Raw genomic sequence first — 61,781 nt, forward strand, 5'->3', positions numbered from 1 at the left:
GAGGGATGGGAGGAGGAACAGTGTGGGTTGAGAGTGGGGAACGGCAGAGCGGGCTGCTGAGATGGTCGGGGGCGGGGGGGAAGTTGGTGGGGCAGACTGGCGTGGGAAGCCGGTGGTGCAAGCAGCTGAGCGGGAGGTGCTCCAGATCCCTTGGGGAATCTGAGCCAGTACCCACCAGGGTGGTGGTGCAGTCTTGGCCCCAGCCCTTGCCCAGCCTCACCTGAATGCGGGTGATCACCTCCTGGAAGGGGGCAGACTTGTCAGTCCAGCTGGCCAGCAGCTCAGCCGCTCGCTCAAAGTTTTTGACATACTCACTGTACATCTTCAGGAATGGGGCCAGTTTCTGGATGACGTCACCGATGCGGGGGGTAGCTGTCCTGGAAGAGGGCCACCCATACTGCCTTCAGCCCGAGGACCTCCTCTCTCGACTTCAGGCAGGGTCAGGTTAGGCCAGGCTCTCTGAAGCACATAACTCCCAAAAACAGTCCTTCCACTGCACTTCTGGGTACAGGCATGGGAGCTCATCACCCTCACCCACATGTGTGGGATCCAGCCCTCAGACTCTGAGCCCTGAGGGCAGATGCTGTTCTCTTCCACCCGCAGGCCCAGCATAGCATCGGGCCCCCACCGCACATCCCGAAACCACTTGAGGCAGCCGACGTAATGGCAGCAAGGGCCAGAAGCCAAGCACCATCCAAGACACGCCATGGGTCTCACCCCATTTAATTCTCACACCTCTGTGGGGAGTGGTCATTGGCCCATCTTAGAGATGACGGAACAGCCCCAGAGGGGTAAGAACGTATCCAGGGTCATATCGTGGTAGGGCCTGAAGGTCAGCCCAGGGGCTGTGACAGCAGAGCGACGAAGTGCCTGACGGTCCCTAAAGCTGGCCTTCCTGAGTTTGATTCCCAACTGTTCCACTTACTCTAGCTGTGTATTTTTGGACAAGTCACCTAACCTCTCTGTATCTCCATTCTCCCATTGGAAAAAAACAGGAATGGTGGTAGGCATAGGGTCATCTTTAAAACAATAACAACAACAAAACACCCAGGGGTGTCTAGGTGGTGAATTTGGTCAAGTGTCTGACTCCTGGTTTCAGCTCAGGTCATGATCTCAGGGTCATGGGATCGAGCCCTTTGTCTGGCTCTGAGCTCAGAGTGGAGTCTGCTTCAGATTCTCCCTCCCTCTCCCTCCTACTCACTCTCTCTGTCTCTCAAATAAATAAAATCTTTTTTAAAAATCTTCAAAATTAAATAAAAATAACAAAAACCAACCCACATTTTATTGCAAAAAACTTTAAGCCATCATGAAGGAAAAAGAATATAATAATGAGACCCTATATATCTGACCCTGAATTTAACAACTATGGACATTTCTCTTTGCTGAAGAATTTTAAAGGACACCCCAGTCCTCATGGCATTTCTTTAGCAAAATATATAAAGCAAGTAATTCCCCCACCAAATGCTTCAGTGGTCGTCTCTGAAAATGAAGACAGTTCCTTGTATCACCACACAGGAGATGGGTTTGAAGAATCAGTGAGTTCATAAGTGTGAAACCCAAGGCAGAGCATGCCAGAAGCCCTCAGTTAGCACTGCCTCTTTCCACTGGCTCTGAAGTCCCTCAGCCTGCTGGGGACCGACACACCTCCTTCCCCAGGACAGACACACACACACACACACACACACACACACACACACACACAGCCCCTTAGCACCCACGTGTCCAAGCCCCTTACTGTGAGCACAGACTGAGCCCAGGGGAGGAGACCATCATGGACACACAGCAGGGGTCCGAAGAGGCCAAAGCCAGTGCCGCAGGGGTCTGCACCCTGTCCCGGCCTTGGCTGTGGCCATGGGGGCTCGGGTGTTCACAGAGGACCTCTCACCAGTCATCCAGCCGCCGCTGCAGCTCCGGGAGGAAGAACTGTGCATGGAACTGGTAGATGGAGGAGATGTTGGAGAAGATGAGCCTGACCACGTCCTCGGGGAAGGCCTTGCTGGCACGGGCCTCCCTCAGCAGCTCCTGGAAGAACACCTGCAGCCGCGCCTGCCGGTCACTCGGTCCATGGCCGAGAAGAGCCCCCCGCACACCAGCCCAGGCAGAGACAGGCACAGCCTGGGGGCTTTCCGGGCCCTTCTGTGGTCTGGGGGATGCTTTCACCTCTTCAGCCTCCCATCATCCTCGAAACAGCCTCAGGAAGAGACAGGCAAACGAAGGCCTAGAGGCTCAGGGACTTAGTCGGGGGCTGACAGCTGATGAATGTCAGAAATGGGCCCACCTCGTGTCGGTCAAGGTCTTGGACTTCACCAAGCTAAGGATCATGCTCCAAATGCACAAATATTTAACCCTCAGGCTTGGGGCTTCTTAAGAATGTGTGAAGTCTAGGAACAGTGAGGATGTTGGGTGTGGGGGTGATAGATGAGGACTCTCTGCATGGCGGGGAAGGCCACGTGCACTCTGCTATATGCGAGGTGCCGGCCTGGGCACCAGGGCTGGAACGGCAGGTGGCATCAGTTCCCTAAATCCTCATTTCTGCCCCAACTCCAGCCAGTGGGGGTGAAAGACTGAGACTTCCTCGAATCACATGCCAGGTCCTAACAGCGCCAGTGAGGTACACATAAGGGAGAGTGAAGGTGGGGAGAGGAGAACTGGGTGCTGGGGCTCAGAGCAGGACAGGGCGGTATTCTGGCCCCTGACCTGGTCTAGCAGATGGAGGCGGGCCACGTAGGCCTTCTCTGTCTCCAGGAGCTCCTGGACGATCCTCTTTTCCTCCGGCTCCTGCAGGCGGGTCAAGGGGGAGAAGGAGAAGGAGAGAGACAGCTTTGGTCTCCTCTGATGGGGACCCTGGGTGTAGTCTCCAAAGACGTCCCAGTGAACGCCTACTTCCCAGCACTCATGCCCTCCCACAGTGCATCTAGGCTGGCGCTGGGATCGCTTTAACAAAGAGTAGGGTAGGAAGTGGGGCTGTGCCAGAACTGGTCCAAAGGCCTAAAAGGTCTGGAAGCTTGTTGGAAGCTTATGCTCTCTTGGGAGCCAGGAACCACCGCATCTGGAAATTTGGCTGCCCTGATGGAGAGGCCATGTCAGAAGGAGAGGTCCAAAGACCTCATTCAGAGAGAGAGAGCCAAGGGCCCAGCTGTGCCGGCACCCCAGCTGAACCCAGCTTCTACTGTCCCTGCCCAGGCACCGGCCTTGAGAACTGAGCTGTCTCGGGCATTCCAGCACTGGTCACCATCTGACTGCAGTCATGGGAGAAACTCTATCATGGGCTGACTTGTGTCCTCCTCCCCAAATCCATACGTTGAAGGTCTAAAGCCCCAATACGACTATATTTGGACATAGGGCCTTGGAGGTGATAATTACGGTTAAATGAAGTCATAAGGGTGAGGTCCTCATCCAACAGGACTGGTGTCCTTAGAAGAGTAGGGACAGACCCCAGGAGAGTATGTGCATGAGGACACAGTGAGACAAAAGCCATTGATAAGCCAGGACAAGAGGCTTCACCAAACACCCACCCTGCCAGCACCTTGATCTTGGACTTCCAGTCTCCAGAATCGTAAGGAAATCTATTTCCAGTAAATCGCCCAGTTTGTAGCATTTTGTCATGGCAGCCCCAAGCTAGCTAACACAAGCCCCAAGTGAGATCAATAGAAGAACCATCAGGGAGCATTCTAGTCAACCCAGAGATTTGTGAGAAATAATAAATTGTACTCAGCCACCACATGATCACCCTCCCCATTTTATAAATGAGGGAATGGCACAAAGAGGCACTTTACAAGTGCTTTGCCCAAGGTCACACAGTTAGAAAGCAGAAGAGCTGGGGCATGACCCCTGGTGGTCTGGCTCCAGGGTGTACAGGGTCATGCACCCTAGCCCTTGAACTCCACAGACAATCAAACCGACACCCAGACTGGGCAGGTGACCCGTCCAGGATCAGTCTAACGGCAGCATTAGCACTAGCCTCTATTTCTAGTTGGAATTATTGCCTTCTTCGGTGGCTAAACTGAGGCCACACCCGGGAAGGGTACCGGTTCACAAAATAGAGACCCTTCTAAGCTGCGTGGCCTCAGACAAGTTCTTTAAGCTGTCTGAGTTTTCATGTCCTTGCCTAAAAGACTCCCTCAGCGAGGGGCACAGGAAATGATGCCAACAGTGGGGTGCGCTGTAGGCATTAACCAAAGGCCATTAAGAGGAGAGAATCTAGCTGTCAGTTGATCTCTGGTGACACAAGACCCCTGCCTAGGGAAGTGCTGGCTTTGGCTGGGAGAGAATTTTCTGGGAGGTCGGTGAAGGGGTCCCCCCAGCTCCCCACTTTTGCTCTAGCCTTCAGGCACCTGTGTCCCTAGCCCAGCGTGGGTCCCAGGCTGGCAAGATTTCCTCCAGGCCCCACTGGACAGCTTGTTCTTCAGGGAGCTCAGGTACCGCCTGCTAACCATCCTGGGCTCGGACCTCTGCAGGGTCTCCCCATGGTTGGGCTCCTTCCATGGCTCTGCAGGTGGGGGAGCCCTGCCCCCAGGGCAGTGATGTTCGATCTCCAGCTTGCACACTCTGGATGCTGCACCTGGAGTCCTGAGGTGAACAAAACAGATTTGAGGGTTTCCTGGCTATAAAATAGGAAGAAGGATAGCACTTCCCTGGTGAGGATTATGGGTGATTAATGCAAATCACAGGTATGAAGTGGCCCCTGCACTAAGAAGGAATTTGCTAAGTAAAACATCCACTTCCTTCCCCAGCATCTTCTTGGAGGGAACTCCAGTCTTCAGAATGAGTCAGCTTAGACTTGTTTTGTTTTCTGGAGAACGACATACTTCCCTCTTTAAAATGCAGTGAGGAACCCCTCATCTGTATGCAGTGCTTTCTAAGTGGCCCCAGATCACCCTCACCTGTACATCTCACCTCTGTTTTTAGTCTCTGTGGCAGGAAAGGCCCTGAAATCTGAGTAACTTATATATGGAGAGAAAGTGGGAGCCATGGAACATTCTACAGGGAGGGCAGAGCTGCTGAAGCTGGGGCTTTTCCACGGGAACCGTGCCCTCTACATCTCCGGTGGCAGGGGAAAGGCAGTCTGGAAGCAGTTTCCTTGTTCCTCCAGGAATGCCCTCTTGAAGGGTAGCTTTGTGTGTGTTTATCCTACTACAAGGTCCAGGGGCTAGTTAAATTCTTTAGATAAAAGAGGCCACCCTCACTGAATATATCCCACGATTTGGGCTATACCCATTCTCTCTGGTATGGAAAGGCTTGCAATGAGACAAACAGGCTGGTAGATGGAGAGACCAGACATGTACAAAGTCTCCAAAACTCTGAGAAAGGTTTTCATGACCCTGGTTTTGCAGTTAAAAAAACTGAGGTACAGAGAGCATTAGTGACAAAGCTAGGGGTGACAAAGATGGGATCCAGATCAGGCATGCTGGCTCCTGAGACCTCACCCTAAACTGCCCCTCCTCATTTGAGTTAAGGAGAAGCAGGTCCAGAGGGTAAACATGTCCGCCCCGAGTCCCTCAGCTGTTGGGTGGTAGAGAGACGATTGGAAACCAGTCCTCACGGCTCCCCATGGGCTCTTCCACCCCTGTCTGGCACCCTGGTGCCTGGTTCCTCAGCCCGTGGAAATAGCTGGGTTTCAGGCTTTCTGTTCTACATTTGGTTTCAGCTTCTGCATTTCCTTCCAAGTGCCCCAGGCCAGCTTCTGTTTCCTTTTCACCCCTCAGTTTCAGATCAGCTAAGGTGCTGGGGAGACCTCACCAGAAAGCCAAAGCCAAGGCTGCTGGCATGGGGCTCCTCACCCGATAATGGGTGGCTCTCACCCTGCAGACAAGGCCTCCTCTGACTCCATTCTGGTCTGCGGGCTGCCTCCTCCTGCCCAGTGTTGCCTGGGCCTGGCACACATGCCAAGGGTCTCCACTGGGCATGCCTGGCCTGTTGAGTTGGGTGGTACTCTCTCCCCACACTCCAAAGGGTGGGTGGTGGGCCAGGAAGGTCGTGCCTAGAGCTGTCCTCGGTGCTGAACTAGAATGTGCTTGGCAAAGAACTCTGGGAGAGGCGGGGTAAGGTCAGGAGCTCAAGAAGATGAACCACCCTTCTAGGCCCACATCTTTGCCACATCCACTGCGAAGCCCACAGAAGTCTTTCTCTGCTCTGAGTGCCCTCAGCACAGAATCTAGGCTCCTCTTGGGAAATCTATTGTCTGTGACCTGGCATCACAGTAATTCCATAAGCTTGATGTCCAAAGACAGAAATCCTCTCAGCAGGGATCATTCTTTTGGCTCCTGTGTCCACTACAGTTCCTGGGTGATGCTTTGTCATCCCAGGTCAAGTCCATATCCAATGACTAGTCCATGTGGGGGTACAAAGACCCCTGGCTTTGCCTCAGTAGAACAACCTGACGGAAATCTCAGCTCCAGAGCTCCTTGGGAGGGCTGAGGCCTCTGTTGCAAGTATACACAGTTCAGCTTCTCCCAGTGCTATACCCTGCCCCAACAAGTGTCATCCCCAAAACTATCCCCAGTAAATCTACTGAAGCAAATTTCTACCTTAGAGTCTATTTCCAGAGAATGCTACCGACAACAGTTCCTAACACAGTGATGGGTTTAAGAAACACCTGCAGAGGGATGCCCAGGGTGGCTCAGTCAGTTAAGCGTCTGCCTCCGGCTCAGGTCATAATCCCGGGGTTCTGGGATCGAGTTCCAGCATCGGGCTCCCTGCTCAGTGGGGAGCCTGCTTCTCCCTCTGACTACAGCAACCCCTGCTTGTGCTCTCCCTTTCTCCCTCTCTCTGACAAGTAATCAAATCTTCAAAAAAGTAAAAAATAAAAAAGAAGAAGAAAAGAAAAGCCTGCAGAGTAGATTAATGTCACACAGACACAGACACACACACACAGACACACACACACACACACCCCGCCCCTGCCAGGGCCACCAGTAACCTCCACACATGAGGCTCAGTTTTTTTCCCTTCAGATGGGAGCCCCTATCCATGAACCTGAAGCATTTTGAACCTCCCTGCCTCTCTGTACACCCACAGTCTCATCAGAAGGTAGGACTACAAATAGACCTACCCTCCGGAGGCTGTTAGATAATTAAATGAAAAAAGTCACACAAGTCACTTAGAACAGTGTCCCAAACGTAGGTTGCTGATCCGTCCAGGTTCTCCCAGTACAGTCTCAGCTTTTTCTTTCGCCCCCTTCCCTCCGCCAAAAAAATTTAATGGCATCCACTTCCAGTTTTAATTGTGCCCTGATCGGAATGATAAATTATATGGTTGTCCTACTTATAAAGAGTGTCTGATAAGCATCACTATCATTTCTGAGGGAGAGGCAATGGGTGGAGTCCTGCAGCCCCAGCACTGTGGGGCCCACCCACACTCACTCAACTACACACCTCTGGACTCTCCCCAACACATCCTTGCACACACCCTCCCCATTGCCCAGCTCCTGGGGCCTAACCACACTCCTCCATGCTACCAGGAATCCAGGCACAGCCCAGACAGGAGGAGGTGTCTAGCATGGGCCCAGAGAGAGAACTGCTCACTGTGGGGGGCCAAGGTGGCCCAAGTACTGATCCTTAACCATGGAGAGAGGGAGGGCCTGTGCTCCAGGCCTGGTGGTGGGTGGGCAGAGGGGGGCCCGGGCTGGACAGTGGAACTACAGGGAGCCCACCGGTTGGCCCTGGCGACCCTTGCCACCCCCACCACCCCATACCTGCTGTTTTCAAACACGGTCACCAGACTGGACACAGATGCCAGCTTCTCCTTACTCTCTCCCTCCATTCTTCAGGCCTCCATGGTGGTACTCAGCTACTCCCTGAAACAGGGCGGGAGGCCTCCAATCAGCACCCTCAGCCACCCTCACCTGGGGTCACAGAGGTGCTAAGGCATCCTGGAATGAGCTCTGGTCTTTCCAGAGGGCTCAGTAGGCCTGCTCCTGGCTTCAGAGTAGGAAGAAGGAAGTGGTCCCAGAGCCACAGCCCCGAAGGGGAAAGGCCCGTGCTTCCTCCAAGAGGGAGGAGCCTTCTCAGGCCCCACCCTCCCTCACAGGGTCTGACCTTATGCTCCCAAGGGGGCAACAGGACCCAGAGGCAGTTTCTGGAGCCCTCCCATGGCTGATCTTGACCAGCCACGATTTCTCATAAGGCCCAGTGGATTTTACTTGAAATTTTCTCAGCAACTTCTTTTCTGCATCTGACCAGTGGCTCACTGCTATGAGGAAACCACTTTTTTTAAATTAAAAATAGATCACAAACCTGTTAAGGGCTAGCAGGGAGGAGTACAGAGCTGTTCTCACCTCCCCATCCGGGCCCTCATTTTAATGGCTACTGTCTCCACCTCCTTGCCCCAGGGGAAAGCAGCTTCCTCCCCGAAACTCTGATAATAACAGCTAAGGCACACTCTTTTTAGTGCTTTACAAGCATTTTCTCATTTAATCCCACAATAACCTTATGAGGCAGCCCCATTACTACCTCCATTTCACAGAAGAAAAAACTGAGGATCAGAGAGGTCAAGTAACCTGACCAAAGTCACCCAGTAAGGACACAAAAGAAGTCAGATGTCCAAAGCAAAGGTGAGCTGCCTACAACTCCAGCAGAGATTTGGTTGAGAACCCGGATGACCACATTCTTGTTGCGTCATCCCCAGACTGCCCTGCTCTTAGCGTGCTGGGTTGTCTCTGCTGGAAGCTTCCCCTACCACCTGGTCTCCCAGCCCTTCCACAACAAATGCCCATCTCCTAATCCCCCTTACAGCTTTACTGGCCCTTCAGGGCTCTCCCACTGGGTTCCAGTCTCACTGGTCCTGAAGCAGGGCGCTCCACTGAGACTCATCTTTGTCCTCAAAGCCTAGGGACGGGGCCTTAGTCATCTGGATCCCCGATGTGCGTGGCACAGCTTCATGCCCCAGCACCTGTAAACCCCCGGGGGCTCACACACCCACCTGCCCCACCAGCTCAGAGCTTCGCCTGAACAATTTCTTCTAGCAGATGCCTGACTCCTTCCCCCAACCCTAAACTTCACCAATCCTCTCCACTTCTTTTCTTTTTTAAGATTGTATTTATTTATTCATTTTTCTAAAGATTTATTGATTTGAGAGAGAGAAAGGGAGAGAGAGCATGTGAGGGCAGGGGCAGAGGGAGAGAATCTTCACGAAGACTTCCTGCTGAGCACAGAACCCAAGGGCGGGGGTGGGAGGTGGGGAGAATGGGACTGGACTCAATCCCACCGCCTATGAGATCATGACCTGAGCCAAAATCAGGTCGCAGATGCTCAAGAAGGACAGAGCCACCCAGGTGCCCCAGTCCTCTTCACTTTCTGTTTTCACATTTTATTATGGAGAAGTTAGAACACATGCAAAAGTAGACAGCATAACATAATGCGCTCACATGAACCCATAACCCAGACCCAACAACCATCAACTCATGGCCAGTCCTGCCTCATTTGCAGCCACATTCATTCCCCCTTATCTGGAAGCAAATACTCAATGTCAGATGATCGCTCCTATAATGTTTTGGTGTGTATCTAAAAGATAAGGAAACATATATATATATATATATATATACTACACGCACACATCCATATATGGTAATATTATTCCCTATATGCATACACACATATGCTACATACATGTATATGCCTATACATAAGACAGTACTACCATTTCCATACCCCAAGAGGTATTTACCAGTAATTCCTTGATGTAATCGAAAACTGAGTCAGCAAAGATCCAGTTGCCTCCTAAATGTCATCTCCAGTGGACTGAGTCCTCCCCAAAAATTCATCTGGTAACCCTAGCCTCCATCGTGTCTATATTGGGAAATAGGGTGTTTAGGAAGTAATTAAGCTTAAATGAGGTCATATGAAGAAGGTCCTTTTAAGGATTGGTGGCCTTCTAAGAAAAACAAGAGCAATCTCTTCACGCCCACCTCTCCCCACAGCCTGCACACCCTCTGAGGGGAGGCCATGGGAGGCTAACCAGGAAGAGAGACCTCACTGGAAACAGAACACCGCGAGTGAACGTCAAGCCTCCAGATCGTGAGAAATAAATTCATGCTCTTTTTCAGCCTCTCAGGCTGTGGTATTTTGTTATGACAGCCTGAGCAGACTCATCCATCATCATTTTTCTTTTCCTTTTTTTTTTTTTTTTTAATTTGGAGCTATGGGCCCCTGGCTGATTCAGTCGGTGGAACGTGTGACTCTTGATCTCGGGGGTCGTGAGTTCGAGACCCATGTTGGGGGTAGAGATAACTTAATAAAAAAAAAATCAGGATTCAAATAAAGTCTAGACAAATAAAGTCTACAGTCAAATAAAGTCTACAATGTCCTACCTATGAACTCCCTTCCCACTCACAGTTTTACTTTATTCTTTTTGTTTTCCCACACAATACAGCTCAGAGGACACTGGGTTACTAGCCCTACAGGTCCCATGGCCAGGACTTTGCTGATTGTAGGGCAGACCCCTGGATTTCCTGTCCATGGTGGTTTAATCTAGGGGCTTTGCTCAGAACCATCTTTAACTGCCGCTTTTCCTGGACGTTTCCAGGTCTGGGGAGGACTCTCCTTGGTGCTCCTCTTCCCTAGACTGCAGGACCCAGTTGCTTCCTCGGCCTCCCACCGGACTGTACACGGGCTCCCTGTGGGCAGGGCAGGTCCTCAGGCCTGGATCCCCAGCCCAGCCCAGGCTCTGGAACATAGTAGGGCCTTAGGAGGCCTGTGGAATGGACAGATACAACACAATGCACACAGAGGCTTGTCTCAGCCCTCAGCTGCCAGTACCTTGGGCTTCTAGAGTGGAATCTAGGCTCAAACAGCATGACCTGCACCTCCCGTGGGGCGGGGAGAGGGCACAGGGACATCTGACAGCCCAACTCCGAACGTGACACTGGAGACGTCAGAGTTGCATCGGCCCAGGAAGGAGAGCCATGGTGCCCACACCCAGAACAATCCTCCAGGGCTCTGTGTCCCTGGTTCCCCCACTTCCTCAGCTCCTCGCTGTTCCTCCTCCCTGACTTGTTCCTCACCTGCCAGTACCTCCCGAGGCTCCGTGCAGGCCCTGTGGCCTCAGCGACACACAGCCCGCACTACCCATTCAGAACCTGCCCCTGGGCTCCACAGGCACGTCTTCCTGCCCTTCCCCCTCAGCCTCAGGATGCCCAGCACCTTCAGGACACCACCAGAGGCACGGCCCACCTTCACTGCCAACTCCAAGCCAGGAAAATTCCCAAATTCCTTGGTATGCCTTCCAGACCCTCCCAGTCTGGCTCTGATTAACCTTCCCGGCCATTTCATCCAGGTCTGGGATGGGACCTTGAGTGGTGGCTCTGTGCCATGTCACCCAAACTGAGCCAAACCACAGTTCTAGAATGCTGACCATGGATCCAGGAGGGGCTGCGGCCACTGTGCTCGCTCCCGAGGCCATGCCAGTGTAGCTCACACTTGTCGAAGGGGGTCTGGGTTCTCCACCCAGGTCCCTCAGCCTGTCCAGCTCCCGGGACAGCTGGCTGGTTAGCTCCAGGACCAATGGTGCTGGCTGCTCCTGCAGGTCACCTGGGTCGTCGAGGTTGGTGGCTTGGAGGTGGCAGCCTGCCCTTCCTGCAGATCCCCAGCGCTTTTTCACTGGTTCAGTTCATTATTGCTCCCCCCATTTCACACCCACCCCCCGCCCCCAGTGCCTGCCTGAGGAGCTTAGACTCACTCAGAGGCATGGATTCTTTAAGGAGCTGCCCTGGGGTGCCTGGGTGGCTCAGTTGGTTAAGTGTCCAACTCCTGATTTCGGCTCAGGTCCTGATCTCAGGGTCATGGGATCGAGCCCCAGGTTGGGCTCCCGCTGGGCATGGAGCCCACCTGGGATTTTCTTTCTCCCTCTGCCCTTCTCCCACTCCACCCTCTCTGTCAAAAAATAAAAAGAAAGGCTTAAAGAGCTTAAAAAGCTCTTTAAGTAGCTTCCCTGTCGTAGAAGGTCAAATCCCACACTCTCTATCACTCCTCGTTGCTCTGCTTCTTTTGTCATATCTGACCTATTTGCTTTGCAAAGGCCAGTAACTGAGCTCCACTTTTCCTCATGCGTGGAATGGAGATCATGACAGAGTCACCCTCCCATGGTGGGTGTGCACATTAAACGGGAGAGTAACGTGTAAGGGCTACAAACATTCTTGCTCTTTTTTTTTTTCTAACAGATTTTATTTATTTATTGGACAGGGAGAGATACAGCGAGAAAGGAAACACAAGCAGGGGGGTTGGTGAGGGAGAGGCAGGCTTCCTGCTGAGCAGGGAGCCCAATACAGGGCTCGATCCCAGGACCGTGGGATCATGAACTGAGCCAAAGGCAGCTGCTTGATGACTGAGCCACCCAGGTGCCCCAACATTCTTGCTCTTGACCGAAGACCTTTGCTATGGTTACTTGCTGCCTTGACCAATCAGTTCCTTTTCCCTGGAAACAGCCTGTTCACTTCATCCAGGAAGCCTTCCTTGCTACCTACCATTCGCATTCCTTTTCCTCCTGAGAGACCTGGTATGCCTCTCTGTTTACTTTGATGTCTTCTTCCCCACGTCATTAAGGCACCCACGCAGTTACCAGGTATTTCTTGAGCACCTATTGTGTGTCAGCATTAGGCTTGAAGTTATAGATGAAACTCAGTCCCTTGCCCCTTAGCTCATAGTTTAATTAGGAAGATGGGCCTGTTAACCACTAAAATATGATGTGGGAAATGCTCTGAACGAGGGTCCCAAAGAAGGGGCATCAAAGTCTGTAGAGAATAGTGGGTACTATGAAGGAAGTCTTCCTGGCAGAGGCAAACTGAAGGGTGAAGGATGAATTAATTCTCCAGGTGGACAAGGTAGGAAAAGGCATTCAAAACAAAGAATAGAAGCACCCGGGGGCTCAGTGGGTTAAGCCTCTGCCTTCGGCTCAGGTCATGATCTCAGGGTCCTGGGATGGAGCCCCTGTCAGGCTCTCCATTCAGTGGGGAGTCTGCTTGTCCCTCTCCCTCTTCCCCTCCCCGCTGCTCATGCTCTCTCTCTCTCTTTCTCTCTCTCTCAAATAAATAAATAAAATATTAAAAAGAAACAGAAGGCACAGCATGTGCAAAGGAAAGGGGTGCGGACTTGAGAGACCAAGGCTAGACAGGGAAGAAGAGCAAACAGTCCAGCACATCTGAGAGTCCAGGAGCCGGGGAATGGAGGGACACAGGCTGAGGCGAGCCTGGGGGTCTGGCCCTGGCAGGCTTTTTCTGCTGAGCTGAGATGCTTGTGAACCAAGGAGAGTGGGTACAGAGTTTTAAGCAGGGGAGTCCCTGAGCCTCTGGGCATGAACATGTCTCCCTCTGAGTGGGGCGACCTCTCCGCTTCGGGGCTCTTGTGGTCCTTGGCATGAGTAAGTCTCATGCTTTCTCTCCTCTGCTTTCAAGCCCTAAGGAGGCTGGATGAGCTCATTCCCCTGCAGCCCAAATAGGGGGAAAGTTGGAGGGACACAGGCAGGGAGGGATACCCAAGCGGGAACTGCTGGGCTGGGCAGTCACGTGGCTGACTGTCTCAACAGCTCTGCCCCGGGCTGCAAAAAGGGTTTTGTGTGCAGTCTGGAGGCATCCAAGGGGGCTCTCACTAGCAGCCCTGGAGCAGCAGGGGGCATTCAGGGAGTGGGGGCTGCTGGGACAGAAGTGTCAGAATTTAGGACCTGGATGCTATGTGTGCGTGTGTGTGCACACAGCCCCGCATGTATGTGGCATGTGTGTGATGTGTGTGTGTGTGCATGATATGTTTGTGCATGTGGTGTGTGGTGTGGGGGGGGTATGTATGTATGTATGTATGCGGTATTTGTGTATATGTATGTACATACACAGGAAATCTCCAGGGGTGCATGAGGGCATAGCTTTTTCAACGGGGAAATGAAGATGCCAGGGGGAAGCATTTATCTTTAGCAAGCCAAGGCCCAGGAGGGGACAGAGCAGTGTGTTCCCAAGCCTCCCCCTTGCCCCCACCCCTGCCTGCACCCAGCCTCAGTCAAGCACAGCACCTACCGAGAGCTTAATGGCCTGTGACAGGCTGTGGGGATGACAGGGCTCCAGGGAAGACGCAGGCAGCCAGCTGAAACCCGTTCCTGAGGCTGGTGCGGCCTTGCCACCCCAACCCGTGCACGCTACCTCCCAGCCCCCTTTCCCCCCACCGATTTGTCTTCTACCACACTACTGGTCTTTGGGAGGTCCTGTGCAGGGTGGGGGGGCTGTCCAAGTCGGGGGCATGGAAGGGCAGAGGCCACACCAGCTGTGTCAGTGCCCTTCGTTGCCAGTCCTTGATTTAGGGGGAGAAAGCTGCAAAAGTCCCTCGTAGGAAGACTCGGCTCCCCTGTCCTCTCCCAAACAGCCAGAATTTTCCCACTTGTCCCTCAGCTGGAAATCCCACAAAAGCCCTCTTGTAGGAGGACTCGGTGCTGCCGCCTGCCCCCTTCAGCGGTTGTGGGGGCCAGCCCTCAGGTGGCTGTCTGCCTTCCTGCCCGTCACCTTTCCCAGAAAGCCTCCCCTATTTGCCTGCTGTATACCCCTGTCCCCTACAGTCTGGTCCGGGAGTCCTGCATCTTTTCGGGCCTCACAGTGTCATTACGCAGAGGTAGATCACTCCGAGGGGAACACAGGGAGACCAAAGCAAACACGTCCATCAGTGTGTGCTAAGCAGAGCGGCTGCCCTAGGGCCGCCAAGGCGGCTGGAGGACAAGACAGCAAATTTGTGTCAGCCTTGTCGTGGGTGGCCGGCGAGGACGTCAGCATACAGCATAAACAACTCTTTCTTCTTCAGCATGCGAACGATCAGGTTTCAAAGTTGGCATTCTCAGGGATTGGGCAACGTTTGTGCCAGGCACTGGCACGCACCCCACTATTCAGGAAGGACTCAAGGTCACCAGAGGCAGGCATCAGGTGGGGCGGGGAGGGAAGCAGCCTGGTAAACTGGGAACGAAGAGGGAGAGGTGGGGCTGGGCTAACCCGATGGTACAGGAGGCAGGAGGGAGGCCCCTGGGAGGCTGGGAGGGAGCAGAGGGAGGGATTATGTTTCTGGGGGAGGAGGGGGTCCCCTCCACAGAGCCAAGGCCCAGGTCTGGTCAGGAGGCACTAGAAGGGAGCCAGCCGGGCACAGCCAGAGCCCAGGAACCGTGCCAGGCCGCGCCTGAGGACACGCCCAGAGTGTGAGCACACGGCCAGCATGTGGGGCCTCACAGCTCAGATCACTCCTTTCATCTCCACACAGCTGTGGGCCTTTCTTGAGGACCACTGGGGACTCTGCCGCAGCGCCCAGAGAAACTCAAACAGTCTGGAGAGGACTGACAGGTTTCTGGGTGGGAATAAAGAGAACAAATTGTTCCTGCATAGCTAGCGGCCCTGCCCACGGCGATGTTTCTTCCGCAACCTGCTTCCGGACGTGAGCTACCTCTTCGGGTCTTCCCACACAACAGCGGGACTTCTTCTCTGCCTGTGAGAGCCCCCCACTACTGCATTTGCTCTGTTACTAAGCTCCCTTTTTCACATTACCGGGAGTATTTCGTAACCCACCACGCAGGAGCCCACTCCGATCCAGTTCTCCCATCAAATGGCAGCACAATCCCCTCCTTTCTTCCCACCAGCTTTCTCCCTTCCTCCTTTCAGCGGAGAGCCCCCATCCTAGGAACCTGGGAAAAGAAGACAAAGGATAGGCCCAAAGCTTGCCTGAGGCCTTAGTCCTTACAAAAGCCTGAGAGGGAAGGACATTGGCTTGTTTGTCTCTGTGCCCCAGAAATGAGCACGGGGCCTGCTGCATGGTCAGCCCTCCCCAGATCTCTCCTGGGTTGGCCACAGAACACTCTGAGGATGTGGGAAGGGGTCGTGTGAGAGTACAGGGTTCTCTTTCCTCACTCTTCTGCCTTCTCTGGGTTTGGCTTTCTGTCTCCTCACCCTGTGCTCTTCTGAGTGCTCCAACAGGAGTGAACCACCACCGTCCCCAGGCCCTCACAGGGCAAATCTGAAAGAGAGCTGGCTGAACGTCCACTACTCTCGTCTTAGTTTCCCCACTATCTTCGAAGGCTCCCTTCCACAGGTCTACATTAGTGATATATTTAGTTTATGTCTCACTGGGAGTCATAGCCAAGTCCACAGCCAACGATCTATAAGGCCCAACTCCCTGACTTCATTTCCACCACTCTTAGCTTTCTTACTCTGCTTAAGCACTTGGCCTCCTCTCTGCCTTTCAAATTGCCAAATGCTCACCTCAGGGCCTTTGCACTTGTCATTCTTCCTTCCTAGACCTCTCTTCTGCCAAATAGATACCTGCATGGCTCACCCTCTCACCTCCTTCAACTCTCAGCTTTAACGTCACCTTCTCACCAAGGCCTTTCCTCTTTCCCACACCCTCCCCAAATTGCAACCCCATCACACATTCCCAGTCCCCCTTCCCTGCTTTATTTTCCTCACTTCTCACTTTCTCATATACTGATTTTTTGGTTATGTGTAGTTTCTGTCTCCCTCAGTAGAATGTCAGGGTAGAAAGGCAGGCATTTCTGTCTCTTTTGCTTACTGCTATATCCCCAGCATCTACAACAATGCCTAGCCACATAGTATGTGCTCAATAAATATTGGTTGAAAGAATCAAGGGGAATTTTTACTTTCTGTCCCTCTTGATTTCTCATAGGGCAGAAGCTCTAGGGTGCTCAGCTGCCTGCACTGTGAACCAAAGCTCATTCTGCCTCTGGCCTCTGCTGGAACCCCAACCCCAGTCTTCTGGACCAGATACATCTTCCCCTCCATCCAGCAGGAGGCGTGGGGTTAGCCACGCCTCCTTTGCTGTCCCACCCCTTTACTGCAGGCAGGTATGGGAGTTACAACTGGAGGAGGGAACGCTGGTCACTGCACATGACTTTTCCTTTAGTCCAAGAAAAAGTCACCCTAAATAGTGCTTCTTGAAGAAAAGAAAAGGTGCACACTGGAATCACCAGTACGGCTTTCTCAAAGCATTTTATTTTATTTTTTATTTATTTGTTATTTTAAGAGAGTGCACGCACATGCCAGTGAACACGGGAGGGGCAGGGGCCGAGGGAAAGGAAGAGCATTTCAAGCAGGCTGCATGCTTATAGCACAGGGCCCCTCGCTTGATCCCACGCTCCCGAGATCATGACCTGAGTTGAAATCAAGAGTCAGATGCTTAACTGACTGAACTACCCAGGCACCCCAAAACATTTTAATTTCCAGACTGCATCCCCAGAGATTCTTAGTCAACTGTCTGGGCTGAGGACTATGTACCTTTTTTTTTTTTTTTGGTGAAACTCCTTTAGTTATTCTAATGTTCAACCAGGCATTAATTACCAGGGGTCCAGGTAATGCCCTGCCTGTGTTCTGGTATCCCTTAGAGGTGCCAAGTCTTGCTGAGCACCCAGAGGGAGCACAGGTACTCCAAGATGCCAAATGGCATCTGCTTCCTCCAACTGGGGCAACCGTGATCATGCATGGATATCCGTCAGCCCCACGCACACAGACACACACACACTGTGCTACCAAAGAGCAAACCAGAGGACGCATGGTCTCAACTCGGATTTACAAACTCAAGTAACCTTGGGCTTGTCCTGAGGACAGCTTTTCCTCTGTTACAAGAGGCACTCTCGTCTCTCGTCAGGATAGAATGCAGGCCTCCTGGTGCCCCATTTTGTTCAGGTTCTTCCCCTAAGAGAATTTAAATTTGGGAAATGTATTCATTTATTTTATTTTTTTCTTTTTTAACGATTTTATTTATTTATTTGACAGAGAGAGACACAGCGAGAGAAGGAACACAAGCAGTGGGTTAGAGAGGGAGAAGCAGGCTTCCGGCGGAGCAGGGAGCCTGATGCGGGGCTCCATCCCAGGACCCTGGGATCATGACCGGAGCCGAAGGCAGAGGCTTCACAACTGAACCACCAGGCGCCCCAAATTCGGGAATTTTAAATGAAATAACCCATCTTTTCACTTAGAAAAAAATCCTGATGCTGCCAACACGTTGCTAACCCCGGTGATAAAGTCGTTGACCTGCCAAATCTTCCAAAACTGACCCCCGTTACAGTGGGCTCAGGATTTCACATGATCGCTTTGGGGCAGAGTCTATCATCCTTCACATTCAGGGTAGGAGGAAATTGCTGGTTCCCGAACCACACAGTGCTGAACAGCTGCTCGCTCAGGTCTGTTGGGGCTCCCCAGAAGCTTCATGAGAGAGGCTTGTTGCTGCCCTGTGCTGAAGTCCTTTCCCGCTGGCTTGCACCAGTCAATCGTACCTATCTCTTCCCAACTCCACGCCCAGCGACATGTCACATTAACAGCCTGAAATCAGTCACAGTGAGAGTATTTCCACCTCATGAATTGGCAGGTGCTATAACTTGGAATTTTTTTTTTCTTCCTAGAGGACCAGTTCTCGAACTGACCAGCACGCTACTACATATAAGAATTTAGACTCTGCCAGGGGCTGGTAGGGAAGCAGTAGAGAAGGGAGTCAGTCGTGTTGTCTTTCTAGTTACACAAGGATTCACACGAATGTCTGCAGTTGACATTCAGACAGTGTCGTCCCCAAGATACCTACTAAGAGGAAACTAGAATCTTAGTCCTGAAATAGCTTTTCCTCAATTAAGGAATAATGGTCATACAATAAAATGCCCAAGTTTTAAGAGTACAGCCTGGTGAGATTTTCCAAGTGCACCCATGTGTGTAATCACCACCCCAACGGACACGAATGTGTTTCTACCCCCCAGAAAGTTCCTCATGCCTCTTTACAGCCATTCCTTCCCCATAGGTAACCACTGTTCTGATTTTTATCGCCGCAGATTAATTTTGCCTGGTTAAGAATGTTACGTAAATGGAACCACACAGCAGGCGCTCTTTCATTTCTGGATTATTTCACTCAGATTAATGTTTTTGAGGCTCATCTGTGCCTTTGCCCGGTATCAACAGCTCTTTCCTTGGCAGGCCTGGATAGTCTCCCATTGAATGATATCACCTCTCTCTCTCTGTGTCTTTTTTAAAGATTTTATTTATTTGAGAGAGACAGAGCATGAGCAGGAGGAGGGACAGAGGGAAAGGGACAAGCAGACTCCCTGCTAAGCAGGGAGCCAACAGGACCTGGGGCTCGATCCTAGGATCCTGGGATCATGACCTGAGCTGAAGGCAGCCACTTAACTGACTGAGCCACCCAGGCGCCCCTGGATGATATCATCTTAATCCCCAGATTCACCCAAAACTCTGGACAAGGGTCTAATCATGTTTGATTTTTATGGACTACAGCAGAAGAAACCTCTCCCCACCTCTTAGGATTAAATAGACGTTTTTACGTTGGCTGTGAGATTCAGATAGATGCACCTTTCTCCCCTAGGCAGAGCACAAAGGGCAGAGCACAAAGCAAGAAGGCATTTGATCCTCTGACAACAGTGTGAGCACGAGTTCAATGAGATGCTCTATCTCCCCACAGTGCAGAGGCCCTAATTCCCCTCTTTGCTCTTGCGCATTTCATCCCAAGGCCTTGGGACCTGTTAGTCCCAAAGTTGTCTCCCCCGTTTCCTTCAGAAGGCTTGTGATTCCTCACGCCCATACATTCCTGGTGACCTGCACAATATGCTGGAACTCCTGAGACGGTCAGTTATAATGGAACTTCTTTTGGCATACTTAGAATAAGAGGTGTTTCCTGAATTGGGTGGCTCTCTCTTAGCATGCTTCTCTGCTCCCCTAATTCAGAGAGTCCTCTTTGACAGGAACTGCTGGGCGGTTACTAGCTAATTAGAAGCCCCTAACTCCTTGGGTGGAAGCAGCCCTACACCAACAAGGTAACCAACCTGCTTTGCACAGAACCCCAGGGCTCCATGACAGAGGGAAGGCCCGTGCTCCCCACCCATCCACACCCAGAGTGAACAGAGACAGCAGCCAGAATGTTCTCACCCAGAACTAGTAAACAGGGAGCCTACATCTAGAACAACCCCATTTTCTTTAAAGCAGGGTAAATTCTCCAGTATCCGGTGTCCCTTGCCCGTCGCCAGGTGAGGCCTGACCTTAGCATCATGTCAAATTCACTCCTAACCAGGTTAGCGTGATGTCAACCTAGCTGCAATAATGGGTACTTAGTATTTCGTATTCTCTTTTCATTGTAACAATAGTTCCCCACAGGACTCCAGGGATTGGTGGTTTATATACTTGGCAATTCTCAAGGTCTACAGCAGATTTATTTCTTGTTAATTTTCTGCTGTTTGATCCTACTTTGGGGCATATGGGTCTTCCTAAAATTTTCATTCTGTAAGTGGTGCTACCATAATAACTTTGTACAATTATTTATTTATTTACCTTAAAGTATTTATTTATTTATTTATTTGACAGAGAGAGACAGCGAGAGAGGGAACATAAGCAGGGGGAGTGGGAGAGGGAAAGGCAGGATTCCACTCCCCCCCCCCCCCCCCCCCCCGCCCCAGCAGGGGCTCCATCCCAGGACCCTGGGGTCATGACCCGAGCCAAAGGCAGACGCTTAACAACTGAGCCACCCAGATGCCCCTGTACAATTTTTTAAAGTATTTTTGCTTATTGATTCATTTTCTAGAAAACATTTGATAGGTTTCTACCATATGCTGGGATCTGTGCCAGCATGAATAGGCCAGTCCTGCTCTCAAGGAATTTACAGTCTAACAAGGGAGACAGACAGGAAAGCAGGCAGCCACAATGCTGCCTGGTAAGTAATTGCAGATGGTCACGGGACCGGTCACGGGACCACAGGGGGCCACTAATCCACCCAGAGCTCACTGCTTTATAGTTCTAAGTACTATTAAATATAAGTACTTAAGTATAGCTCTAAGTAAGAGTTCTAGGTTGCTTAGTAGAGGGAACCCTGAGCAAGATTTTCTTTCAATCATTTCAATAAGTATACTTCTCATTTCTAAATCATCTGTTTGATTTCTTTTCAAATATCCCTGTTCTTTTTTCACAGTCCTTTCCCCCAGTACTTCTAGTCTTTATTTTTGCCTTCATTTGAAAATACATCCACCCCCCCATAGTCTCTTCCAGATTGCCTTATTATGTCTAGTTCCTGGGAGTACTAATCCTCCTTTTGCCCATTCACTTTCATTATGGAATGTGTTTTGGAATGGTTTGTAATTTTTTTTTTTTTTTTTTTTTTTTACTGTGAGGACTTTTTTTTTTCCTTCCTCTTGGTGTCCCTGTGAGCCCTGGGTTGTAGAAACAGAGTTGTGGCGCAGTTTGCATTTGCTTCTGCTCAGATCCCTAGAGATATAATTGCTTTGGCTGATCTATTTTTTAATGTCTTTGCTTAAGGAAATTGTTCAAACACTTAAAACCAACTTACTGAACATTTACTGTATGTATGTCCCCATATTCCCGTATTTGGTGGGGAGGAAGATATAAAACAATGCAAGGCAGCTACATTGTAGACAATGCAACACAATATAGCTGCCTTTTACCCAGGCACAGACTCTAAGGACCAAATACACACAGAAAGTTGGGTGACCATGTAAGTGAGACAGAGTAAAAGGCCTAGCAGTGAACACCAGTCAAGTTCAGAAGGAAAAACAGGTGGAGAAAGATGGTGAGGAAAAGCCCAGAAAAGGAGGTTTGTGACAGAGTTTCAGAAGTAAGGTGAGAGGAGATCCCCTCCCCGCCCCTCCCCCACTTCTTCCCATCCAGAGCCTGACTTCCAGGTGGAGAGTTAGTGTGCCACTGTGATGTTACCGGAAGCTGTGAATGAACCTGATTTTAAGGTTTCTGTTAAGAAAGTGAAATTCGAATCCAGGCAAAGGGAAGTCATTTAGAGTGCTCCTGAGAGCTAAAGGTAGGTTTGATGAAGGTTGTGTTTGAAGAGGAAAACGTGTAACTTGAAAGGGCTACAAAGCTTTGTAGTGATTGAGACCAGAAAGACCCTGGGTAAGAGAGCCCAAGGAGGGGAGAGAAGAAGGGAGGGACGTAGATGGGCAGGATTTGGATGTGGGCAATGTAGAGTAATTATTGTCAGGAGTGGCAAGGGGGGAGATGGCTTTTTAGGGGGAAAAGAGAGTCAGAGCAGCCTGCAGGAAGCCTGGACCAAGGGGTCAGAAGGCATACCTCTATTCTAAAGAACCTTCCCACAAAGAACACAGAGTAAGTACCAGATTCCCCACTGCTGTGTCCTTGCGGACTCTGGGATACTCAATTTTTTCCATATAAACATTTACTGAGAACCTCCTCTACCAGCAGGGTTGTTGGGGCTGAGAGTGGGCATGATTACAAACAGGGACAGGGTACTTGCTGTAATAAATACCTTCCTCGCAGGGCTATTACGAGGGTTGTTTTGTTTTGTTTTGTTTTGTTTTTTAAAGTAGTCTCTACACCCAGCATGAACGAATCGGGGCTGGAACTCACGACCCTGAGATCCAAACCTCAGCGGAGATCAAGAGTCAAGAGCTGGAGGCCTAATCGACTGAGGCACCCAAGGGCCCCCTCCACGATCGTTCTTGAGTTAACGTGTTGTAAAGCACTTTAACATGCCGGGCATATATAGCGAGTGTGAGTTGAAGGCCAGTTATCATTACCCATTTAAATATTAGACTTTCGTTGCCTAGCTCAGTGCCTGTGTATCCTCCCATTTAAAGATGGATTAAAACCCTCACCCCGTAGTGAGGGAGATACTCAAATACTTTAGGGCAAAATACTTTCCTAACCGTGGGCTCTAAGGAACGTTCGGCTACAAAAGAGGGAGACCACAGTAGCTAAAGGGCTCCTAAATTTGGCACAGTGGGGAGGATAAAGCGGTACGACAAGACTGGAGAGCGCGGAGGAGCTCAGACTGGAGGAGGAGGCCTCGCAAGCATCAGTGCCCCGGGTCCAGCCCGCAAAGGGGCGGGCCTAGAACTGCGGAGAAAACTCACCAAGCCGGGGAGGGGGCTTGGAAGCGCCGCAGACCGTACTGGGGCCGTCCGGCTGTCACAGCCGTCGAGCCCCGCCCCCGCCGCCTTCGGGGGGGTCCCCGGGGGAGCGCCTCGGCAGGCGGCAGGCTTCACACTTCCGGAACCCCCGGCCCGGGCCGCCCGCGACCACTTGAGCCCCGGCTTGCAGCCCAGCGTGGGGTCAGTCCCCAATCGCGCCCAAAGGCCACATCTGGCGCGTACCACTCGCCGCGCCACACACCCGCGCTCCCCCGCAATCGCGAGTGGTGCGGCCCCGCTCCGCCCCCTGACGCCTGCTAGGGGCGGGGCGCCCTTCCGTCACGTGACGGGGAGTGACCTCGCAGCCCCGCGCCATGGGGGCTTCGGACCCGGAAGTGGCGCCCTGGGCTCGCGGCGGTGCCGCGGGGATGGCGGGAGCCGGAGCAGGAGCTGGAGCTCGCGGTGGAGCGGCGGCGGGGGTCGAGGCTCGGGCTCGTGATCCGCCGCCTGCACACCGTGCACACCCCCGCCACCCTCGGCCTGCGGCACAGCCCTCCGCCCGCAGGATGGACGGCGCGTCCGGGGGCCTGGGCTCCGGGGACAACGCCCCGACCACCGAGGCTCTTTTCGTGGCGCTGGGAGCGGGCGTGACGGCGCTCAGCCACCCGCTGCTCTACGTGAAGCTGCTTATCCAGGTGCGCGGCCAGGGCGCCGCAGGGAGGTGGGGGCTGATGTGAAGGTGACAGGCCGGGATCTGGAAGAGGTTGGGGGTGGGGAATCTGTGGCGACGGATTTGGGGATGGGGCGAGGTCGGCAGGTTTAGTGGGCTGAAGGAGTGAGGGAGAAAGGAAGCGTTGAGGGACTTGGGGGTGCAGGAAAGGGGGCGAAGGGGTAGAAGCGACAGATTTGGGAGAGGATGGAAGGAACAAGGACTTTGGTGGGTGAAGGGGAGGGATCGAAGGAACGGGGAGAGGGATTTGGAGGATGAAGGAACGGAGGCCATGAACTTAGAATAGGAGGGAAGGGGCAGCATTTTAGGGCAAGTAAAGAAGCAACAGAAATGGGGGGAGGGGCGGGAAGTTTTGGCGAGTGGGCGGGGAGGAGGATTGGGGGCCAAGAGAGAATATTTAGATGAAGAGCACATACTTAAGGGGGAGGGTAGCAGGAGCTTGGGATTTGATAGAGAAGGATTTAAAGCTGTTTGAGGGGACAAAGGACTGGAGGCCAGGGCCAAAAATTTAGGAGAAAAGAAAGGGCATCAGACTCGGGGAAGTGGGGGCGCTGGGGAGGAGACAGTGGATTTAATGGTAAGGGGATTTAGTGGGAAAGGGCGAAGGCAAAAGATTTAGCAGGGGAGAGCTATGCGTTTGCAGAAGGGGGCTCTGGATTTGATGGCGACGACAGATTTGATGGGAGGGAGCAGGGTGACGCGTTTTGAGGGAGGGGAACAGATAGGGCGACGCAATGGGGGAGGGGTGTGATAGCGATTTGTCTGGAGAGGAGACCGAGGAGGAGGAGGCTTTTAGGGGGAAAGAGATGACGCATTTGGAAGAGAAAATGAAAGTCACAGCTGGGGTAGAGAGATGGGACTTACAGTCCTTGTATGGGGTGGGAATGGGTTATGGAGTTTTGGAATTGGGCAGAAGGGGCTGCTGGGACATACTGTGGCAGGATAGGTAGAGACTGGCAGAAACTGAGGCCAAGGTAGGGATGACTCTGTAGGGGCCCTTGGTGTATGGTGGTGGCCGGCAAGGCCTTGCAGATGAAGTGGGCTGCTTGAGAAAGGGAGAGATTGAGCTGGAAGGAAGCCGGGTGGAAGGAGTGCATTTGGCAGAGTTAGGTGGACAAGACTGAGATGGGCACTGTTTAGATAGGGGTGGTTCCAGCCGGGACTGATAACTGAAGATTTTGCCTAGAATTTTCTAGTGAGGAAGAGAAGGAATAGAGGGGGTAAAAATTGACATGGAGGCCAACCAAGATTTGAGGTTGGAGTTGAAGCGAATGGGCACCAGATTTACTGTCTTTGTAACAGGACCGAGAGAGTGGGAGATACAGTTGGCATGGGAGCAGTTGAAATCTGTGGTCCGAGGAATGGAACAGTAGATTTTTAGGTGTGACTGGGAATATGACAAGCAATGAGGAGATTGAGTCAGGGACACGAAGATGCCTCACTGGCATCTCATGGTAACTGAGATTTGGAAATAGCTGGTGGGGGAAGATTGAGACTGGTATTTGGTTATGATCTGGGAGCTGATTTCTTAAGGAATTAGGGCTGCATTTTCAGCTGTAGAGATTACAGGCTTGGGAGAGAAAGTGGGGGCTTTGGAACTGATGTTACCTGAGAAGCAAGGGTACCAGGGCTGAGTTTTTCATCTGACAGAGCAAGATTGGGTGAGGGCTGGGTTTTTAGGGTGGCAGCTAGGAGGGTCTCTGGGATAGAGGATGCTGGAGTACATCAGGAATTGGTGGGAGCGGGGAGGGGGTTTCACAGGAATGAAATGAGGAGCGGCTTCATGGTGGATTTGGTGTACGGTGAGAAGAGCATTGAAATACGAGTTATTTGAAGAGGGAATTGGGCCGGAGGGAGATTAGAGGGTGAAAAGAACTGGATGGGTAAGGATGGTGTCCCCAGTTGGGGTGACAGAGGTCGTCTTTGTGATCTGAACCCAGCTGGTGCTGAGTGTAACATGTTTCAGGGTGAAATCTTAATACATATACCTTGGGAATCAGCCATAGTTTGTAAAATGGCAGCTCCCAGTCTGGGGGAGGGCAAGTGGCAGGATTGGAGTGGCAGATTCGGGGGTTGGCTAGATCAAGTGGACAAGAACATGGAGTCTCGGATCGGGGTTTGTCCAAGTCAAGTTTCAGGAGTTGGAAGTTTGAGGGTGAGGAACTGGCTCTGCCAGTGTCAGGTGCAGAGCCGCAGCTCTGGCGGGGGGAGGACTGGCTTAAAAGATCTGGGGATGAACTAGGCTGCATGTGACTTGGGCACAAAGAAGGGAAACTTGAGGATGAGGGAATGGGGCTGAGATGTGTGCCTTTGGTAACTCCAGGTGGAAGTTAAATAGACTTTTGGGGGCTCTGGGGTGAAGGAACACAGCAGATTTAAAGGTGTGGGTGGAATTGCTAGGACCCCCAGATGGTGACTTGACTGAGTGAGACAGCAACAGAACAGTAGTAGCTCAGGCTTGGAGTTGAGGGTGTAAAGAGAATAGCACCTATGGAAGGGAACAAAATCAAAACTAAAGGTTTTCCAGTGAGGAGGGGAGGGAATAGGGGTTCTGACACCTTCGAGCATTTGTCCGAGAAGGGGAAAGGTCTACAGGGGGAGGGCTAACAGCTTGGGTCAGCTGGCTCATCCCTTTCCTTCAACTCCCCTGGGCTACAATTTCGTTTTTTCCAAAAGAAGGTGGCCATCATGGAGGGGTTTCTTCATGTACAGTCAGTGATGTGTCATGTAGCTCAGAATGACGTCCCCAAGTGACAGCCAGAACTTTCAAAAACACTTGACTAAGGTGAAGAAGAGAGGAAATTGGACCAGGAAAACACTAGAAGCATACCTAGTCCAGTTTTTAAGGCAGAGCTCCCCAACCTTGCCATTTCTGCTCCCTGCTACATCCAAAAGAAGCTGCTCTGGTCCAGGTGCTTGACTGCCTTCCTGTGAGGGACAGGGCTTGTGTCCTGGCCCCCTGCCCAGGAAGGGGACTTCTCGCACCCCACTTAGGTGCTAGTCTAAATACCTTGCCTCCTGCCTGGCCATAGAGTCTCTCTCCTCAACAGTTGGCAGCATCATAAATGGCCTCACCCCTCAGGAGAGACACCCCCGCCCCCAAGGGGTGTGGGTGGCTGTGTCCTCTCCTCTCCCCCATGAGTTTAACGGGTACTATAATTACAACCAGCGTCTATACAGCAAGAATTACGATAGCCCTACAGAAATGAAGGGGTCATTGTGTCACAGGGATATGAAGTAATCAAGATTAGAACACAGATGAAGAATTGTTTGAGGAGCATCCGGGACTGGAGGTAACAGTTTGCTCTGCCTGGGAGCCAGAGGGACAGACTTGTCCGCCTCTCCAGTGGGGGGCAGTCAGGAACTTGAGTGTGGGGTGCACCCTGAGGTGGCTTACTCGGAGGTGGGCCGTCTGAAGTTCGGGACTGAGATGGGGGTTTAATGTGTTTGGGTGTTGGTGCCTTTGGGATTGAGATCGGACTGAAATGTTAGCCCAGAGATGGGAATTACCTGAGATTTATTCTGAGATGAGCGCAGGGTTCAAAGTACATAAAAGGGGCTGGGGGCTTTCTGCCCTGGAAATGTCTGGAATCTGAAGGTGAGAATGTTGGGGGACAGGGTGACTTGGATTATGGGGGGGTGGGGTCCGGGACTAGACATTTCCATTGGTTGGGAGCCTGTGTGATGCTGATGGTTCTAGACTGCTGATGACATTTTTGGTACGTTTTGCCATGGAGAACGTCCAACAGGAGCGCCGTTGGAATGTGTGGGCAAAGAGGCAAAGGCCTGGGGGCATGAGCCATGAGCCGGATCAACAGTGGAATCTGACCTTGCTTTTTGTGTTTGTTGATTCTGAAGGTGGGTCATGAGCCAATGCCCCCCACCATTGGGACCAATGTGCTGGGGAGGAAGGTCCTCTATCTGCCGAGCTTCTTCACCTATGGTGAGTCTGCTTCCCAGGCTGGAAAGCCCACACAGACAAAACATCAGCCGGGAGCAGGCCCAGCTGGCCCCAGGGCACACGCAGGGGAACGTGACCCCGTGTCCGACGGGTGAGGGGGGCGGAAGGGATTGAAGTGTGCCTGGCGACAGCGGGTCGCTAGGGTGGGAGCAGGTAAACAAGACAGCTTTGGTCCAGCTCCACAGCCTGTAGCTCCTGGACACTGGACCCGTCATCCCTGCCACCCCAAGTTGTGCCTGAAAATGGGGGTCCAGGGAGGTTTCCCTCTGCCTTCCTAGCATTCTGGCCCTGTTACCAGTGTTTCTGCTTTGCTGCTACGCCAGCAGGAGGCCTTTTCCAGCAGCTTCCTGTGTTCTTTCCCTTCCTCCTCTTTCCCCTGCATTCCCCAGGCGGTGGGGCCCCCTCGAGCATCTTCCCACACTAGGCACGGAGCAGCCAGTGCCCAGGGCGTCGCGGTTCACCTCCCGCCTGCCCTGAGCGGCCGCTGGAGCTCGGCAGACTGCTTTGCTGGCCCCCGCGCTCCTGGTACGCAAAGCCGTGGCAGCTTCTTTATCCAGGCCCTTCGTGCAAGCACCCCACAGCTCCTGCTGTGGCTCTGCTGGCTAAGAGGTCTCTCCCCAGAGGCCCACCCCGGGGGAGCTCAGCCCAGGCTGCTGAGCCCACCTGGCTGCCTCTTACTGTTCATGCCCAGGCCTCTAGGCGCCGGCTGGCTCAGGCCGTCCCAGCACACCATCAGTGTCTCCCAGTGCCCACCCTCACTGGACTTCTCTAAATGTGCCCTCGTTCTCCATGTTCACAGTCGGGCTGATGCCCCCCCGCCCCCAGACTTCCTCCACTTCTGCTCTTCATACCTGTTTGGTCAGTCCAGAATGATGTCTGAACATCTCTCTGCCGAATAACCTGGGGCTTTGCCTCCTGTCACCTTTCTTTCTTTTTTTTAAGATTTTTTTTTTTTTTTTTTTACTTTGTATTTTTTACTTATTTGAAGGAGAATGAGAGCTGGAGAGAGAGTGTGAGCACACACACAGGACAAAGGAGAAGCAGGCTCCCTGCTGACTAGAAAACCGTACGAGGGACCCTGGGAGCATGACCTGAGCCGAAGGCAGACGTTTAACTGACTGAGCCATCCAGGCGCCCCCTCCCTGCCCCCTGCCTTTTTCTTTTTAATTCCACACTGTTGGCAGAATCTGATGTCATGGCTCTTCCATTTTTGCCACCATGGTGTTGAGGAGCCCATGGCCAGGCCAGACATGTCATTTTGTGGGAAAGTGTGTTCACGTTTGGTTTTATTTAGAAACAGTCCAGGAAGGGGAGGGGGAGGTCACAGAAGTGGGCGGGTGTGCTGACCGTCGCATGGAGAAGCTTTAGGGTACAGAGTGACCACGGGTTTTGTGGGAAGCTGGGGCAGCGAGCTGCCAACCCCTCCTGGTGGCTTCTGTGCGTGCTCTGGACATACGAGGGACCAAGGGTCAGAACCCAGACTGCCTCTTCTCGTGTCACACAGTGCTTCCCGAAAGCACTCAGGGTGAAGGGATCTTGACCCACATCTTGCATCTTACAGAGATGAGCAGAGTTCTGTGCCCCCACTCACCGTGAGTAGAGAAATGTTGTTTCCAGCCAGATGTTGTAAACAGACAGCCGTTGGGCAGTTGAAGATAACCGTGCCTGCTCTCATGTGAGCAAGGGGGCTCAGCTGTCTCCTATCTAGACAACATCTACTCCTCTCCAGGTTGCGATGGAAAGTGCCACATGATGTTCTTTGGTGTAACAGCCTGGAGAGTTTTTTCCAGGGACTGCAGAGAGACCGTGGAATGACTGAGCCTTGGCTGGGCCATAGGGATATTTTATACCTTTCTCTGCTCTTACTTATTCCTAAATCACCTCTGAGATGAGGGGGAAAGGGATCCTTACTCCTTTTTTTCTTTTTAAGATTTTATTAATTTATTTGACAGCGAGAGACAGAGCCAGAGAGCACAAGATGGGGGAACAGCAGAAGGAGCAGGAGAAGCAGACTTCCGGCTGAGCAGGGAGCCCAATGCGGGGCTTGATCGCAGGACCCGAAGGCAGATGCTTAACTGATTCAGTTAACTAAACTGATTCAGTCACCCAGGCACCCCATCCTTTCTCCCTTTTTACTGATGGGCAAATCCGATAGAAAGAGGCTAAGTGACTCACTCTTGATCACACTGAGGCTTTATCCTGCCTGCCTCTCTCGCTGCCTGGAGCTCCCCTCCCCCAAAACAAACCTTCCTCCTGCCTGTTCACTCTGCGAAGCAGGGCACCCTGCCATGTCACCCAGTGTCCGGTCCCCTCCTATTCCTCTATTTCCAGCCCTACCCTTATCTCAGAAAGCCACATATGCAGGGAACAGGTGCTCTCCGGCCCCACTGAAAGCCTCTTCTAGCAGTGACATTGAATTTGTTGGGTTGGCGGACATGTTGCCGTGGAGAGAAAGGCGCTTTTGCTGGTTTCTGCCACTGCGTGGTGCTAAGGAGCTGAAGTTGGGTCTGGGAGGGGAGCACAGTATTTGGGAGAAAGTTCTGCTAGCTTCTATTCTAGGTATGCAGGTTTATAAGAATACATCACTTTGGGGCGCCTGGGTGGCTCAGTGGGTTAAAGCCTCTGCCTTCGGCTCAGGTCATGATCCCAGGGTCCTGGGATTGAGCCCGGCATCTGGCTCTCTGCTCCGCAGGGAGCCTGCTTCCCTTCCTCTCTGCCTGCCTCTCAGTCTACTTGTGATCTCTGTCTGTCAAATAAATAAATAAAATCTTAAAAAAAAAAAAAAAAGAATACATCACCTTTTTGAACATAGTTTAAAAGTTTATATTAAAATAATGGAACTTTGGATCGAGCATGTGATTGGCTCAGTTGGTAAAGCACGTGACTCGATCTTGGGGTGCAGAGGTTACTTAAAAAAAAAATAAAATCTTTAGAGACACCTGGGTGGGTCAGTTGGTTAAGTTTGGTTTTGGCTCAGGTCATGGTCTTGGTTTTGGCTCAAGTCATGATCTCCGGTTCTGGAATCAACCTGACATCGGGCTCCACGCTCAGTGCAGAGTCTACTTGTCCTTCCTCTGCTTGTTGCCACCATCTGTTCCCCACCACCCCTCACATGCTCTCACTTTCTCAAATAAATAAATCTTAAAAAGAAAGAAAAAAGTACTGACTCATTCAGGTAGGGTCCAACTTCCCTGACTGCTTATGTTTTTTTCTATAGAACAGTTCACTGGTGCCTGTTTTGGTTACTTCTCCACTAGCTGTGTCCCATCCCCCCACCCCCACCTACTCTCCCCACGCCCTGCTGTGATTCATAAATGCTACTATGTACCAGGTGGGAGCCTGGGTGCAGCACAGTGACAGTGACAGGATGAGGACGGCCTTCTCCATGGTGTGCTCAGGGAATGCTCTTTCTTCCTTTTTCCCTTTCTTCTCCCTTAGGTTGCAAACTTCATCATTGCCTGTGGGCACTCTCTGCCTTTTTGCTTTTTTTCTTGCCCCCAAGGAAAACATTTTTTAAAAAATTAATTTATTTTTCCAGTGTGGGGCTTGAACACATGATGCCGAGATCAAGCGCTGAATGCTCCCCTGACCGAGCCAGCCAGGCGCCCCAAGAGAAACTTTTTATGAGCAACAGAAGTGGTTTCTGGGTTGTAGCACTGAAGTTGCTGAGTTAAAATACCATATCCCAGCTTGCCAAATATTTCTTCAAAGTTAAAATATGTGACTTTGTTGGTTGAAAATACATTCTGAAGGTTTTACCCAGAGAAATGGGCTAGAGAAGACTTTGGAGTTGGGGCCCAATTGCATCTGGAGTTTTGGATAGAAAGCTGCTCCTTCTGTGACCGAGGGACAGGACACGTTTGGTCTGGGAGTGAGTGTGATGTGGAGTGAGTTCGTCTGGCCCCAGACGTGATGCGGCCATCTCTGCTTTCTTATAGCCAAGTACATCGTGCAGGTGGATGGGAAGATAGGGCTTTTCCGAGGCCTGAGCCCCCGACTGATGTCCAACGCCCTCTCCACGGTGACCCGGGGCAGTATGAAGAAGGTGAGCCTGGGGCAAAGCCAGGAGCAGTTACCTGAGGTTCCCCCAAGTTCCCTGCCAGCCCCAGTGGTGGCTGTGTGCACCGTAGCGAGGGCTGTACACCCTGGCGGCCCAGGACTGTGTTTCCTTGATTGGGAAGTGTCCTGCCCTGTAGTCCTCCTGCTTGCCCACAACTGTGACACCATGCCGGCAGGGGCTCCCTCCCAACCCCTGGAGCTCCAGCCCTGGAGTAACTGGAGGTGGACCCAGCTGCAGGGAAAATTGCAGGAGCTGGTTCCTGCTATCCCTGTCTCTTAAGTATGATATTTAAAAGATATAGCTGTACTTTGCTTTTGGCCCTCCTTTGTTTTATTCTGTTTTGTTTTTAATTAAGTAAGCATGACGCCCATGTGGGGCTTGAGCTCGAACTCACAACCCTGAGATTGAGAGTTGCATGCTGTCCGACGGAGCCAGCCACGTGCCCCACTTCTTTGTTTTTTGTATCTCAGGTTTTTCCTCCAGATGAGATCGAGCAGGTTTCCAACAAGGATGACATGAAGACTTCTCTGAAGAAAGTAGTGAAAGAGGTGGGTATCTAGAGCTGGGAGAGGGAGGGGCCCTGGGAGGGCAGTCTGATTATTTCTCACCGCAGAGTGGACCGGGTCATTGAAGAGACACAGATTTGGCTCCTCGTGTGTGTGTGTGTGTGTGTGTGTGTGTGTGTGCGCGCGCGCGCGCTCTCACTCACACACATGTGGCTAGGGTAGGACATGGAAGGAACCCTGTCCGCATACCCTAAAGAATACCAGAAAGCCTCTTGACTATCATGGGGTCTAGTGCAAGACTTAGTAGCACTCCTCAGTAAGGGAAGTGGGGGTTGGCTGATAAGTGGGGTGATCCCAGGTTGGCTGACCCCACCGGGAGCTGTGGGATCCCAGTTTTTCCCTTGTAAGAGCTTATGGTTCCCCGGGAGTGCCAGGTCCCAAGAGAGGGCAAACTGAGTCCCCACCCTCTGCTTTCTTCCAGACCTCCTACGAGATGATGATGCAGTGTGTGTCCCGCATGCTGGCCCACCCCCTGCATGGTGAGCCACCCCAGGGGAGACGGCTTCTCCACTGTGGGGTAACCCCTCATGGGCCATAGCCAGGCAGGCGGTGGTGGATCACTGGGAAGTACAGTCGTGTGGGGGTCCTTTCCTGGAACCGCACTGAGGAGAGATTGGCAGGGAGTCCTGTCCAGAGGGAGCCAGGGCCCTTCCTGGGCAGAAGAAACAGGATGCCGTGGTCATGGGGTATGATGGGAATCCCTGAGGCCCTCCTGCCCTCCTGCGCTGACACAGGCCATGCATGGTGGCCACGGCAGCAGGCAACCCCCCCACCCCACCACACACACACACTGGGTTGCCCTGGGCTTTGGCCACCATGTCACCCTTGTGTGTTTCTTTTTCCTCAGTCATCTCAATGCGCTGCATGGTCCAATTTGTGGGACGGGAGGCCAAGTACAGGTGGGTGATTCTTCAGAACTGGCAGGAGCGGCCACTCAGAGTCTGCTGGGACAGGCCGCGCTGGGGTCAGGTGCTGTCCTTCTTCTGCCCTCAGTCTCATGCTAGCTTCAGGGGAACATGGCAGGGGGTGCCATGGTCGATGTCCCGAGCCTTTGCTCATCTCCATCGTGTGTCCAGGGCTGCCCTGGCTGATTCTGGCAGCCCTGCAGAGGGGGTGAGTGGGAGCAGAGTTGGCTCAGATTGTGCCCCTCAGGACTGAGCTAGGGTTCCCTCCTGGACCCTCAGTTATGCCCTGAACCATTTAGCTCATTTTGTTTTCTGCTAAGAGGCTTTCCCCCTGTGGGCGTGGCCCCGTCCCCTCAGTGGTTCACCAGTACTCACCCAGCATCTGTTGTGCCCACCCCTGAGCTGGGAGCTGTGGGGACGTAGCTGTGGGGCCACAGCCCTCACCCGTGGCAGTTCTGCCCTCCCTGGCCCCCTAAAGCTCAGTGCAGGACAGTGGGAGGAGGCTAGAGGCACATGGCAGGAGGACAGTCTCTGGGACCTTTCCTAAGACTCTCAGTTCCTGGCTTCTGTTGTTTCTACAGCCGTCCTGTGGTTCCACTGCCATGGCCCCATTTTGGGTTCACTAGTGGGAAATTGGCCTATTGTCCCAAACTGAAATGTAATGGTGGTTGACAGGAGCTGGAGGGGAGGATGCGGCTAAGAGCCCGGGTGGGCCAAGCTGCATTCAGGAAGAAGGGCTGTGGGGCCTGGCAGGGCAGGGGCCTGGGAGCAGCCTAGCACTAGGGCCTTGGCTCCCACCATTTGCAGCTTTCTTTTAGGTTTCCCCTGCTGCCTAGGCTTTGGAGGAGGTCCACGTAGGACAGGCTGCTCGGCATCACTAGCCCCAGGTCCCAGAGATGGCTCTTGAACCTCCTTTGCATTTCATACCGAAAGCAGCAGCCTGTCCTTGGATCTCTGAGCTTCTGCCGGGGTTGGGGGGTGGGGGGGGTGCCTTTTTCCAGGCTGCATCTGGGCTATCTGGTTCCAGGGTCTCCTGCAGGGCCCCCTGCTCGTTCTCTGCCCCATGGGCAGGTGGGTCCCCACTTGCTACCCCTCCTGCTGTCCCGCTGTCGGGCATGCAGACCTTCTCTGCCCGAAGGCTGCTTCAGGGCTGTTGTCTTTGCAGTAGCCCAGACTGGAAACCTAATGGCCAAATTCCACCAGATCCCCAGAAAGCAGCAGCAGGGAACCGCTAGGCTTCTCCTGGGGTGAGGGCTTTCCCGTCTCCGTGAACTGTAAATACCCTTCACCCCCAGACAAGCGCCCTCTCGTCTTCGCTGCTTGGGTTCTGCCTGGTAACAGAGCCTTCCCCCAACCCACCTGCCTCCCTATCCAGGCCAAGACTAGCCGGCTCAGTTCTAAGCAGGATGGTGGGCTCCCCACTTCACCAGGGGCTGAGCTCCAAGGTGACCGGGGGACCTCATATCCCTGTCTTCCCTTCTTCACAGTGGTGTGCTGAGCTCCATCGGGAAGATTTTCAAAGAGGAGGGTCTGCTGGGATTCTTTGTGTACGTGAGTTTCTGTACCCCATAGCTGGCCTCGTGGCATGGCTCTACTAACAGATACCTTCTTGACCTCTCAGGCCATAGCCGCCAGGCTCAGACTAACCATGGGGCTCTGCCCCTCCCGCGCAGCTGCATTCCGGCTCCGTAGAGCTCCGTGGCATGTGTGAGCCACGGATTACCGGGACCAAAGCTGCTCGGCCCTTTGCAGATCACGGCTCGCACAGACATGGTACTGTTTGTCCAGCACACGGGGTTGGGATGGGCGGGGGGCGGGGAGACAGACTGACTGGCCCTCCGCCAGACCTTGTCCCTTGGCACTGGGGATGGGAGCGGGCTGATCTTGCTGAGCCGGGCTACCGTGTTTAACATGGCGGGTATTGCACGAAACAATCTGATCTCCGGCTTCTGGAAGGTCAGGACACGTGACTCTGCTGGGCCTGTCTTTGTGCCAAGCAGCCAGCAGCAGGGGCCCTTCGCCTCCCGAGGCCCACAGACCCCCGCCCTCCTGGGTGTCTCACGCCCACCTCAGGTCACCTGTAAAACAGAAAGCTTATACTGAAAAGACCGTGTCCAGATGGAACAAACCACAAGCAGATCCCAGAGCCACGCCGGACAGCTGTCTTGTATTTGCCTTGTTAAGGTCTGGGCTGGGACCGACACGCTGTTATGTACATAACATACTGGATAATGGGGTTCCCTGTTCATTCACTGTGGTTTGTAGTTTGTAGTTGGTCAGGTTTCTATGTAGGGTCTCACTTAACCAAGAAATGACCATGTAGGTGCACACATGTGTATATGGTTCTCACCAAGAGGGGGTTTTGCCCCCAGGAGATGCTTGAAATGTCTGGAGACGATTTTTGGTTGTCACAATTGGCAGCTGGTGGGTAGAGGCCCCAGATGCTCTTAGCCGTCCTGCAGTGCAGAGGTCAGCCCCCCCACAGCGAGGCACGATCTGGTCCTCCATGTCAGGAGTGCTGGGACCGCCAGGCCTTGATAAATACACACAAACACACACACTCAGTTTTTTAGGATTTGATTTATTTATTTGACAGAGATCACAAGTAGGCAGAGAGGCAGGCGGAGAAAGAGAGGGGGAAGCAGGCTCCCTGCTGAGCAGAGAGCTCGATGTGGGGCTCAATCCCAGGACCCTGGGGTCATGACCTGAACCGAAGGCAGAGGCTTTAACCCACTGCGCCACCCAGGAGCCCCTACACTCACACTCTTATATTCATACACATATATGTACACATACGTATGCATACGTATAAGCCTATGTGAATAAGTATATGTGTGCATAAAGGGTACATCAGAACATAAAACAACATGTCACCACCTCTGGTCGTTTTCACACTCACTGTATAGAGCTCTCTTTCCTGGTATGAAGGGATTCTGACTCGACACGTACCTGTGCATCAGGTTCTGTTGTGCTTCACGTGTGTGCGGTCCAGGTGACACCTGTACATGTTCCCACACCGAGAAGGCCCCAGAACGCATGTGAGTGGTTAGTCTGAGCACAGGTGGAGGCATCAAGATTGGCGATTGCATTCGAGAAGTTTCAGTTTCTTCATATCCCTTATCACCTTGATGTGTGGCACATATTCTTTTTTTTATTAATTATCTTTATTACATAAACTGTATTATTTGCCCCAGGGGTACAGGTGTGTGAATCACCAGGTTTACACACTTTACAGCACTCACCGTAGCATATACCTTTCCCAATGTCCATAACCCAACCACCCTCTCCCTACCCCCCACCCCCGGCCACCCTCAGTTTGTTTCCTGAGATTAAGAGTCTCTTACGGTTTGTCTCCCTGCCTGGTCCCATCTTGTTTCATTTTTTCCTTCCCTACCCCCCAAATCCCCCACCCTGCCTCTCAAATTCCTCATATCAGAGAGATCATGTCAGAGATGATGATTGTCTTTCTCTGACTGACATATTTCGCTCAGCATAATACCCTTTAGTTCCATCATGGCACATATCCTTTTGAACTCTTCAAATATTTTGAAATAAGAGTTGCGCTTATTCAGAACTCTCTGCCACACCTCCCAAGAGATAGCCCTTCTTCTCCAGGAGAGTTTTCCAGGTCACTCTGTATCTAAACAAGCAGATAAACACATTGAAAGAAACAGCAGCAGCACGCAGGACTCGTTGATCTCTGGCCTTTTGCCTGTATTTTTGGGGTCTTTTGTAGCAATTTGGAGGGCTGTTTCTTCTGAAGGCCATCTCTTTTAACAGTCAGCCCTCCTTGCAGAAGCTTGTATGGAATGTCTTCAGTGGAACATTCTAGGGGTGAAGACAATAGATGCATCAAGCCAAGTGCTTTGTGGGAGTGGATTAGATAAAGAGTCCAGGAGAAAATATAAATGTGTAGACCCTGTTTCCTAATCTGCATTTGAAAATCCCAGATTTAGCAACATTCATATCTCTGTGGTTGGAAAACCACTTGTGAGACTTTAACCCACTGAGCCACCCAGGCGCCCTTTTTTTTTTTTTTTTTTAAAGATTTTATTTATTTGACAGACAGAGATCACAAGTAGACAGAGAGGCAGGCAGAGAGAGAGAGAGGGAAGCAGGCTCCCTGCTGAGCAGAGAGCGCAATGCGGGACTCGATCCCAGGACCCTGAGATCATGACCTGAGCCGAAGGCAGCGGCTTAACACTTGTGAGACTTTAAACTAATTTGTGGCCTCAGATGTGGCCTGTGACAACACCCCACCCCCCATGGAGAAAAGAACCCCTCCCTCCTGGTGTGGCTAGCTGCCAGCCCACATGGCCCCTGGAGGCTGTTTTCCTGAGGCTGTACTTTGGATATGCTGACGTTTTGAGCTTGGAACATCCTTGTCTCCTTCCTGGGCATGGAGCCCCCAAGAAATGGTCCCCTCCCTCCCCCTGCTTATCTTTGCTCACCTTGTTTTTTAGCGGCTTAATCCCTCACCTCCTGGGAGATGTGGTATTCTTGTGGGGCTGTAACCTGCTGGCCCACTTCATCAATGCCTACCTGGTGGATGACAGCGTGAGTGACACCCCAGGGGGGCTGGGAAACGACCAGAATCCAGGTTCCCAGGTTGGTTGGAACAAGGACTTGTCAATTTTCCGTGTACTGCTGATACCAGGGTCTGGGGCAGATTCAGGACCCTGCGATCCTTAGCACCAGGCCCTCAGGGCTAGAGAGGGTCTCTGGGGAGTGGTCCAAAAGGACCCCCTTTATTTTTTTTTTAAAGACTTATTTATTTGAGAGAGAGCGAGAGCGAGCACGCGTGCACGTACAACTTGGGGGAGGGGCAGAGGGAGAAGGAGTCCCAAGCAGATTCCCCACTGAGCTCAGAGCCCGACATGGGGCTCGATTCCCAGGACACTTGAGATCATGGCCTGAGCTGAAATAAGAATTGGGCACTTAACCGACTGAGCCACCCAGGTGCCCCCTAAAAGGACCTCTTGTGCTGGGGTCAGCTTTGCCTCTGAGGAGAGTGGGCTCAAGAGAGAGGAGATTCAAGATCTGTAACCAGACGTGGAGGAGTTCATGGAGTGCCCCTCCTTAGGCAGCTTTAGAAATAAAACAGACCCCAGCTTTTCCAAGGCGATGACCCAGCAGTGAATCCGGAAATCAGGATACAGACTAGCTCATAACCCTTTAACTTTTGCTTGATGTTTTATGTTTATGTGAACATTATGACATTTGGTTCCCAACAGCACCCCAGTTGTGAAGGGAACAGTGCAGGTGTAATGTCCCATTTTACTGGTAAAAAGTTGAGACCCAGAGATTGAAAGGCTCTCCTGAAGCACTTGGCTAGGAATCAACAGGGTTGGGACTAGGTCTTTCCCTGTCCTGGGCTGGGGGCTCTTGCCCAGCCCTGAGGCTTTCTAGGTCGCCTGGGAAGTGTCCCTGCAGATGTACCCTACGATTTCCGTAGCAGTGGTCTATCTATACAGCCTGGTCTACACAGTCCTTAGCAGGCTGGGTCAGGCATAGGGAAGCGTTAGTTTTGAGATGCTAAAAGGTGCTTGGTTAAGAAAGGTATCTAGAGACCTGATGGATTGAGTAGCTCGGCCTGAACCAGGATGAGTTGGGAGCAGTGATGGGCGGGAGATTCCCGGGAGCCAGACATTCTAACAGCGCGATTGCAAGCCCCAGGAGGATAAGCGAGCTGGGGACCTGTCTGTAAGAGTCACCTCGGGTGGGGTGGGGGCTCATGGTCTGCGTGTGTCTGTGTCTGGGCATGTGTCTGTGTGGTGAGGAATGTCCCCACCCTAGCTGAAAGCCCTCTGCTCAGCGGGAAGTTGGGTCTGGTCATTTGACTTGGGTAGGTGAGTCCTGTTGGCCTTTCAGTGTCGGCAAATTCAGCTGGTTCCTTGGAGACCAGCTCCCACATACCCAGGGTCTGCCCCTTTCTCAGGGCCTTGTGGATGGGGGAGCTGCTGCCATCACATACACAGCAAGGCTGGGGCCCTGGGGGGTGTGGTGTCCCACAGCTGATTGGCTTTCTCCAGCTTTATGGAAAGGGGTTTTCAGGTGCTCTTCTGTGTGTGGCTTAAAGGCTCAGATGAGGCTGCCGTTCCCACAGAGGGCTGGGCAAGGCCACGTCCGAGGTTGCAGGGTATCCGTCTGCTGGGATGGCCATGCGGCACGAGGCTGAGGCACAGGGAGGTCCCCCTTCCTAGAGAGGGGCTGTTTTCTAGGCAAAGTAGGATTCAGATGTTTGGGGTCCGAAGGGGGTGAGAGCTTGGTAAGGTGGGGCCATATGGCCATAAGTTGAGAGTTTCCCCTCCCCTTTTGCTGTAGGACCAGGATTTTGCGTCTGGGGAGTTGGGTGGGTGTCTGTTTTCTCACTCAGTAAGCACTTAACTGAGCACCAAGTGTGTGCTGAGCCCTGGACACTGATCAAGGCAGACACAGGCCAGACCCTTGCAACTCACAGCTTAGTGGGGTGCACAGGCCAACAGCTGGTATGATCCTCCTTAACAGGGTCTGCACCTCTGCTCCTCACCATCCCAGGCTGGGTCTCGGGAGTCCTATTATTCTGCTCCCCCTGCTTCTGCCTTTCAGGCCTTCTCTTGGCTCTGGCTCCGGCTCTAAGGCCACCAAAGCCACTGGCAGGCCCTAGAAGGGAACACCGTATCTGCTGTGGTGTGAGGAGACCCGAGCCCAGACGGGGTGTGAGGCCAGTGTATGGGGTCAGGTTGGGGGGCCCCAGACCAGGCAGCATGGGGTCAGAGTGCTTCTCTGAAGGGCCGCCCACAGTGCCTGTAACAAACTGGTTTTCCTTTCTGTCTCTAGTTCAGCCAGGCCCTGGCCATCCGGAGCTATACCAAATTTGTGATGGGGGTAAGTCAAGCCAGCGGCTCAGCCAGCTGCCCTTTCTCCTTCCCTGCGGGCCCGAGTGGGGCTTGGGAGGCTGGCTCTGGTGATAGCTAGAGGCAGGCCCGGGTGTAGGGTATTGGCACAGTATGCCCTTGCTCCCTGAGTCGGGAACTGTGGCCGTGGGGTCACTGCCACTCTGGTCTCCCTGGGTTTCAGATTGCAGTGAGCATGCTGACCTACCCCTTCCTGCTGGTCGGTGACCTCATGGCTGTGAACAACTGCGGGTAGGTGTGCGCCCCTCCTCCAGGCAGCCTGCCGGGGCTGTGGGGGACAGGGCGTCCAGTTCAGCCTGTCCCCGGCGCTCTGCTTTCTCCTGCCTGGTCTGTGCGTAGGCTGGCCACCCCCACCACCCGCCAGGTACCCCAGCATCCTCTGGGATTCACTGCGCCCCCGCCCCAGTCTGCATCCGTGATTCGGGGATGTGGGTGGTGGCAGCTCCAAGACGTTCCTTGAGCTCTCCTTCTCCTTGGCTGAGCCATCTCCCCCCGGTCAGTGGGTCTGATGCGCTCTCCTTCCTGGGTAGGCTACAGGCCGGGCTTCCCCCGTACTCCCCCGTGTTCAAGTCTTGGATCCACTGCTGGAAATACCTGAGCGTGCAGGTAAGCAAGCTCCCAACAGAGGCGTGTCTTCCCCCACCCCACCCGCCATTCTTTCCCCACACCAATCAGGTCAGATGGTTTTGAGGGCTTTGCATTGTGTGGAAAGATGAGAGATTGTCTTGGGGCCTGATGTTGTCACAGGGTGCATTAAGAATACAGACTCCTGGTTTAAGGCATTTTCGTTAAATTTTCACTTTATTTTAGAAAGGATGGGAGGGTGCTAGATCTGAATTTCCTTATAGATTTTGCGAAAGACAGTCTCCCTTTCTTCAACTCTTAAAGATTCTGAGAAGAGAACTCTGAGGGAGCCCACGGAGTAGGTGGTGAAGCCCAATATCTTAGCCCTTGAGTAATATGGCTGCCGTGTCTGAGGCCAACCCTTCACTTCCGCAAGACATCCCCACTGCCCGGGAGAACCTGAGGCTTGAGCTGGGCCATGTGGCGTGGGTGCCAATCTTGGGATTTTGTGTTCTCTGCCCAAGCACCCTCCTGCCGGCCTGGAGCCCTTGGTCCCAGAGGTAACGGATGCAGGCGTCTGGCGCAGGGCAGACCCTTGCCTTGGTCTAGCCTTGGTTTGCCTTGAAGTCAAACCAGCACCCCGATAGCCCTCAGGGCTGAGAAGTGGATGGATGGGAGGGAAGCAGTCGGGGCAAGAGGCAGACCCCATTCTTCACAGCAGCTTGAGTCAGGCCTCCTTCCTTCATGTCCTATGGGCATTAGGGAGTCCCAGAAGTCTCTGAATCCAGAAGGGCAACAAGTCTCCTCTTAGCCCTAGCGACACTGGACACACTTCAAAGGGAACTGAACTGCCCCCTTGTGCTTCAGTACAGGGCATATTCTGACCTTGCCCTCTAGGACTGCCAGCCTACGCCCACAGCCCCGATCCTGGGGTCTTTGAGCCGCTGGTCCCCTCCTTTGGCTCCTGCTGGCCTTGCCCTGGGGCGGGACGAGAAGTGTGACCTCCCTGGTCACTGACCCACCCGTTCCTTCCAATCCAGGGCCAGCTTTTCCGCGGCTCCAGCTTGCTTTTCCGCCGGGTGTCCTCAGGATCATGCTTTGCCCTGGAGTAACCTGAATCCCCTGAAAAAAACACAGTGTCTCAGCCTGGCCACCGCAGGTGGGGTGTGGTCATCTCGGGCACCTGTCAGATGAGTCCGACCCAGCAATACCTCGTTGTGCTCCGGCTAGCGGGGCTTTGGTTTCCACATTTGCCGTGTGTCTGTCCAGAAGGGGAGGTTGGGGAGAGGCTGCCCCCAGGGGATGGGTTACCCGTTAGACCTGGGAAGGTGCGGGTGAGGCTGGAGAATTGAGGCAGAACCCCCTTCCTTCACAGATTTGCCGAGTCTGCCCTGTGCAAGGGGCCAGAGACTGGCTAACGGAGGTCCAGCTAGGATGGGAAAAGGCTCACTGGGTCAGATCCCACCCCCCACCCCACCCATACCCACCACAGCCCCAGCCATCATCCTGCAGCTCAGCTGCGAGCACTGCTCTTCTGCTTTGTAAATAGGGCCTGGGCCCCTTGCACGAGGCCATCATCATGTCCAGGCCTGTGCTTGGAAGCTCGCGCTAGGTACTGCCTTCATGTTTCTCAACACTACTCCTCTGACACGAAGGTGGCACCTTCCGAAAGGAAATCATGTGACTTCTCTGAATGTGTCTCCCTCCTCAAACGCTCCTCTGGTCAGTTCCATGGTGAGGACTTAGGTGTGGGATCTGCTTCCCTGCGCGCTTGTCAATGCCCGGAAGTTAGGCAGGCCGCTGTCTCTCATACTATTCGGTTTAAAAGTTCCCGATAAGATTTGACCTTGTCTCCCTCTCTCAAATAAAATGTATTGGTGGTGATTTGGAGTTTGGTGGGGAGCGTGTTATTTTTATGACCATAGCAGCTGTCCGCGGGGTCCTCCTCGGCCCCTGTGCTTGTGTGAGAAGGGGTCACAGGTGGCTTAGCCTGGGGATGAGAAGTGCTGGGCCTTGGCATAGATCAGCCATGGGGGAGGCCATTGGAGGATCCCGTGAATCAGACAAGGTCAAGGTGCCAGGTTACAGAGCAACAGCGAGAGCATAGGCCTACGAGCAGGAAGGCAGTGCCTGTGATGCCCTCCCATGCATCAGAAACTTCCACCCACACCCCTCCTGGTGTCAGAAAGTTCTCCCCGCACCCCTCTTGGCTCAGCCCCGCTTGCCCATGACTGTCTCAGGTTGTGCCGAGAGTTGTTTGGCATAGTGGTCGTGGGGTTACAGCAGAAGGGGGAGAGTGGGCCCACCAAAGACTGAGCTCTGCCTTCTCTGGAAAAGGCACAGCTCCCTTAATTTGCTTCTGCCCAACACCCAGGTTTGTAAAACCAGCAGAACTTACAGATGGAACTCCTCTGGGGACCTCTGGTTTTCCATCTGATGGGGTCTGAGTACCAGTTGGGGTCCAGCTGGGTTCCCCGAGTGTTTCTCTGCCCTTGCTCTAGGGGAGTGGTTTCGGAGAGCTGGGGGTCTGGTGACTTTGGGCTGGGTCACCCCCAGGGAGGCCCCCCCGAGGTGCTTTGGCTGAACCAGTTTTCCCCTGGGGCCCTAGTAGCCATTGACTTGAGGGCAGTTTCCTTTGTGTATCCTTGTTCCCCGGGGGTGCAGGAGCCTACCTGTGTGGGCGTCCTGTGAGGGCCACTGGTTGAGGCCTCTGAGGCCCCACTCTCACTCCAGATGGCTGAATCGCCAAGGGAAGGCGGGAGCATAGGTGAGAGGGCCAGGCCTGGCTGGCGCCATTTCTTTAGAGAAGGAAGGCCTTTCAGAGGCATGTCTGTCTCCCAGCATGTGACCTTTCTCCAGCCCACTGTGGTTTTACCCCAGCACTGACCACTGGTGGGGGGTGGGGCAACTTTTCTTCCTGTCGCTCTGCCCTCGAATCCTATTTTTTCCATTGATTCCTTCCTGTGGTCCCCCCAGATGTAGGGCACTCTGGAACGTGAGCTGGGCTGGCGCTGAAGAGCCCCTCTGACGGCCACCCCCTCAGACATTTGGAGAGGCCACCTCTGGCCAAGAGTGGGCCATGGGTGGGCGTGGCAGGTCACCCTGAGGAGAGCCAGCGCTGCTGCCAAGTCGTCCCTGGGGACTTGCGAATCAGAACGGCGAGAACCAGAACCAGAAATGGCGAGAAAATCCCTTTGATGCTTTGTCTCAGTTTTTAGTTGAGCAAAGTACAGGTTTTACCCCTAATGTTTTTCAGGTCAATATATAGATGTGGTTATTGTGCGTGTTAAATGCCCCCTTTGCCAGACCCTTCTGTGTTTGAGGGCTGAGGTCTCACCTACCGTTGGAGCACCTAGTATTTCACTGTCAAGTCCTGGAAGCTAGAGTGGCAGGGTTTTTAGCTGAGAAAGGAGATGGAGTTGGACTGGGGTAGGAAGGGAGCTGAGCCGTCAGCAAAAGGAGGGGTGACAGGAGTGGGAATGTCCTCGTGGGCAATTAGTCTCCATCCACTCCTCCTGGAAAAAGCAATTCTGATGGACAAAGCTGGGGAGTCCTCTGGTAGGCCTTTTGGGGCCCCTTGTGGTGAAGCCTGCGTTGGTAATGGTGGCCTTTGCTGGGTCCTAGTGTAGCCCTTGTTGCTTTGCCAGCCCCAGATGCCTGAGAGCTCTGTGGCAGAGTGCTGGAGCAGAGTGCTCCCCACTGTGGTCCTTGAAGCCTCAAAGTGCCAGCCACCCTCCCCTCTGAACGTGCCTTCCTAATTACCATGGGCTTGTGCTGACACATCCCCTCTCTGCCCATTTGTCACAGCCTTGCCTGACAACAAGACATGGGACACCATGTCTTGTTTCCCCAAAAATGAACTTCCAAAGAGGTCCCTGCTTCTGGTCTTAGGTGGGTTCTCTTCATGTGACGGTGTCCTGAGGATTGGCCACAGATGCTCTTGCTTTTCAGGAGGCAAGCAGAGCTCACCCCAAAACCAGAAAAGATGGGTTTGGCTTTACACAGGCCTGCTCCGCTCAGAGGCAGCCTCACCTGACTCCCTCACATGACCTAGGGCTAGCTTGAGAATACAGGCCCAGGAAGGGAGGGACCCCGGTGCTCAGGATCGTAAGTTGGGTCATCCTCTGAAAAACATCATACTCTCTATACTTAGGAGAAGAAGAAGCAAAAGCATATGACCATCTCAATAGACACAGAAAAAGTATTCAACAAAATTCAATACCCCTTCATGACAACAACATTCAAAAACCCAAGAATATAACTTCCTCACCCAGATAAATGGCATCTCCAAAAGACCCATAATTAACATTAGACTGAATGATGAACATCCTGATTTTTTCCCTCTAAGATCAAGAGCAAGACAAGGATGTCTGCTCTTGCCATTGCTCAGCATTGTCCTGGAGGGTCCAGCCAGGGCAGTCAGGCAAGAAAATGAAATAAAAGTTATCAGGGTTAGAAAGGAAGAAGTAAAACTATTTCTGCAGATGACATGATCTTGTAGATAGAAAATTCTGGGGCACCTGGGTAGCTCAGTTAAGCTTCTGCCTTTGGCTCAGGTAATGCTCTCAGGGTCCTGGGATCGAACCCCATATGGGTCTCCCTGCTCACCGGGGAGCCTGCTTCTCTCTCCCTCTGCCCCTCCTCCCTGCTCATTCTCTCTCTCAAATAAATAATGTTTTTTAAAAAATCCTAAAGAATCCACTAAAAATACTGTTGTAACTAATAAATGAACTCAGGGCATAGAATATAAAATTGATACACAAAAATCAATCATACTTTACATTCACAGATGAACAAAGAATAAAATTAATAAAACAATTTCATTTATAATAGCATCAAAAATAAAATATGAACAAATATAACAAAAAGCCCACACAGTTTATACCTTGAAAACTACAGAATATTGTTAAACAAAAGTAAGGACCTAAATAAATGGTAAGATAACCCTTGTTCATGGACTGGAAGACCTAGGTGGCAGAATACATAGTTTTCTGTCAAAATCTCAGCTGACTTCTTTGCAGAAATTTGACAAGCTGGCACTAAAATTCAAATGGAAATTCAAGGGATCCAAAATAACCTGAACAATTGAAAAAGAAGAACAAAATTGGAGGACACACACTTCACAATTTGAAAATGTCCTACAAAGTTAACGATAATCAAGATGGTGTGATCCTGGCATAAGATAGACATAGAGATCAATGGGACAGGATTGAGAGTCCAGAAATAAACTTTCACATTTAAGGTCAATTGATTGTGGACAAAGGCAACAAGACAAGTGAATGGAGGAAGAATCACCTTCAACAAAAAGTTCTTGGACAACTGGATATTCACATGCATTAAGAATGAACTTGGGGGGTGCCTGAATGGTTCAGTGGGTTAAAGCCTCTGCCTTCGGCTCAGTTCATGGTCTCAGGGCCCTGGGATCGAGCCCCGCATCGGGCTCTGCTCAGCGGGTAGCCTCCTTCCTCCTCTCTCTCTGCCTGCCTCTCTGCCTACTTGTGATCTCTGTCTGTCAAATAAATAAATAAAATCTTAAAAAAAAAAAAAAAGAATGAACTTGGGCAACCACCTAACACCGCATATGAAAATCAACTAAGAGTGGATCAAAGGCATAAAGACAAGAAATGAAACTATTATAAAACTCTTAGAAAAAGCATAGGCTCAAATCTCTGTGACCTCAGATCGGGCAATGGTTTCTTAGATGTAACCCCAAAAAGTACAGTAACAAAAGAACAAATGAATTGGATATCATCAAAATTGAAGACTACGTTCTGAGGACATCCTAAAGAAAAATTGAGAAGACAACTCACAGAATGAGAAAATGTTTTAAAATTACATATCTGATAAGGGACTTGTATTTAGATTATAAAGAATTCCAGCAACTCATAATAATAAGACAAGTATCCCAGTTAAAAGATGGGCAAAAAGGGGCACCTGGGTGGCTCAGTGGGTTAAAGCCTCTGCCTCCGGCTCAGGTCATGATCTCAGGGTCGTGGCATTGAGCCTGCTTCCTCCTCTCTCTCTCTGCCTTCCTCTCTGCCTACTTGTGATCTCTGTCAAATAAAGAAATAAAATCTTTTAAAAAATAAATAAAATTAAATAAATAAAATCTTTAAAACAATGGGCAAAAGACTTGAATAGACCCCTCTCCATAGACAGAAGGCCAGTAAAAAAGCACGTGGAAAGATGCGCTTGGCATCATTAGCCATCAGGGAAATGAAAATCAAAAAGCATAATGAGCTACTACTTCACACTCAACTAGGATGGCTATAATTTTAAGAAGACAAATAATGAGTGTTGGTGAAGATGTGGAGAAATGGAAACCTTCGTGTGTTGCTGGTGCACATGTGCAATGGTGCAGCCACTTTGGAAAGAAGTGTGGCAGTTTTAAAAAAATGTTCACCACAGAGTGACCGTTACCCTATGATACTGACAAATGGATAAATAAAATGTATTCTATACAAGGGAATAAGGAATAAAGTACTGTCATGTGCTACCTAATGGATAAATCTAGAAAAGATTATGCTAAGTGAAAGAAGCCAGACAGAAAAGGCTGTCTACTGTATGATCCCATTTATACAACGTGTCAGAACAGACAACTCCGTAGAGACACTAGATTAGTGGTTGTTTCGGGCTTGGGGTGGAGGGGGAACAGAGAGGGGCTGCTAATGGGGATGGGGTTTCTTTTCGGGCTGTTGGAATGTTCTAAAACTGACTACTGGTGCTTGCACCATCCTAAAAACCATTGAATGGTACACTTTAAATGGGTGAATTTTACATGAGTTATATCCTAATTTATATCATTAGGTTCTCTCTTATTACATTATGTCACACACACACACACACACACACCCTGACTTGCAAGCTTCCTGTTTGCTCCCATTCCAGCTTTGACCTGGAGACTGTCACTCTGCCAAGCCCCACCAGCCCCACCATTGGTTGCAAGCTGCCCACCCTCAGTCACCTACTGTTGCTAACCCTACACGCATGTACACACACACACACACACACACACACACACACACTGGTGCTTTCCCACCCTGCAGCACCCTGCACAGTCCTGTGCTCCCCTAGGGGAGTGTGTCTGGGACTCCAGAACCCTTCCTCGGGACACCTCCAAGCGCCCAGGGCTGGTAAAGTCTCTGGCTGGACCTGGGCAGCAGCACCCTGTAAAAAGGCTCTGTGCCTCTCCTTGATTTGGGGTCTAAAACCCAACGAAACCTCCACCGGTGACCCCTGGAGATGGGGGAGTCAGCCCTTGGCCCTCACTCTTTCCTGCTGGCTGCCTAAAGATTTGAGTCGGGGAGGGGGGCAGTTTAAAGGAAGGAAAAGAAAGTTGCCCCAAAGGACTAGGTGGAGGGTGTAGGGAGAGGAGGTGGGTAGAAGACGGAGCAGGTGCTGGGGGCTGGAAGGGAACCTCTTCAGGGCCTCCCCAAGAGCCCCCCCCTTCACCCACCAGTCTTCATAAGCACAGACACTCGGTACACTTCCAGAGGCTTTATTCGGGAGTCAGGGACTGCTTCCCTTCCCTGGTCCTTGCCTGCCCCCCCACCCCGCTGCCTCCATGTAGAACCCCATTCAGTTGGGGCTTGTCCTTCTGCCCCTCATAACCCCCCTCCCCAGCTACACCAGCAAGTAGGGGGAGGGGGCACTCAGGGAGAACCAGCTACCTGCAGAGGCAGAGTCCCAAGCCTGGTAGGCAGGGATCTCCCCTGAATCCCCACCCACCCGGGGAATGAGATGGGAGGGGCAGGAGGGGTCTGGGCCAGGTGGCCTGCCTCGTGCCCCCTCCGTGTGTCTGCAGACGAGGCACGGGCCCTGCAGCCTTGCCCATCCAGAGGGCCTTCAGCCAAGAAGCATCTTCGGTGGAGAGGCAGGGTGGTGGGGAGACGACGGGGAGGACAGCTGACCTCTTCAGCCTGGGAAGGCAGGAGGTACTCCTGGGAACAGCCCCAGACTCCGATGGCTTAAGGAAGAAGCCAGGGGACGAGGAGGGATCAAGGGGTTTCAGGGAAGCACTGAGATCTTCTGTTCCTGGAAGAGCAGAACCACGGCCACAGGACTACTGGAGATTGAGCACAAGTGGCTGCAGGAACACTGCCCAGAACAATCTGCAGCTAGCTGAGGCCTGGACCTCCACAGAGGCAGAGGCACTCCTGGGGTAGTGCCAAGAGTGGGCATTACAGAGGCCTCCTGAGGGGACAAGGTCACTGGCCTGGAGTCTGGCCAGAAGCTGGGGTCAAGGGGGGGCTCCTGGGCCACAGAGCAGGACCTGCCCAGGAAACTGTGGCCTCTTACTTGGAGAAGAGATGATCCAGAATGGGCATGAGGCCAGGATCTCCCCACCAGCCCTTGCCTTTGAGTGGTGACTTCTTCAGAAGATTCCAGCCAACACCAAGGAAGGCAGCAGCAGCAGTCCCAGAAGGGGGCCCCCGATGTGACCAGGGCCCGAGTTCAGCCCTGAATTGACACTAGGCTCTGCACCTGTAGGGAGGGAGAAGCTTTGTCTCAGCATGGACACAGTTCTGCCTGACCTCCCGCCTTCCCTGCCAGGCATGCAAGTGGGGGCCCAGCAGCCAGGGAGGAAGCTCTTATTCAGTGGGTACAGCCCACAACACTGATGCTGGGGGCAGGATGATGACCTTCTGGCAACAAGGAGGGAAGGTGGGACGACACTACATGCCTTACCAGGCAAAGATGACTGCAGAGCCAGGGTGCGCCCACCCACAGCCTTAGCACTGGCAGAGGCATTGGGGGATTTGAAGGAAGTGTGTCCCATGTGGTCCAGTGTGGCTGGCAGCTCTCTTGTCTTGTCCTGGCCTGGAAAAACTGAGGCCAAGACCTCACTGGAAGGAGGCAACTCGGCCTCAGCCTTGCCCACTTTCTGGGAGTGGAGCAGTGGCGCCCGTGTCCCTGTCAAGAACATCTTGGGGTGCAGAGAACTGTCTGGGCTCTTGGAGGGCATTATTGTCCTGCTGGCCTCTTTGTCTGTCAATTTGAAGATGGGATCATGGGTGGATTTGGGGAAGGTAGCTGGCCCCGCATCCAGGGAGAACAGGCTGTGAGTTGCCAAGGAGGAAGGGACCTCAGTTGTTAAGGAAGATGAGGCCTCTGTTGCCATGGAGAGGGAATCTTCCGTTGCTAAGGAAGATGGGGCCTCGGTTCCTGCAGCAGGTAGAGCCTTGGTTGCCAGGGGGCCTGAGACCTCTGTTACCAAGGAGGATGGAGTTTCCGTTGCCAGGAAAGAAGGGACACTGCTTTTCCTAGAGCCTGAAGCTTGGGTTGCCTGGGAAGCTGGGGCCTCGGTTACCGGGTGAGGCAAATCCTGAGCCTCTTCTGGGTCTGTGATGGGTTCTGACAAGAAACAAGGCCCTGCCTTAGTGCTAAAGCGGAACTCCACCTCCCTCACCCCACCACAGTCAAGGCGAGGCGACCAAATGTCCTGCGATGACAAGCAAACACACATCCCCTCCAGCGACTATATCCTTCATTGGTAATATTATTTTATTATAACGTTGTTATTTTATTGTAGCATTAAAACAATGTCTTCTCTATCCACCTCCTTGTCCAAATCTTCCTCTCGGCACTCACACAACCACTTTTTCAGGGGACTCTCCAGCTAGATGCCTGTGCCTATCAAGTCCACCGCTTCCCTTGCTTGTCCCCTTCAAGGACAATTGGCCACGCCCACCACTAGCCCCTCCCACCACCCCGGGGGGAGCCCCATCCTCTGGCCACGCCCACCTCGCCCGCAGCTTGAGGGCCTCTGTCCTCTACCCTCCGCTCCGAGGATTGAAATCCGGTCACTTTAAATGACTGTGCGCCAAAGTGACCGCGCAAGGAAGGCGAAGTGGGCTTGGGAACTCGGAGAGAGTGGGCCCGCAAAGGGTCCCCGAGGGACAAGTCTCGCCAGCCCTTCCCTTCCCCCGCTTCTCCCTTCCTCTCCCCAGCCGGTGCACCGGCTCCGAGAGTCCTTGGAGGCTCTAAGTCCCTTGCAGCCCCTTCCTACTCCTCCCCACCCCACCCCCAACTCACCACAGAGGGAGTTCTCGCAGCGGTAGCCGGAGGGACATAGAGAGCACGGAGTCCCTTCCTGGTAGGGTCTCTTTCCCTTCACGTTCCCCCTGCGGGAGGCGAGGACGATGCTGAGGGCGGGGCAGTTCCTACACACCCCTGTCCCGATCCCTCCTACACCTACCTATGTCGGAAGTACCCCTGGGTCTTGCTCCCAACTAGCTTGCCGGGCGGATGAGAGCAGATTCCCATCGATTCCCTCACAAGAGTATGGGGTTCAGGCCCCAGATTAGCCCCCTCCCACATTCTTAGAATGCCCAGCTCAACCCTCCACTTGGCTGTGCCCATCCTCTACCCGCAGGGCTCCCCGGGCACTCACGGGGGCTCATAGTTGCAAACCAGCAACTGGATATTGATCTCCTCAACACCCTGGAGCTTCTCACAGAAGTGGGAGCCACAGCCAATCCTCTCCGTCTTGGCCCAGACCACCTGAAGAAGGGCAAACCCGACAGTTTAGCCTGGGTGGGACACCAGTCTTGTATGGGTGGGGAGGGGAGGATCCCTACAACCTGTCAGATCCGAGTCTCTGAGGACACAGAGCTTCAGGCACAACTGTGAACAGGCGGTTTGGGAAGAATTTGTCCTGAACCACACACACTATTTCACCAGGCTTTTCTCTGAAAAAAATTCCCTTTGTATATACCCTCATGAATTCCTCCTGCGAATTTTTTTTTTTTACAACTTCCTGTGCATTTTAAACAAGGGGTATATCCAAAGGAATGAATCTCAAACGCGAGAATCTTAGATATCAGCAACAAACAAAATCCAAGGAAGAGAACAGAAGGAACCATTTTGAACATAGAACTTCCTCCCGCTTCACAAGTGAGCAGGGGTCTGCTCTGCTGTTTCTAAGTCTGGGTCTCCTACCTGCTAGAACGAATTCTGTCTTAAGTATAAAATTTAAAAATCAAAACAGCCTTTGTGCACCGCCATGGATTGATACCAGCAGACTCTCCTTGCTATTTCTAGCCGGGTCTGCTCAGGAGTCACTCAAACGGAGGCAAGTTTTTGTTGTGAGATCTGGCTCCAGCAACTAATTCTGCACACATCCCCCAGACTGTTTTTTTCCCCCTGCTTAAGTTAGCTGAGGATACACCACGGTTGAGCATGCCAGGCTCTGACAGCAATCTTTGCAGGAGGACGTGTGTGTGTGTTTGTGTGTGTGTGTGTTGGGGGTGGCAGGGGGTGTGAGAGGTGGGAGGGTATGGAGGGGACGGGAAAGGGAAGGACTGCTGGGCCCTCATAACTTCTTCATCTGGATGGATGATGTCAAGATTTCCTTCCCCAAAGATTAGCACTAAAAATAACACTCAAAAGAAGCACTGGAAAGTGGAATTGGTGGATATGGGTGGGAAGAAGGTTGATCTTCCTTTTTCTTTTTTTAAAAAATTGTTCTGTTATTGTTTGAACAATAAGCATTGGGTGGAGAAGAACAAGAATTCAATAACACTACTGTTAATTCCCCTACACGTATACACACCCCTACAGCACCCGCACCCAGCATCTCTTATCTGGAAACTCCAACTTTCAAAGTGCAGTGAGAACCCTGACATAAGCAAGAAGTGACTTCGAAGGGCAGAGAATGATCTCGAAGGCTCCCTGAAACCTTCACTGGGTGACTATTTGCTCTTATTTTACACATGGCTTTTAAAAGCAGAAGAAAATTTAAACACACATAATTGTCTATTTGTTATATCGGTCCCTGGCAGGTTAGAAGCAGACACCATGAGAAATGACGGAAGAGGGACAGTGAGAAGCCAGAAGTCTGGGACAGTTACCGCGGGGCACAGTCCTGCTTGAGGCCGGAGGACAGGACCGCTTAGAGGTCGGTCAGTATTGCCTAGCACAATAATCATCCACGACACTGGCTCTGCGACACCTAACTCAGGTCCCTTCAGTAGGAGGAGGCCGAGAGGGGCCATCTAGATTTTCAAACGATTGTGTTTCTTCCAGAGTCACCTGAAAACCGTTTAGGCAGTTTGAGAAGCAGCCTTCGTCGGAGGCCTGGACTACACAGGAGCTCCTGTCAAAACTTCGAAGGGTCTCGGGGGGCTTAGAGCGGGGGCTGCCTGATCTTGGAGCCGGGAAAGGGAGAGGCAGCCCCTGCCCCACCCCGCCCACCCCGCCCACGGCTCGTGCGGCCCCACCCACTCGTTGTGTAGCCCCGCCCACCCGGCGGGCACACACCTGCGTGTAGTGGCCGCACATCTGGCCCTGGTCGCAGGTGGCCGCGCTGAGGTTGTAGTGCTCGCGCTCGTGGTGCCACTCCTCCATGGCCAGCGGCACGTCCATACCTTCTTCCGTGATGGCGAACAGGTTCTCGCCGCGCCGCCCGCGCTCCTTGTTGTGGCCCCACACGCACTGCTGCGCGTAGGACTTGGCGAAGGCAGCCAGCTCCTCGTCCCACCTCTGCGGGACAGGTCGGAGAGGTGAGCAACGCCTGGCCTCGGGCTCAGTGGAGACAGTGGGGGTGGGTGGGAGAGGGAGGTGGGGATGCCCCCAACTCTGGGGTTTAAAGAAGAAGCTTGAAGGTGTCCTGGAGGCCTTTGGAGGCCGGAGACCTTCCCTTCCTGCTGGGTAACTCTTGGCCATGATCAGGAACAGGCCTATGCTCCTGGTGGGCTTCTGCGGGGGAACTGGGAGGGTTCCACCCCAGGCCATGGAGTTGGCTAAACTTGGGACCATTTACCGGCTGTGTGATTTTAGACAGATTGCCTAACCTTTCTGAACTCTCATGGGGCTTCGTGAAGAATAAATTAGATGATTTTTGTGACAGTGTTATCATTAATTAATATTAATATCCCCCTATATGAAAGGAGGGCAGCTGTGCCCTGCCTACCCTCCCAGGGCCACCTGACTGCTCTAAAGACCACAGAATTTCCAATGAGATGTTCAAGGGCTGCATTATTTATCCTGCTTTCCTCCACCCCCTTACCCACACACACCATAAATATGACTTGAGGGGGCCAGCATTCCCCTCTCAGGTCCCACTCTCCCTTTGGGGTCACCCAGCCTCCACGGCTTTACCATTTCCAGGCTTCCCTCCCAGGTGCTCTCAACTCTTGTCAGCTGAAAAACCCTTTCCCCAAAAAGATTGTGTCTCCGCGTGACCCTCACCGAGAGGCCTATTTTCAGAGCCGTGGTGTCTCAAGGAGCTGTCAGTTCCCAAAGGCAGTGTTCTCCAGGGGGGACCTCAGGTGAGGCAGCAGGAAGGAGCATGTTAGGTTAAGGGACCTCTGAGGTTCTGTGTGTCCCTGGCTGGGAGGACAGGCCCAGTGTGGGTGGGAAGAAGGATTAACAAAGGATTGACGAGAAAGGCCTGGATCCCATTAAGCTCTGTCCTTGGCCTCTCCTAGAGAAATGGATGGCCTGGCAACAACTCTTGCTCCACCCTCTGGCGGCCCAGCCAGCTGTGGGAGCCAGACAGCCTCCAGAGCGCCAGGAGCTTGGGTGACCGTGAGAGGAAGGGATAGTGTGGCTCCTCACCCACACACGGTTCTCAGGAACAGCTGCCTGGGAGTGCGGATGGGAACATAGGGCTGGGACCGCCCCACTTTGTGACAGTGGTGAATCTCTTTCCCTCCCTGGGTGTTTTGTCGCTGTTCCCTGAAGTTTGCTTAGACTCTGGTAGTAAGCGGGTTTGGGGAGTGGGAATGCAGCAGGCTGTTGGGGACTAGGACTGGGGGGTCCGGGATGACCTGCAGGGCTCCAGACTGAACCATGAGCTCCTTTGGGGTAAGACAGTGATGTGGTCCCAGTGTCTGGCACAGTGCTGGCGCATAGCAGGTGCTCAGTAGACATTTGTCTGCTCTTGATGACTGAGACAGACTCTGCTTTAAGCGGTCTCCCTACAGAGCCTGGCTGGGATTCCTATTCCGATTGGATTCATGGAGTCCCACCAGTAGAGTAATTTCTGTGGGTCTCAAGGCTTCTCAGTCTTCCAGAAACCACAGGGATTTTTGAGAGTCACGGCACCCACCCACACTGGCCACATGGTCACTATCTGAAAACAAGTTCATTCATTCACTCACTCGTTCAGCAGTCCGGGGCAATGTGCTAGCCTGGAGCTAAGAGAAAGGACAGAGAAGCCCAAGTTCACATTGCCATAAACTGCTGATTGGGTCACGATGTGGTCAATGACAGATTTGCAATGGGTGGTGTAGAGGCACTGATGAGGGCCATTTAGCCCAACCTGAGGGCAGAGAAGGAGGCACTAAGCTAATGTAATGGCAGCATTAGTCAAGTGGAGGGAACAGAAGGCACAGCATGAGCAAAGGTACAGAAGTGAGAGACAGTGTTTTGGCTGGGGAAGGACAAGCTGTTGAGGTTATGGAGGGAGAAACTGAGCAGGAGAGGAGGCTAGAGGTGTCAGCAGGGGCCAGACACATAGAGAGAGCCTTCTCAGAAGCTGGAGCTTTATCCTGAGGCTGTCAGGAGGCAGTGGGAGCCATTGAAGAGTGTTGAGCAAGGTCAAGCCTGTGTATTGGATTGTTCATTTTGGGCAGTGGAGGCCAGAGGCTGAGGAAGCAGGTAGAGGCTCTTCTAGGAGGCCTTGGGAGAAATAATGAAAGTTGTATCTAGGGACAAGGATGGGGGAGTAGGATTCAAGGAAAATGGAACCTTCTGGAAGGTAAAGATGATGACGATTAGATGTGATAGCTAAGGGAGAGAAAAGAGTTCATGATAACTGCCACCGGCCTTACCCTGGATCCATTCCCTCTTTTGTTAATCAAATACTGTGTAATACTTACTGTATGCCACACACTGTTCTAAATGCTTTCTACATATTCACTCATTTAACCCTCACAACCATCCTACAAGGGACTTACTATGTTGTCATCATCTTCAATTTACAGATGAGGAAGCTGAGGCACAGAGAGGTTAAGTAACATAGCAAAGGACATGCAGCTAATAAATGGTAGAATCAAGATTTGAACGAAGCCACCTGGCCCCACAGTTTCTGTATTTACCACTCCTGAGGTTGAGGCTGAGGCTTGTTCCATATTTGTCCCAGTGTCCCAGTCTGTCCCCTCCTCCCATCACTTCCCACCGGCCCGCAGCATAACCCCTGAGTATCCAAACTGCTTCCCAGAATGTCACCTCACCACCAGGGTCCACCTCTGTCCCCAAAGCAGCTCCTGGGTGGGTAACCCCCAGCTTCAGCCAACAAGACTGAAGGGCATCAGGGACCTACAAATGGGGAAACTGAGGCTCAGCACTGTGTTCCAGGCCTCAGTCAGGGAGCTATTGGCAGAGCTGGTACCAGCATCCAGTGCTCCGGGTCTGTTGTCCACAGTTCCTGGTTGCCAGGCAACAGGGCTTGAATGGTGGTGCTGAGTGCATTTCTAGAGGCGTTCCTTGATCTTTCTGTCTGACCCTCAGTGCAGGGATTGCCAGTCGCAAGTGCTAGATCAGGAAATGGAAGCCTTCGAAGGTAAAAGGAGCCACCCGGAGTCACTTGGCCAGATTGAGCAGAACTGCTGGAACTCCAATCCTGGACCCTCAGGTGCGCTGCTGTATTCCCCCAGGTGTGACCTTGCTCTGGGGCACTAGCTATGGGGTCCCTGGACCTTGTTTCTGAGCCTCCCAGGGCACCCGAGGGTCACCGGAGAGGATGGGCTGGCTCAGCCCTCTGGGAGAGCAGGAAGGAGGTGAATTTCTGATTCTCTCTCTCTCTCTTTTTTTCAAAGATTCTATTTTTTTAAAAAGGATTTTATTTCTTTATTTGACAGAGAGAGATCACAAGTAGACAGAGAGGCAGGCAGAGGGAGAGGGAGAAGCAGGCTTCCCACTGAGCAGAGAGCTCGACGCGGGACTCGATCCCAGGACTCTAAGATCATGACCTGAGCTGAAGGCAGACGCTCAACGCCTGAGCCACCCAGGTACCCCTCAAAGATTCTATTTATTTGAGAGAGCAAGAGAGACTGGGAGAGAGAGAGAGAAAAGGAGCGAGAGTGTATGAGCGGCGTGAGGGGGAGAGGGAGAAGCAGGCTCTCCGCTGAGCAGGGAGCCTGATGTGGGGCTGGATCCCAGGACCCTGGAATCATGACCTGAGCCAAAGGCAGTCACTTAACCAACTGAGCCACCCAGGCGCCCTTTCTCTCTTTTCATCTTGAGCCTAAACATCCCATCCTAACCCTACTGTCAAATAATTCTCCCTCTCGACAGAGGTAACCACCACCCCAAATCTGGCTTCCATCACTTGTAAGCATGGCCCTGTATCTTTACTACATTTGCATGTGTCCCCACAAGTATGCAGTAGTAGTTTTTACCTGTTTTTAAACCTTATATAAATGTGCCCTCCTATACATATATTTCTTGAGATTTCATCCCCGGACCCCATCAGTGTTCTATCTGGGAGATTCAGTCCTTGTTGCCATATAGTCCATGTAGCTCTAATGGTGACCCATTTTACAGATGCAGAACTGACAGTCCTTACTAGGTTAAGGGACCCACCCCAAATCGCAGGTCTTGTTGTATGACCGAGACAGAATGGCAGCTGTGTAATGCTGAGCCTTCTCTGCTTCTGATTCCTGTTCTCTCCCACCTCCTTATACATCCCTCCTACCCTCATGCCAGGACCTCCTACTCCCCTTGTTTCCTCTCCTCATTGCCTTGGAAGGCATCTGAAAGACCATCTTCACCAAGGTGTTAGGAATTTCCTATGTCCCCACTATGAGGTGCATCAGCATTTTAGGAAGTGCTGGGGAAGGGGCCATTGAGTGGGAAGCTGGGGACTCCCAGGCCTGGCTCTACCAGCTGTGTGACTTGGAGGGAGCAGTAAGTCCCTCTGAGCCTCAGTTTCCTGATCTGTAGAATGGGGCTGCTTCTGGGAACCTGTGAATTACATAATTTCTCTGTCACTGATCAGAGAGGTGAGTCTTGGAGATAGCTTCAGCTTGGGGGTGGGAGGAATTGGGGGACCCAGCCCAGCACCCCGTCAGTCCCGGCAGGTGAGTGGCCCCTGGCCACCACACTCACCATATGCAGCATGTCCGCAGCAGGTGGGGACACCTGGGCCCGGTAGAGGTTGTGCAGCTCCACCAATGCGCGCTTCTCATCATCACTGAGGGTGCTGGTGGGACTCACGGTGGCGGCCAGCAGCAGCAGCAGCAGCAGTGGACTGCAGGAGCCGTGCATAGTGGCCAGTCCTCCCAGCCTCTCCCGGCCAGGGGTCTGGCAGCTGGATTTAAAGTCCTTCCCACACAAGCACCACCCTGGCTGGAGACGGCGGGGAGGGGCTGTCTGCAGGCCTGGCCCCGCTGACACAGCATCTCCAGGAGGGCTGGGTGCTTGGGTCCTGACCAGAGCTGAGTCCACTCCCAGCATTTATCTCCCCTCAGAGTCTTTGGCAAAAGCCTCCTTTCTCTTGGTAACAGGGGCTCAGGCCCAGTGCTGTGTGTGTTCCCCAGTCCCTCCTGAGTTGTGGACAGGTCCTCAGGGGCAAAATAGAGTAACCCAGGTCGCACCCACTAGATGCTGTGGACAAGTACGAGGACAGAAACCATGTGGACCCTACTCCTGAGGATTGAGCAGGTTGAAGGAGCTGGAGTTGGCTTATGGAAGGATGGGGGAAGACGGGATGTATTTGCTAAAAAAGACAGGCCAACCAAAACCTGAATCCTGGTTCTGCTCCTTTGCTGACTGGGTTTTTGCCAGTTTTCTTAATCAGATCAGTGGAGTAATAGTACCTACCTCACAGCGGTGGAAGGAGGATTAAGTGAGGTCAAATGCATGTAAGGTGCCCAGGACGGTACTTGCCACTCAGAAACAGTAGACAACAACTACCCACAGGGCATGGCCTTGGCCAGCTCCCAGTCCCAGGGGATGAAGGACTCCTGCCCACAGGAGAAGAGACCACAGTGTTTCCCACTCTAGTTGTATCCTGGAATAGGGCTTTTCACTATGGATAAAATGTTAGCTTCTGCATACCCTTTGTGAATGCATTGGCTTGAGGTGCTCTTTTGGAAGTGGGACGCTGGGATCTTTCCTGCTCTGAATATCTAGGAAATAGAATGTATCTGTTTTAGAAATCAAGAGAGAACAGAAAAGCAGAGGAATGACTGAGCTGATGTGGCAGGAGTTCTGAGGGGAGTGTATTAGAAGGGAAGTAGGCCCAGGGGCAAGCACTTCCTCTGTAATGATCATGAAGGGAAGGAACCAAGTTCCTGGCCTTCATGAGGCAGGAAATTGAAACCAGTACTCTTGGGGCACCTGGGTGGCTCAGTCAGTTAAGCATCCGCCTTCGGCTTGGGTCATAATCCCAGGGTCCTGGATCCAGCCCCAGTCGGTCTCCCTGCTTGGTGGGGAGTCTGTTTCTCCCTCTACCTCCCCCTCTCCACTTGCCCTGCTTGTGCTCTCACTCTGTTTTAAATGCTTGCTTTCTCTCTCTCAAATAAAGAAATAAAATCTTAAAAAGGGAAGGGAAGGGAAGGAAAGGGGCGAAGCCAGTACTCTTGGGTTGAGCTGGGATCCTTAGAGCCTGAGCTCTCAGTGAACAGGGACCTAGAAAAAGCCTACTCACTGGCTTTGAAAGTGGCAGGAAAACTTGTTTCTGCTCAGATCTCTGGGTAAAAACAAAAGCAAAAACAAAAACAACTTGGATCATACACAACACACACACACACACACCTGTTAGAACTAACAATGAATAGCTCAAAAAGGAAATTAAGGGAACAACCCCATTTACAATAGCAATAAAAAGAATAAAATACTTAGCAGTAAACTTAACCAAGGAGGCAACAGACTTGCACATTTAAAACTATAAAACATTGGCGAAAGAAATTAAAGAAGATACAAATAAATGAAAAGACATCCCATGTTAATGGATTAGAAGTCTTAATACTACTGAAAGCAATCTACAGGGTCAGTGCAATCCTTATCAAAATCCCAATGATGTATTTGCAGAAATAGAAAAATCCATCCCAAAAAATCATATGGAATCTTGAAGGACTCCAAACAATCTTGAGAAAGAGAAACAAAGTTGGAGGTCTCACATTTCCTGATTTTAAAACTTACTTCAAAGCTACAGTAATCAAAATAGTGTGGTATTGACATAAAAACAGTCATAGCCCAATGGAATACACTAGAGATCCCAGTAATAAACTCTTGATATATGATCAAATGATTTTTGACAAGGGTGTCAAGACCATTTAAAGGGGAAAGGGCAGTCTTTTCAACAAACTGTGTTGGGGAAACTGGATAGCCACATGCAAAAGAAAGAAATTGGACCTTTACTTTGCACTTTATACAAAAATCAACACGAAATGAATCAGAGACCTATGTATAAGAGCTAAAACTACAAAACAAGAGAAGAAAACATAAGGGAAAAACTTCATGATACTGGATTTGGAAAGGATTTTTTTAGGTGTGACACTAAAATAAAGGCAACAACAGAAAATATAGACAGATTTCATCTCAAAGGATGAAATCAATGGAGTGAAAAGGGAACCCATGGAATAGGAGAAAATATTATCAGATTATATATCTGATAAGGGATTAATGTATACAAAGGACTCCTACAATTCAAGAATAAAACAACCTAAACAATCTTATTTAAAAATGGACAAAGGACAAAGGACATTTCTCCAAAGAAGATATACAAGTGAGCAAAAAGCATGTGAAAAGTCACCAGTCATTAGGGAAATGCAAATCAAAACCACAATAAGATATCACTTCATACCCATTAGGATGGCTATTATAACAACAACGCTCCCCCCAAAATAGCAAGTGTTGGCAAATATACAGTGAAATTGACACACTTGTGCATTGCTGCTGAAAATGTAAAATGGTGCAACCACTCTGGAAGATAGTATGGTGGTTACTGAGAAAAACTAAACAGAGTGATATTACGATCCAACAAGTCCACTTCTGGATATATATCCAAAAGAAGTTAAAGCAGAGATTTGAACAGAGAGTGACACACCAATGTTTGTAGCAGCACTATTTGCAATAGCTAAAAGGTGGAAAGGACCCAAATTGCCATCAATGAACACTGGATAAACAAAATGTGATCCTTGTATACAATGAAATATTATTCAGCCTTAAAAAAGGAAGGGAATCCTGTCACAGGCTACAACATGGATGAACTCTGAAGACATTCTGGGACGCCTGGGTGGCTCAGTTGGTTGAACTCTGAAGACATTCTGCTAAGTGAAATAAGCCAGACACAAAAAATACAAATATTGTATTATTCCACTTATATGAGGGACACAGAGGAGTCAGATTCATAGAGACAGAAAGTAGAATGGTAGTTTCCAGGGGCTGGAGGAGAGGGAGATGAAGAGTCATTTTTTAATGGGTACAGTTTCAGTTTGGGAAGATGAAAAAGTTCTGGAAACAGATGTGGTGATGCTTCACAACAATGTGAAGGTAGTTAATGTCAATGAAATCTATGCATAAAAATGGGTAAGATAGTAAATTTTATGGTGTGCATTTTTTACCACAGACAAACCTTGGGAATTCTTTTTTTTTTTTTAAGATTTTATTTATTTGAGAGAGAATGCTCATAGGCAGGGGAGGGGCAGAGGTAGCCTGATGCAGGTAGCCTGATGCAGGGCTCGATCCCAGGACCCCAGGATCATGACCTGAGCCAAAGGCAGATGCTTAACCGACTGAGCCATCTAGGCTCCCCAAAACTTGGGAATTCTTAAATTGGTCTGGAGTGGGATGGATATTGAGTAGTGGTGGTGGTGATGGTGGGAGTAGTCTCAGGAGAAATAAGGTAAAATCATGTCTGGAGGGAACTTTCATGACCCAGGCCACTTGGGCCATCCACGAGGGAAACAGCCCCCAGCTTAAGCGCACAATCAGAAATTATAAAACACGTGAGGAGCTGAGTTCCTGTGAGCAGGAGCTTACAACACAAGTGGGAGGATTTGTGTCTCCCAGCTTTGAGAAAATAGAACAATCTGGAAGACTTTCAAATAATTATATTAATGATAATGAAGGAAATAAATAGGTAGCTTGAAAAGGAAGCAGGGAGATTTAGGAGGTAGAGTGGAGCTTGGTAGGGAGAGAATTTGAAGAGTTCAGGAAAATGGGTTAGTCTGCGGCAAAGAGGAGACCCTTCGGGGTAAAGTCCGAGCAGAGGAGAGAAGGTTAGGAACGACCAGATCCCAGCACGGCCCAGCGTGATTAGCTGATGAGCTGCGAGGTAGATATATTTATCTAGGGACAGGAGAAGG

The 61,781-nt window shown here is 51.9% G+C and overlaps 3 protein-coding genes across 13 annotated transcripts in view; 1 reads left to right on the forward strand and 2 right to left on the reverse strand.

Moving 5' to 3' along the window:
* FGD2 (FYVE, RhoGEF and PH domain containing 2) overlaps window positions 1–9,954 on the reverse strand; it is a 24,126-nt gene extending 14,172 nt beyond the window's left edge. For 5 of the 9 annotated variants that reach the window (XR_004383235.1, XM_032862335.1, XM_032862333.1 and 2 more), the window contains exons 1-5: window positions 7,694–7,922; window positions 4,335–4,569; window positions 2,698–2,778; window positions 1,886–2,034; window positions 221–377 (exon numbers count right to left, since the gene is read on the reverse strand). Coding sequence is in view for 8 of the 9 variants with exons in the window: in XM_032862335.1 (XP_032718226.1) it covers window positions 221–377; window positions 1,886–2,034; window positions 2,698–2,778; window positions 4,335–4,569; window positions 7,694–7,761 (690 nt within the window). In the remaining variant the exon portion in view is untranslated. Of the gene's footprint in view, window positions 1–220; window positions 378–1,885; window positions 2,035–2,697; window positions 2,779–4,334; window positions 4,570–7,693; window positions 7,923–8,036; window positions 8,177–8,234; window positions 8,261–9,663 lie in introns of those variants that run through there. The other 4 variants (XM_032862330.1, XM_032862332.1, XM_032862331.1 and 1 more) reach the window with 4 other exon arrangements.
* Window positions 9,955–23,179: 13,225 nt separating this feature from the next.
* Window positions 23,180–42,411, forward strand: MTCH1 (mitochondrial carrier 1). Of its 2 annotated transcripts, none has more exons than XM_032862338.1 (12): window positions 23,180–23,534; window positions 27,428–27,512; window positions 31,469–31,575; window positions 32,061–32,138; window positions 32,578–32,635; window positions 33,004–33,055; window positions 34,549–34,608; window positions 37,525–37,618; window positions 39,881–39,928; window positions 40,121–40,188; window positions 40,488–40,563; window positions 41,562–42,411. In XM_032862338.1, the coding sequence occupies exons 1-12, from the start codon at window positions 23,214–23,216 to the stop codon at window positions 41,631–41,633; spliced, it is 1,119 nt and encodes a 372-aa protein (XP_032718229.1). In that variant the 5' UTR covers window positions 23,180–23,213; the 3' UTR covers window positions 41,634–42,411. The 2 variants fall into 2 exon arrangements, with proteins under 2 accessions (XP_032718229.1, XP_032718228.1); XM_032862337.1 differs by having other exon boundaries at window positions 23,181–23,534; window positions 37,525–37,669.
* Window positions 42,412–48,003: 5,592 nt separating this feature from the next.
* PI16 (peptidase inhibitor 16) lies at window positions 48,004–57,750 on the reverse strand. Of its 2 annotated transcripts, XM_032862339.1 has the most exons (6): window positions 57,577–57,750; window positions 52,783–53,004; window positions 50,915–51,024; window positions 50,557–50,645; window positions 49,210–49,875; window positions 48,004–49,005 (listed from the first exon to the last, which is right to left on the reverse strand). In XM_032862339.1, the coding sequence occupies exons 1-6, from the start codon at window positions 57,733–57,735 to the stop codon at window positions 48,896–48,898; spliced, it is 1,356 nt and encodes a 451-aa protein (XP_032718230.1). In that variant the 5' UTR covers window positions 57,736–57,750; the 3' UTR covers window positions 48,004–48,895. The 2 variants fall into 2 exon arrangements, with proteins under 2 accessions (XP_032718230.1, XP_032718231.1); XM_032862340.1 differs by lacking the exon at window positions 49,210–49,875.
* Between the last annotated feature and the right edge of the window lie 4,031 nt (window positions 57,751–61,781).

The sequence above is a fragment of the Lontra canadensis genome, unplaced genomic scaffold, assembly GCF_010015895.1.
Source record: "Lontra canadensis isolate GAN:19392208 unplaced genomic scaffold, GSC_riverotter_1.0 scaffold23, whole genome shotgun sequence".
NCBI lineage: Eukaryota > Metazoa > Chordata > Mammalia > Carnivora > Mustelidae > Lontra > Lontra canadensis.

What these genes read in the sequence shown, in the direction of transcription:
- MTCH1 (XM_032862337.1), top strand. Translation starts at nt 23,214, where the DNA reads ATGGGGGCTTCGGACCCGGAAGTGGCGCCCTGGGCTCGCGGCGGTGCC. An exon ending in GGACGGGAGGCCAAGTACAG is followed by an intron (nt 33,056 to 34,548) that starts GTGGGTGATTCT and finishes CCTTCTTCACAG; the next exon opens with TGGTGTGCTGAGCTCCATCG. An exon ending in ATACCAAATTTGTGATGGGG is followed by an intron (nt 39,929 to 40,120) that starts GTAAGTCAAGCC and finishes CCTGGGTTTCAG; the next exon opens with ATTGCAGTGAGCATGCTGAC.
- PI16 (XM_032862339.1), bottom strand. Translation starts at nt 57,735, where the DNA reads ATGCACGGCTCCTGCAGTCCACTGCTGCTGCTGCTGCTGCTGGCCGCC. An exon ending in GTTTGCAACTATGAGCCCCC is followed by an intron (nt 50,646 to 50,914) that starts GTGAGTGCCCGG and finishes CGCCTCCCGCAG; the next exon opens with GGGGAACGTGAAGGGAAAGA. An exon ending in TCTGCAGTCATCTTTGCCTG is followed by an intron (nt 49,006 to 49,209) that starts GTAAGGCATGTA and finishes CCCTCCCTACAG; the next exon opens with GTGCAGAGCCTAGTGTCAAT.